This window comes from Salmo salar, chromosome ssa14, assembly GCF_905237065.1.
Source record: "Salmo salar chromosome ssa14, Ssal_v3.1, whole genome shotgun sequence".
Classification (NCBI taxonomy): domain Eukaryota; kingdom Metazoa; phylum Chordata; class Actinopteri; order Salmoniformes; family Salmonidae; genus Salmo; species Salmo salar.
The window spans coordinates 8,489,576-8,550,523 of NC_059455.1; the positions used below are offsets into that span (position 1 = coordinate 8,489,576).

The 60,948-nt window shown below is 42.1% G+C and overlaps 3 protein-coding genes across 3 annotated transcripts; 2 read left to right on the plus strand and 1 right to left on the minus strand.

Annotated features, from left to right (window-relative positions):
* Positions 1-23,257: 23,257 nt before the first annotated feature.
* On the minus strand, positions 23,258-31,622 carry LOC106568782 (apolipoprotein D). The gene is made up of 3 exons (XM_014139447.2): positions 31,496-31,622; positions 30,663-30,803; positions 23,258-23,582 (listed from the first exon to the last, which is right to left on the minus strand). The coding sequence occupies exons 1-3, from the start codon at positions 31,620-31,622 to the stop codon at positions 23,347-23,349; spliced, it is 504 nt and encodes a 167-aa protein (XP_013994922.2). The 3' UTR covers positions 23,258-23,346.
* A 6,201-nt stretch (positions 31,623-37,823) lies between these two features.
* Positions 37,824-40,060, plus strand: LOC106568798 (apolipoprotein D-like). The gene is made up of 3 exons (XM_045695155.1): positions 37,824-38,192; positions 38,728-38,881; positions 39,541-40,060. The coding sequence occupies exons 1-3, from the start codon at positions 38,073-38,075 to the stop codon at positions 39,789-39,791; spliced, it is 525 nt and encodes a 174-aa protein (XP_045551111.1). The 5' UTR covers positions 37,824-38,072; the 3' UTR covers positions 39,792-40,060.
* Positions 40,061-52,456: 12,396 nt separating this feature from the next.
* LOC106568799 (sterile alpha motif domain-containing protein 7-like) lies at positions 52,457-58,512 on the plus strand. Its single transcript, XM_014139462.2, has 7 exons — positions 52,457-52,580; positions 55,225-55,339; positions 55,633-55,957; positions 56,278-56,918; positions 57,075-57,196; positions 57,536-57,646; positions 57,849-58,512. Exons 2-7 carry the CDS (start codon positions 55,237-55,239, stop codon positions 58,095-58,097), a joined length of 1,551 nt encoding a protein of 516 aa, XP_013994937.2. The 5' UTR covers positions 52,457-52,580; positions 55,225-55,236; the 3' UTR covers positions 58,098-58,512.
* The last annotated feature ends 2,436 nt before the right edge of the window (positions 58,513-60,948 follow it).

Here is a 60,948-nt window from a genome sequence, read left to right on the forward strand (position 1 = left end):
AGCTAAAAACTGTCTAATAGCTCTAAACTTGAGTGAAACACACATGTAGCACAGACCAACTGCCGCTAACTGTCTGCTAACAGCTCGCTTTTCAGAGTAAAACACGTTGCACTGACTAACCTGCTGGCAGTAGTCAGTAAAGTCCGCTAGCTACTGATAATAGCTAATACAGTGTCACGTCCTGACCAGCAGATGGAGCTGGTGTAGTAGTTTGGGGGTCAGGACGTGGCAGTCTGGTGTGTGTCTTGTGACTCCTGATCAGGAACAGCTGGGAATCGTTGTTCCTGATTGGGAGTCACATATGTAGGAGTTGTTTGTCACTGGGGTTTGTGGGTAATTGTTTCTGTTTGAGTATTTTCCTCACAGGACTGTTTGCTGTCGTTTTTTGTTCATTTTGTAGTGTTCTCTTGTTTATTTGAATTAAAATTCTAATGATGAATACATCCTCTGCTGCACCTTGGTTCCCTCTTCAAGACAGTCGTTACATACAGCTCTGTTGAAAATTTGAAACTGGTGATGCACCGATCCACCGGGCGTACATACTGTCCATACACCACTAAAAGTGGTACAACTTAATGTTACTGTAGCTAGCTAGCTAATTACCTCTAGCTAGATGCTCACATTAGCATCTGACTATGCAAATCGTGCAGTAACAGTACGCCTACACTACAATGCTAGCTAGCTGTAATGTTGCTCAACAGTTTTAATTTTCACACAAAGTTAACCAATAACAGTGAACTTACCTGGAATTCTAATTAAGTTTAGAAATTAAGAAATTCTGTGGTTCTGTGAATGACTTCTGATGTTCGGCGGATCCTCGCCCTCGATCTGTCCACTCTTTCCATTCGGAGACACTTGCAAATGGGCAATGGCGGCAAAATCTAAATTTCACCAGCATTAGTGGGCGTGGTCATGCTGTTTTACTCCAATAGAATTTAATCTGTATTTTTGCTCCCACTCTAGCGGCCGCTGGTAATAATTACACTGTAAAATTATTTCATTTGACTACTTGAGAGGAAAATAATTTTAACTCCGGAAAAAACACTTTGTTTACTGTGTACTTAAGTATCAAAGGTAAAAGTATACGGCACAATTTCTTAAAACATTTTTTATTGACGGATAGCCAGGGGCACTCTCCAACACTCAGACATAATTTACAAAGAAAGCATTTGTGTTCAGTGAGTCTGCCAGATCAGATTATAAGTGTGTGAATTTGACAATTTTGTCGTGTAGTGAAGTAAAAGTTGGTAAAAATATAAATAATAAAGTAAAGAACAGATACCCCCCAAAAATACTTAAGTAGTACTTTAAAGTATTTTTACTTAAGTACTTTACACCACTGGCCTCATATTGCTAAGTGGATGGGTCTCTACAGAAAGGGGAAACGGTACAGCCAAATGGTTACTTGCATTGTAGCAATATCAGAAATAGATAGTGTCAGTATGTACAAGAACAATATCAATAACGATATCAGTGATAGATGAGGTAGTTATATGCATACAATCAGGGGTAAAGTGGCTGAGCAGCAGGATAAAAAAAAATAGTAGCAACAACGTATGGCGTGTGTGTGAGGAGAGAGTCATTTGAATAAGAGGCACTGACTGGTCCGTCCAAACCACACATGAACAATGGAATCTATATTCGGAGAGCCTGTTTCTGTCCTGCCCTTGACTTTGGTGCCGAGCATGTGATGTCCATAGCCTTTTCATCGCAAACTCCCTGATCTTCTCAAAAGATAAGTTTGTCTAGCTGTGTCCAGTCCAGGTGGTGCTTGTACATGTAACAGTATAGCTTCCGTCCCTCTCCTCGCCCCTACCTGGGCTCGAAACCAGGGACCCTCTGCACACAGACAACAGTCACCCTCGAAGCATCGTTACCCATCGCGCCACAAAAGCCATGGCCCTTGCAGAGCAAGGGGAACAACTACTTTAAGGTCTCAGAGCGAGTGACGTCACCGATTGAAACGCTATTAGCGTGCACCACCGCTAACTAGCTAGCCATTTCACATCGGTTACATACAGGCAGACCATCTATGGGAGGAAGGATGTCAGCGTTGCGCAGCAGCTGAAACCTGGTCCCGACTGAGTCCGAACGCTCCTTCGCGACAACAACACCAGGCTCCAGAGCATTGAAGTTGTAAAACAGGAAATAACACAAAAAATGTAGAAGACATTACAACCTTGCACAACATTAATTCACCTCCCAAGTTTAGATAAGAAGAATAACCTCATACAATGCAATGAAAATTATATTCACCTGAAGTGCTGGTACTGCTTGATCTGTGGCAGCGGCCTGAAGTAGGGAGTCAGGTGTTGTTGCCAACCATAGCTTTCCACCAGCACCGTACCATCCTCCAGTCCAACCAGCTGTAGGATGTTGACCCCTGTCACAGTGCTGTCCTTCACAACACCAGCAATCTCAGACAAAGTGTTCACTCTGGTCTTTCTGAAGCGCTGCTTGATGAGGCCAAAGCACCAGTTGGGGGCAAACTTGGTGTGGCCTATGACCAGGAAGGTCCAGACTGTGGTGGAGTTTGTGCATGGTCCGTCAGGCACAATACCAGAGCACAAACGTGTTCTTGTTTTGGCCACTGCAGTTATCACAATTCAGGTCCACACGTGTTTCCCCAACTCCCTAGTTGGTGAAGAAATGGTGCATATAGTTGATGACTGCACTGCTGCCTTTGCTGGATAAAGTGCCTTCATCAATCAAGTAGTTGACTTATTGTGGTATTCCTTCACACCAAACAAGCCACACTTGCGAGGAGTTCAAAAGTAGATGGGACCTGGCTGCATAGTGTCAGAAGGATAGTGCACCTGCAAACAACAAAATAACATTAAGATAAGATAATGAATAGAAAATGTAACGTAAGACGTAATATCATTTTTTAATGCATCATTATCAGGTAAGTTTCACTTACCTACAATTGTGCAGAGCTGCAGCACTGCATACAGAAACATCATCTTGTAAACTGGAAGTTAAAATGATAACACCGCCCGACTACACGTACCTCTGGAAAATACAGAAATAATGTGAGATCAATAAAAGTAGTGCCAATCATGTTGGAGGTCAACTAAATAATCAAAATGTGTTTTTTATGCTTTCCCTACCAAGTGTTACCATCGATTCCTTGGAGAGACGCCACACTGCTGCTTTTGTCACATGGGATGGCAGCAGCTTTCCACCAAAGTGTTTGTGTCCTGGGTGGCGTCCTGGTAATACTATTGCATTATCCTCTGCGTAGTTGTTGATTAAGTTCACCACTCGCTGCAAGTCCTCATGCTTCAGGTGTAACCTGTGCTTGCATGGGCCAGCTCTCTTCTTGATGGAAGGCATTAGACCATTCTGCTTGTATGACTGGTGGAGGAGAATCAGGTGTGTTCTACTGATGCTGAAAGCAGGGTTCCCACACCTTCTTAAACATCAAATTCAAGGACTTTTCAAGGACTTTCCAGGCCCAATTCCCTCAAATTCAAGAACCCAACACGGCATAGTTTGAGACACGGATCAAGGTTAATTACTGTTACAACACTGAGAATTTTTATAATGCGAACTAGCAGGCTTTACAGAAGCTCACAGACAACAATTAAAAAGAGAGGGAGGCTTGAATGTGTGAACACTTCTCAATTGTGCTGTGTTACAGTGATGGCAGACTACTGTATGTGGTCTCTTGCCTTCTCTAACACAGCACAGCAAAACAGTATATTGTGTAAGTTGAGCGACAGAGACAGAGACTTATTTACGAGTTGAAGAGCTAAGTACCTCCTCATTTATTTCATTAGCACCAGCTTAACAACACAAAACATGTGATCTTTTATCTTTACCACCCTTTCTCAGGGTATTGGACTTGGCAATAAGAGTGAGGTTGCCTGTGCTCTCCGCTTTGAGTGTAAATTTGTCTGCTGAGGTCTCGAGAGCATTTATGTCATCTGTCAGTCTTCTTTTCTTCCCTTTAAGTTAATCTATTTCATCTATAAGGTCTTTTCTCTTTCAGTTTTTTTGCTCATCCATTCTTCTCTGTCTCTGTTCTTCTTGATGTGTCACATACCTCTGCCTTGCAGATGCCATTGACATCAGCGGCGGTCTGTCAATGCACACATTATGTATGCCACCCACAGCTCTTATGTGGTCAACTATCTCTGTGCTACGTATGAATCTTTCTTCAAGTTCTCCACTTCAATCTGCCGATTGATGGAGAATCCGCGCTCTACTGAGGATTGCCCGTGTGACAGTAAGAGGAGTTGACAGCAAAGTCTCCATAGATTTCTGAACTCTTTGTCCTTTGACATATACTCATGTAAAAATGTGTCCACGCTGTCTTGGACAGGGTAAAATTTTACAAACTCTGAGTGTTGGGCCTGGACAGTGTCATCAATCAAATGTGAGTATTGTTGAAGGATGTCATCACAATCTTCTTCCTTCACCCGATGACTATTTACAAGGTAGGTCAGGGCCTTCTTTAATTTTGCTGTACACAGCATCTTTCCATTTGTGCCTGCCATTTCCCTTGGATCCAAGAAAGAAATATGTAAGACCAGAGAGTACTTCAATGGTGTCACTGTGCATCCTCTCCGGCCTCTAGCTCACCAGGCTGCTCGTTATAGCTCACACATGTCACCATCGTTACGCGCACCTGTGCATCACCTGGACTCCATCACTTCCCTGATTACCTTCCCGATTTATGTCACTCCCTTTGGTTACTTCCCCAGGCGTTATTGTTTCTGTTTCTGTTTCCTGTCTGCGCATTGTTCGTGTTTCTTGTTTTGTTCATTTGTTAATTAAATTATGCAATCCCTGAACTTGCTTCCCGACTCCCAGCGCACTAGTTACAAATAGAGATTTCTCAATGAGTTTGTAAACAGTTGTGATCATACACTTCTTGCATGCAATTTTGAAGTCCATCAATGTTTTCTGTCCAATTTTCTTCCCTGCGGACAAGTCTCTCACAATTCTTTGAGTAACAAAGCCCAAGTCGACCTGTGAGGAGTCGATGTGATTGGATTACTGGCTCACCTCGACATCAAGATGTTTTTGAGGGGTCTTCGCTTCTTTCATGAGGTCTGGCTTAATGAATCTGCTCATTAAGCTCTTAAGCAGCTTGAACAAGTCTGTAGAGAGAAATGGTACCATGGGCTTATCGGTCTGGTAGCGTGTGAGGAATGGTGTCACTTCTTTGCTCTCTGACAAGATGAAATTCATTTTTGCTGTCATAAGAGGGTCCTTAACGGCCTCCTGAATCATCTCAAAGGACCTTGTGCCTGGATTTGGTCCTCTATTCTCTACAGCCTTCACATATGTTGCCATATTGAGTAAAAACTCTTAAAGCTCTTTCAAGCATGGACGCATTTTCAACCCACCGTGTCTTGCAAAACTTAAGTGGCATTGGGGAATCTGATGATCCAATGATGTTAAAGTAGTCCTCCCTTCGGGCTGGAGTATCTTTCAGAAGTTGGTACATAACATGCAATACACTGTCGACTTTCCACTCTGTTTCTTCCACTCCCTTCTGAAATGCTCCATGTACAATATGGAGACCGCAACTGCCAATGTTTATAAGGTGTACATCAAAATCTAGGAGGGACTTCTCCATCTTTGAGCAAAATGGCAATATACAGTTGAAGTCGGCAGTTTACATATACTTAGGTTGGAGTCATTAAAACTCATTTTTCAACCACTCCACAAATTTCTTGTTAGGACATCTACTTTGTGTATGACACAAGACATTTTTCCAACAATTGTTTTCAGACAGATTATTTCACTTATAATTCAATGTATCACAATTCCAGTGGGTCAGAAGTTTACATACACTAAGTTGACTGTGCCTTTAAACAGCTTGGAAAATTCCAGAAAATCAAAAGCAATCAGCCAAGACCTCAGAAAAAATGTGTAGTCCTCCACAAGTCTGGTTCATCCTTGGGAGCAATTTCCAAACGCCTGAAGGTACCACATTCATCTGTACAAACAGTACTATGCAAGTATAAACACCATGGGACCACGCAGCCATCATACTGCTCAGGAAGGAGACGTGTTCTGTCTTCTAGAGATGAATGTACTTTGGTGCAAAAAGTGCAAATCAATCCCAGAACAACAGCAAAGGACCTTGTGAAGATGCTGGAGGAAACAGGTACAAAAGTATCTATATCCACAGTAAAACGAGTCCTATATCAACATAACCTGAAAGGCCAGTCAGCAAGGAAGAAACCACTGCTCCAAAACCGCTATAAAAAATCCAGATTACAGTTTGCAACTGCACATGGGGACAAAGATCGTACTTTTTGGAGAAATGTCCTCTGGTCTGATAAAACCAAAATATAACTGTTTGGTCATAATGACCATCATTATGTGTGGAGGAAAAAGGGGGATTTATGCAAGCTGAAGAACACCATCCCAACCGTGAAGCACGGGGGTGGCAGCATCATGTTGTGGTGGTGCTTTGCTGCAGGAGGGACTTGTGCACTTCACAAAATAGATGGCATCATGAGGCACGAAAATTATCAGTCAGGCATCAGTCAGGAATTAAAGCTTGGTCGCAATGGGTCTTCCAAATGGACAACGACACCAAGCATACTTCCAAAGTTGTGGCAAAATGGCTTAAGGACAACAAAGTCAAGGTATTGGAGTGGCTATCACAAAGCCCTGACCTCAATCCTATAGAAAATGTGTGGGCAGAATTGAAAAAGCGTGTGCGAGCAAGGAGGCCTACAAACCTGACTCAGTTACACCAGCTCTGTCAGGAGGAATGGGTGAGAATTCACCCAACTTTTTATGGGAAGCTTGTGGAAGGCTACCTGAAACGTTTGATCCAAGTTAAACAATTAAAAGGCAATGCTACCAAATGCTAATTGAGTGTATGTAAACTTCTGACCCACTGGGGATGTGATGAAAGAAATAAAAGCTGAAATAAATAATTCTCTGTACTATTATTCTGGCAATTCAAATTCTTAAAATAAAGTGGTGATCCTAACTGACCTAAGACAGGGCATTTTTACTAGGATTAAATGTCAGGAATTTAAAGTTTTTAAATGTATTTGGCTAAGGTGTATGTAAACTTCCGACTTCAACTGTATATTGGTCATGGCTCCAGAATGGCGTAGCGGTCTAAGGCACTGCATCTTGGTGCAAGAGGCTTTACTACAGTCCCCAGTTCCAATTAGATATTAATTTAGAGTCCTTCAATCCTCTAAATGTCATTATTGGCGGAGAGTCACGTCATTGAAAAAATATTTTCCCGATACCACTGGCGAAATGAGTCTCACTAGTGTTGAGTAATGTACTGTTAAAAATGGTTTAGGTCTTATTTATTTAAAGAGCATATTGAAGTTAGAAGCAAAAGCCTACAACTATTTTAGCACCGTTTCGCGCTGCTCTGAGGCAAGCATGGGGACTGGTCTTGATAAATCAATGAGATTTTTATTTTCACCTAATCTCCGTTTGGGTGTTGGTTAGACAATAATTAGAAAATGAGGGTGCAGAAATGTTATGCTCTTAGTGTAACCTTTATTTACCTAGGCAAGTTTGTTAAGAACAAATTCTTATTTACCAGGACAGCCTACTCCTTCCTCGTGCTCTGCGGGGATTATATAGCTAAATAGCCCAGTACTGTACTGCTGAACGCCACGTTGTACAGTGCCATATTTTCCATTCCATCCTAATGGAAACCCAAGGGGTTTTTCATTTGTCTTGGAATAGAAAAAACATAATATTGATCAAATTAATTTAAGTACCAGCTATTAAGTACCAGTCAAAAGTTTAGACACACCTACTCATTCCAGGATTTTTCTTTATATCTACTATTTTCTACATTGTGGAATAATAGTGAAGACATCACAACTATCAAATTGAGATGGTTTGGAATGAGTCGGACCGCAGAGTGAAGGAAAAGCAGCAAACAAGTACTCAGCATATGTGGGAACTCCTTCAAGGCTGTTGGAAAAGCATCCCAGGTGAAGCTGGTTGAGAGAATGCCAAGAGTGTGCAAAGCTGTCATCAAGGCAAATGGTGGCTATTTAAAGAATCTCAAATATAAAATATATTTTGATTTATTTAACACTTTTTTGGTTACTACATGATTCCATATGTTTTATTCCACAGTTTTGATGTCTTCACTATTATTCTACAATGTAGGAAATAAAGAAAAACCTTTGAATGAGTAGGTGTTCTAAAACTTTTGACCGGTAGTGTATACTTTTGAGGACATGGGAGATATTTCCCATACTACGTCAATGGGTCACACCGTGCATTCTGGGACAAGGAGCGCTCTTCTTCAAAGAGTGAATGGGAGTCTATTGAGCAGTAGCTCAAAAACCCAACATAAGCATGAGTTTCGTCAACAAGAAGTACAAGATTACAAATATTTTCAGAGATGTGGGATAATTAACTTGCCATCTGTAATATCGTATAGCTTTCGTGACATTACGTACTTTTGAGGAAAATAGGCACATTTCTCGACATATACAATGATTTTGAGAAGGGATTGCATGACGATTAGTTTAGCAACCGCGTGACACAGCATGACAATGTGAACACGATTGGTCGACAGTCTGCTGGGTAGGGCGTTTTACGTTCCTTCATTCATTGGATTTCTATCTCCTATCTATAATATCTCTCTCTGGTAACGGCACCATACAATGCACCCTGGATTAAAGAGGCAGACAAATAAGAAAAATGTGCTAGACCCTTCATTAAATGACACATTTCTCAAGGCAGGATTATCACAAAGATATTATCAATGGCTCATTCGAAAGAAGACATCCTCCTGAGTTATGACATAGGACAGTATTGAAATCTGACATGTATGATAGACGTTTTCGTGATCTAAAAGTCGTAATTGTATTAACTTCCAGTGTAGTGAGTGACATTATCACAGTGCTACGTTATACCGGCCGGATTTCTGCCTGCTTGAACGCCAATAACTCAGATACACATGAAAACATGAAATGACCCAGGGAATCGATCGATTAGAGGTGCACAAAAACAATATAACATAAAAAATGGGTGAACCTTTCCTTTAACTCAATAACTGGTTGTGCCACATTTAGGTGCAATGACTGCAAGCAGATGCTTCCTGTAGTTGTTGATCAGTCTCTCACATGGCTGTGGAGGAATTTTGGCACACTTTTCCATGCAAAACTGCTTTAACTCAGAAACATTTGTGGGTTTTCGAGCATGAAAATATTTCAAAAAAGTAGTGCACTGGGCTGTTACTAGTCCACCTACGCATTTTTTTTCGGGTCGCCAATGTCCAAACTGTGTTTTTATAATACATTTTCGCTATGGAAAAACTCTTTCAGTGTAAAGTTAAACCAGATATAAAGTATGTAGAACATATATAATGGACCTATATATTTATAAAAAAATATAATCATTGTTAGTTCTCAATCATCAAAATAAAATCTAGACGTCAGGGAGAATAGAAAATTCCAAAAACAACGTATTTAGCAGTATTCATTTTGTTATTATGTTTGAGTAAAAGAACAGAGCATAAGCCATGGCAAAATGCATAGAATTGCAGGATATCAGCTTAAAACCTCAAAGTTCTCTCAGCGCCATGGCAGAAAATGTAGAATAGCAGGAAATTTGCTTTAAAACTAAAATTTTCTCTTAGCTACATGGAGAAAGTTGTAGAATTGCAAATTGGCTTAAATGCAAAAATGTCTCTACACTGCCAAGATGGGGGTCTGACGGAACGACCTCGCTTATTGCCAGACCCACCATCTAAACCCCTTGTTAATCGAGAAAAAACTCTGCAAGGTAAAGTAAAAACCCAAACCAGTCCGTGCATCAATACTGGTATATAGTCAAATACGGTATACCGCCTGTTATGTTTGTTCCATGTATAATGACAAAACGACTTTTCTATGTAACTACACATGTCACATCGCATTTGTTTACTGAACCTGCATAACATGCAATTTTCAATAACACACATTCCTTTCCCCCAATTTATTTATATTTATATATATATATATTATTTTTTTTGTATTGCTCTCATCACTCAAGAGGCAATAAACATATTCTGATGTATTATTTATATATTTTTCAACTAAATATAGTCTGTCCAACAATACTCTATTGTGGCTCTATTTCTTTTCACATAAACAAAACATTCAGTCCAGGTTCCCCCTTTTTTTTTTTTTTTTTAGCAATTCTCAATAAGCCTTTCAGGGGCTCTGACAGTCCTTTTTGGTCGTTCTGCTGAAGTGCTTCCTGAAACAGTTGGACAGGGTTTGTTGTCAGTCAGGGTGTTCTGACTGAATTGTCCATTGCTAAAGGCATTTGATGCTTCAGCAGTATCCTCCTGATGATCCTCAGTCCCTTGAGTGAATGGCTGAAGCCTTAGATCCACTCTGTTTCATCTCAGTTGTGATCCATGCTCCGTTTGGATCTCATAGGATCGTGGTGAAACTTCTCTCTGCACACACCCTTGCTGCATCCAGGTTCCTGTAGTGAGGTCTCGGAGTGGTACATGATCTCCAGGTTTCAGTTCAGGTAAGTGTCTTTTGTCATGTCGCTGTTTTTGTTTGTCTTTCTGTTTTTCCTTCGCGAGTTTCACTTTGTGAGCACCTCTGGGTGTTAGCCAGTCCTCATGGATGGGTAGGTTGGTTCTGATGCGACGTCCCATCAACAGTTGTGCAGGTGATAGTCCGTTCTGCAGCGGTGTGCTGCAGTAGATCATCAGATTTTTTTAGGAAATCCTCCTTTCCATCGTGTGCCTTTTTCATCAGACCTTTGACAATTTTGACTGAACTCTCTGCTAAGCCATTGGACCTTGGGTAGTTGGGGCTGGAGGTGTTGTGTCGGAATCCCCAGTCGTTAGCAAACGATCGGAATTCGGAACTTGAGAACTGCGGGCCATTGTCTGAGTACAGTTCAGACGCAACCCAGTGTCTTGCAAAGACTGATTTCAGGTAGGTGATTACAGCTTTGCTGGAGATAGTTGGCAGTGTTGCTACTTCAGGGTTGCTTGAGTAGTAGTCGGTAACAACAATGTGACTTTTGCCATTGCAGTCAAAAAGGTCAACTCCAACTTGGTAGTAGGGTCTGTTGGGTACTGGATGAGGCATTAGCGGTTCAAATGAAGCAGCGGTCTGGCTGATTTCCTGATTCATTCTTGGCCAGTACATTACTTCTCATGCTTGTCGTTTGCATTTTTCCTCACCCAAGTGGCCCTCGTGTATTTTCTGTAGCATTTCTTTGCGTAGTGTCATGGGAATGACAATCTTGTTGCCTTTGAACACTATGTCATCCACAATGGTGAGCTCTGCTCTGCACATCCAGTAATCCTGTATTCTCCTTGGACAGTTGTTTTTCTGTGCAGGCCATCCTATCAGTGTTGTTTCTTTCAACTCTATCGTTGTTTGGTCAGCTGCGGTCTCTCTTTTAATCTGCTCCATTCTTTCAGAAGACACAGGAAGTGCCGCTACGATCATGTCGATGTAGGCCTGAATCTCAGTGTTTTTATGTGTGTCAAAGCTCTCTTTCTTGTCGACTGCTCGAGAAAGAGTGTCGGTGGCGAACATGAAATTTCCCGGGGTACAGATCATCTTCACATCATACTTTTGCAGTCTGATCAACATTCTCTGGATTCTCATTGGACAATCATTCAGTGGCTTAGACATGATTGACACCAATGGTTTGTGGTCGGTTTCTACTTCGAAGTCTCATCCGTAGACGTATTGGTGAAACCTTTCGCAAGCGTATGTGCTCGCCAGTAGTTCTTTCTCTATTTGTGCATACCTTGTCTCTGCGCCTGTCAAGGCTCTGGACACATAAGCGACGGATTACCATGTGTCTTCATGCTGTTGTAGAAGAACTGCTCCCAGGCCAAACTGTGACGCATCTGCAGAAATCCTTGTGCTTTTCTCTGGATCATAGAACCTGAGCACTGGCTCTTCTGTGATTGTCTTCTTTAGGTTTTTGAAGCAGTTTTCTTCTTCATGGGACCATTCCCATTCATTTGTCTGTTCCAGAAGACATCTGAGTGGAGTGGACTGTGCTGACAGATGAGGTATAAACTTTGCAAGGTAGGTGATCTTGCCTATGAAGCGTCTCACGTTGTCCTTGTTCTTCGGGGGCGCTCCATGTTGTTGATGGCTGATGTTTTCCTCGGGTCGGGTTTGACTCCATCCTCTGAAAGTACGTCTCCGACCGAAGTTAAGTGTTTTCACACCAAACTCACACTTGTCCTTGTTTAGTTTTAGGTTGACTTTCCATTTCAGGTCCAGCACTTGTCTCACTCTCGCGTTGTGTTCTTCTTTTGCGGACCCCCAGACGATGATGTCATCCATCATGGTCTCCACTTCTGGAATGTGCTCGAAGATCATGTGGATTGTCTTGTGGTAGACCTCTGGCGCTGAGAGAATCCCATATGGTAGACAAAGAAATCTGTATCTGCCCTGAGGTGTGTTGAATGGGCATAGCCCTGAGCTTGCATCGTCTAGCTCCATTTGCCAGAATCCTGATGAGGCATCAGGCTTACTGAACCACTTTGCTCCAGCAAACTGCGACATTATCTCTTCTCTGGTTGACAACTTGAAATGCTCTCTCTTGATTGCTTTGTTGAGATCTCTCGGGTCTAGACATATCCTGAGATTGCCTTTCTTTTTCACCACAATAACCAGTGAGCTTACCCAGTCTGTAGGTTCATCCATTTTTGTAATGACGTCCATCTTTTCCATGCGTTCGAGTTCCTCCTTGAGCTTTTTCCTCAGTGCAAATGGAACTTTCTGCATGCATGCATAACTGGAGTAAATTTGTCATCACGAATCAATAATGGGATTCTTGACTGATTTGTGTATGATGATGTCATAATGCTGACTTTACCTTTTAAGAAGTGATTGAATTTATGTGTGATACACAATGATACTTTCTTGGATAGTATCATTAATGTTCATGAATGTTTTCCTGGTAAACATCCAAGACCCTCAAACACGTCCTCATACTCAGCCAGTAGTGATTCTTGGTCATTTTCAGTCTGTGATGTCACTACATACACTCTTTCAACAAATTGAGCTTTTCACATGCATTGATTCCTAGAATAGGCTGTACACTCTTTTCCACGATCAGCAGCTGTGCTCTGAACTGTTTTCCTTTGTGCTGTAAAGTTACAATGCAGCTTCCTATGACTGGTACATTCTCCCATGTATAACCTAACATCAAGGGGTGACCCGATCCTGTAGGTTCATGCTCTACAACATTCGCAGAGTACGACCCTGCCTCACACAGGAAGCGGCGCAGGTCCTAATCCAGGCACTTGTCATCTCCCGTCTGGATTACTGCAACTCGCTGTTGGCTGGGCTCCCTGCCTGTGCCATTAAATCCCTACAACTCATCCAGAACGCCGCAGCCCGTCTGGTGTTCAACCTTCCCAAGTTCTCTCATGTCACCCCGCTCCTCCGCTCTCTCCACTGGCTTCCAGTTGAAGCTCGCATCCGCTACAAGACCATGGTGATTGCCTACGGAGCTGTGAAGGGAACGGCACCTCCATACCTTCAGGCTCTGATCAGGCCCTACACCCAAACAAGGGCACTGCGTTCATCCACCACTGGCCTGCTGGCCCCCTACCTCTGAGGAAGCACAGTTCCCGCTCAGCCCAGTCAAAACTGTTCGCTGCTCTGGCACCCCAATGGTGGAACAAGCTCCCTCACGACGCCAGGACAGCGGAGTCAATCACCACCTTCCGGAGACACCTGAAACCCCACCTCTTTAAGGAATACCTAGGATAGGATAAAGTAATCCTTCTAACCCCCCCCTTAAAAGATTTAGATGCACTATTGTAAAGTGGTTGTTCCACTGGATATCATAAGGTGAATGCACCATTTTGTAAGTCGCTCTGGATAAGAGCGTCTGCTAAATGACTTAAATGTAAATGTAAATGTAAATAACCAGTAACCTTAATTTTCACTGGGTGTATTTTGCTCTTCACTTTCAGTGTTTTGTAGTCATCCAGTGACAACAGGTTTACCTGTGCTCCAGTATCAAGCTTGAATGGTATTATTGTTTCATTCACAGTCAATAGCACAATCCATTCTGCATTTACTGCATTGCATATTTCCACAGAATCAACAAAGAATTATTCAATCTCCTTGACTGGGTGAACCTTTTTCTTTATAGCCTCAGCTTTGCAGCATTTTGAGAAATTATAATTTTTTCCATTGTTGTTACATGATTTTCCATATGCAGGGCAATTTTTTGGCTTGTGGATGAATCCACATTTTCCACATGCAGTGTTTTGATTTCTCTCTTTTGCTTGTTTTTGTTTTGTAAGGCGTGGTGCTCCTCTCTTTTTATTGCATGCACTGACGTCTCATCCCTGCACAGCTCTTTAGCTTGTGCTCTGGTGGTTTCAGCTGTTCGGCACATATTCACTGCTTTATCCAAAGTTAAATCTTGCTCTCGCAGCAATCTCTCCTTGAGTCCATTATCAAGTATGCCACAGACTATCCTGTCTTTCACTAGTGAGTCTTTCGGATTTTCAAATTCACACGCTTTGCTCAGTGTGTTCAGCTCAGCCAAATACTGGTCAAAACTGACTCCCTGTTTCTGATCATGAGAGAAACTTTTATCTCTCAAACGTGAGGTTCTGACTTGGTACAAAGTACTCCTCAAATTTAGCCATTAGCACAGTCAATGTCAAGTTTGCCTCGTCTTGCTGAAAGCTATTGTAAATGTCCAATGCATCCTCTCCAATAACATGCAGAAACATGGAAGCTTTCAATTTGTCATCATCACCCCCTGCTCCACTGGCTGCTAGGTAGATATTGAATCTCTGCTTGAAACGTTTCCAATTGTCAGCTAGATTGCCTGTTAACTGCATAGGAGTAGGAGGACTAAGCCTATCCATGACGGAGAACAGGAAGGGTGTCAATTTCTCTTATGTATGTTGCTCATCAACTTGCTCGTCAACAGATTCCAACAGATTTGTTGCCCTCGCTCTTGCAAACTAGCATCTTCGCCTACTCACGTCACTTGACTTGTGGTAGAATGTTACATTTTCATTGCGGAAATTTGCAGAGTTACTCCTTTCTTTTCTCTGTCTCGTCATAGAGACTACCAATCTGACACCATGTTATGTTTGTTCCTTGTATAATGACAATGCCATGCAAGGCATTCTTCAACCCCCCCATAGCCTGCAGTGTAACGTAGTCTAAATGTTATTAACACAACACACTGCCCAGCAATGTTCCCTCAAAAAACGTTCGGGACTGACTAAATTTCAGGTCTGCTGAGTGCAAACTTGAACGTTGTGAAAATTCTGTGCAACTTCCAGCATGCGTTTACTGTGAACACTGTAAGTGCTCGCTTAAAGTTACAGTTTTAACAGTGGCCATGTAGGCTACTGTGGCTATTTGATCATAATGTAGGCCTACCAGAGTGGCCTATCATCAAAAACAATAGAGAAAATGCATCACATAACATTTTAACACGGAAATAGCTGTTCTATCATTCAGCCTACAGTAGCAGCCAATGTGTGGTGTTCAATGTACGTCTACATTCCATGAGACTTTAGAAAAAAACATGCAGGGTTTGACATTAACCTGTTTATCCACTTGTCCTTCAGACAAGAAGGTGACTGAAAATGTTGTGGTGTTGTTTGATGCAAGAAGCCACTTTACAAAATAAAATGAATTATTATTCCAATACCATTATTACAGAGAAACAGACACATTATGTTACTCTCTGCTTATTGTCTACTTAGCTTATTCAAGCCTGTCTCATGCTATAAACACAGATCCAAAGGCCAATGGTCTATTTGCATATAGGAGCACAGGTGTAACGGGCGTCATATGAGGGGACCAAGGTGCAGTGTGGTGAGTGTTCATCTTTGTATTTATTTTAAATCAGAACACTACAAACAAAATAATAAACAATGAGCACAACCGTCGCGTCTTGCAGGCTTAACAAGCAGTACAAAAAATAAGATCCCACAACTACAGGTGGGGGAAAGGCTGCCTAAGTATAATTCCTAATCAGAGACAACGATAGACAGCTGCCTCTGATTAGGAACCATACTCGGCTCAACACAAAGAAATAGACACCATAGAATGCCCACCCCACACCCTGACCTAACCACATAGAGAAACAAACCGTCTCTCTCAGGTCAGGGCGTGACAACAGGTCTCTGTAGAGTACTAGCTGAGTAATGCATGTCAATGCAATAGAATCCTACTCCGATTTGTTCTGCCCACAACAAAATCTCTTGCAAATATTGTGTTGATTTGATCACAATTGCCACAGTCAAGGGAAACGTTGATAGTGTTAACAAGAAACTCTAGAACAGTGGTTACTAACCTTTTGAAGATCACTTTGAATCAAAATGCAAGCTGAGATCTACCGCTCAGATTTTGTTTAACATGACTTAAAAAACGTAAGCCTAAGCAACATTAACCTATTAAAAACAGTACTGTAGCAATGAGGTTTGTGCAGTAAGCTATAGACCCAAGACATTATCAATGCATATTGTCTTTGCTTGAATTGCCCTACATTGTTGTTCGGGCCATTTTTTAAATATTATATTTCAAATGTGGAGGTAGGCTATATGATCACACTGGTAATAGATCCATTGTTGTATTACTTGTGAAGCACAGCTGAGTGAGCATACATTTTTATTTTTATTTTACCGTGTTGATGGTGCCTGCATCTGATGATCAGTCTCAGCAGAGGGAGAGAGCTGCAGACTGAGGGTCCGCCTCTCAACATCCCGCCACTCTCCCTTTTCTCCACTGACACTGACCAAAAAGGGACACCATCTTCCAGCTGGCAAAACTCGAGTCGCACCGCATTATTTCTGCCTCATGCACAAAGCATGTTGTTACTCCTATGAACACAGAATGTGAAATATTCCTCGATATTGAAAACGACCCAATCTGCTAATAATAACAGCGCAAGCCTATAGATACACTTTCCTACTCATTCATTACTGCTGCTGTGCTTGTTGTAGCGCTCAGTGGAAATAGGAAGAACGTGCTTTTTATGGCTTATAAAAGTGTTGAATACAAGGTGTTGACAGTGCTGAGTAAGAAACATGAACTCACTCGTAAAAACAGCATCTCTTTGCTGTATTCGTTGAAAGTCTCTCTAGTCATGGTTTTAAACGTTTTGAAATCTCACAGTATATGCCATGCTGTTGTGTGTTATTTAATGGAGGTATAATTGCAGAATTTATTTTTATAACTGCGTGGGGCTACTGTGGTGATCATGCAACGTAATTAATCACACTTTTTCAAGTATTTGGGAGCATGGACTGTAGGCCTTACATTAGGCATTTTGACTGTTGTATTAGTGAATTCCACTCTGTATGTAGGCTTGTTATAGCCATTTCCGTTGCACAACCCCGTCACGCAGAGGCTATGTCAATAAATGAGACAAAACAAAATATTGATTAAGTCTTGGCTATAACCTGTCCTGAGCGAAATAGCCAAGGGGTCCGAAAGGGTCAAGACTATCTATAACCTATTCTTATTGCCACATCCGTTTTCTCTATCAGCCACTGCACAGGCTTCTTCAACTATTTTGTGAAAAAATGTATTTGAGGCTATATTTAGAGGCCTAATGTGCAGGATACCTCTTTCCGTTTTTCCTGACTTCCGTTTTTTTTTTTTATACTGTGTTATACTTTTTCGTGTAGCATTCCTCATAGGCCTTTTGGTGTACTTTTTTGTTTGTTGGTGAGATGAAACACAAGATTTGTTCAAGCCTAAAATGTTGGTCTGTAATCGTAATATTGTGTTTGTATGTTCACAGATTAAATTTCACATTTACGTTTCATGTCTTTTCTTACAATCATAACATTGTACGTATGGATTTTCTTACGATCCTAATGATACGTACCTCGAATCAATACAATCGACTAGAAATGCCTTGGATATTGATCCCGATCAACCGGTTGGTGACCACCGCTCTAGAAAGTTGAGTGAAATTCAATCTCATGCTTCTTTCTCTCTGTGGGCTGATATTTCTGGCTACTGCGCACAGTTGAGGGAACTTTGCCGCCCAGCCCTACTGCAGACTCGTTACAACTTTACTTTACAACACAACGTGATTTCGTCCCTCTGTGCCAAGAGAAAGTAGTCATGCTTCAATTCTACTAAATTATTTAGTCTTTTTTCATGTTGAGAGCTCTAAATCACCGAGATGAAATCACGATTGCTGAAATCGCTAGACTGTCCCCTTTAAATTTGCCTTCTCCATAGCTCAGAGTGAGAGGAAATCAATTATTTGTCTAGATAGGTCAGAAAATGTGACACGTCACTCAAATCGTTATTGGTCGTATACACATATTTAGCAATGTTATTGCAGGTTTAGTGAAATGCTTGTGTTCCTATCTCCAACAGTGCATTAATATCAAACAATACACACAAAAGTAAAAGAATGGAATTAAGAAATATTAGGACGAGCAATGTCGGGGTCCGGAGTATATGTGTGATGGGATGTGTAGACAATATGGACAGTATATGAATAGAATATATAGTATTTGAAGAATATTACATTTACAGCAATAGTTAAATAGGATAGGTCTTCACTAGAATACAGTATATACTGTACATACGTTCCTTTCTCGGATGTCATATTTTGGTTCTTAAAACTGGTCAATTAAATACCTTTTTTCTGATCACTAAAAAGACATCTGGAAAACATACTTTTATAGTCAGTACACAACTTGTCCATGACGTCACACAAAAGACGCCTCAAAGACATAATTGAAAACAGTTTTGCTCACTGGGATGAAGGCTATGTGGTGTACCTTTATGAATCATGCTAATTTTCTTAGCAGTGGAAGCCCTATCGGGTGAAAGGCGGCTATGGCCCTGATCCGATACTTGACCAATAAGCAGACAGTTGAACAAAAAAGTAAAAAACAAGGATGCAGCAGCATCACTTTCTCTGGTAGTAGGCTATATAGATCAGGAAAATTCTAATCTCGTAGGGATTCCTGAAGCATTGAGGCTTTCTAGCCAATTATGTCGAAAATAGGTTAATTACGAGGCTTTGATCAACACGGTGTAGACTAGTGGCACCTGCTGGTTAAAAGAATTTGGAGCAGCCAAATTATTGTAGATGGCGTCCCACACGCTGTGGTGCATGCACAGAGTAGCCTTTTTGTCTTCTACCGAAACCAATACCAAACCAATCAGGTGGTTGTTTGAAGAAACAAAGCTTCAAACGTCATTGATCACATGCTTCTGATAAAGTGATACAGGCATCGGCACACTGTTTTGAAGTAAACTGCATATCGATTTCGACGCATGCCCAGGAGCTCCGGTATCAAACAACATCACTAAAATGTGGACCTAGAAGCCAGTTCCACTGCTGGTTTTAATTATTCTCCTCAGATCTAGAACTGATTTAGATGTAGGACACAAAGTGGAAGCAATTCATTATCTGTCAGAACAGACCAGCAGTACTTGTATAGGATATTTTAATAGGATAGGCCTACCCCTGGGGTGTATTCACTAGAAACCAAACAGAATCAAACAGAACATATGAAAACAGGGAGGGACCTACTTGAATTTGGCCAATAGAAACTCGTTTTTGATTTGCAACTGTTTGCTACAGTGTGCACCCCTGGTATAGATATTTCAACATTTACAATGTGAGAGGTAAACATATTCTTTCACCCTAACAGGTGTTCTTCTTACCATTGAAAAAGTCTGCATGAACTGCCTTTTCATTGGCGGCCAGGTCCATCAGCAGTTCTGTACTCCCACCAACTGTCAGGACAGAAAGTGCAGCATGTGACAAGGTGATAGAGAAACTCAACAAGCAGACATCCTGGGGGCAGGTAGCCTAGTTAGAGAAGCGGGCCTCTCAGAGGGTTGTTGTTGGTATCAAATCCCAGTTGCCATATATTGTCGTTGTACCCCTGAGCAAAGCACTCAAACTGGCCAAGGTTTGCCGAACTAAGACTGACGCTGTGCTCCAACCTTTAAGTGAGTGTGTTCCAGAGGGTTAAAGCAGAAGCCACATTTCTGTTTCCCTGTGACAATGGACAATAAGTATATTGTTGTACTTCAATAGCTAGCTAGCTAGTGTTGTAGCTAGTTAACCTTAGCTAGCTGTATTAATCTACAACAGTTCTGTGGTGGAAGCTAGCTATCTACCTGGCTGACTTAATTCAATAAATGTGATTTGAAATCTAGTCTCCAGCTAACTAAAAATGTCCTACAACAACCAAATAGAGCTTGGTTACTTCTTGTGTGAGTTATGCAGAGTACATCTAGATAGTTAGCTAACTAACAATTCTGAAGCAAAACAAATGTTTGCAAACCTCAACAAGATCCACGTATGACCCAGCTCCTTCAGGGAATATCTCGTCGACCCCTGGCTTCATCATGGTTGAGTTTGATTGGTCTTTTAAGTGGCATTGATGAATAAAATGTTTTTTTTAACACTTGAATGTTTAGTAAACAACCTTGCTAGCTAACTAGCTGTGTGCCGTCGCTGGTTTGATGCAGTGTCACATTACAAATATATCAGATGTGGAGACAAGGAACGTGCATGCAACAGAATAGAGATACTGGATACCTCTGTGTGCACAGGGTATATGGAAGTCCCATGCACATTTATACTGACATTGTATTCCAGAGTATAAGAATATGTTGAATTTGACCATATAATGGATTAAAACACTGTAGGGGAATGTCCATATTAAAGGTCCAATGTAGCTGTTTTTATCTCAATATCAATAATTTCTGGCTAACAATTTAGTACCTAAAAAATAAAGCAAAATAGCTTCTTAGCAAAGAGCAATTTTTCTTTTGCTAGGACTGTCCAGGAGTGGTCTGAGTAGGGAGGGGGAAACTAAACTAGGTGTGGTTTGGAACTAGGGTTAGTAGGTAGTGCAATTTTTTCTTCTAGGAACAGGAATAATTAAGATAATTTAATGTAGGTCGGCGATGACTGGCCTCACACTTTACTACAGTAGGGGGCAGTGTATGCACCTGTAAGTTGGATGCGATCCGCCAACCCATTCCCGAAGAAGAAGAAAAACTAGATTTCCTGACCGATTCCGCATTTGGTTAACCATCTAGCCGCTCCAATATCCAATGATAGGGTGTGGCGCGAATTACAAATTCCTCAAATCCCAAAACTTCAATTTTTCAAACATATGACTATTTTACACCATTTTAAAGACAAGACTCTCCTTTATCTAACCACATTGTCCGATTTCAAAAAGGCTTTACAACGAAAGCAAAACATTAGATTATGTCAGGAGAGTACCCAGCCAGAAATAATCACACACCCATTTTTCAAGCTAGCATATAATGTCACAAAAACCAAAACCACAGCTAAATGCAGCACTAACCTTTGATGATCTTCATCAGATGACACTCCTAGGACATTATGTTATACAATGCATGCATGTTTTGTTCAATCAAGTTCATATTTATATCAAGAACCAGCTTTTTACATTAGCACGTGACGTTCAGAACTAGCATACCCACCGAACACTTCCGGTGAATTTACTAAATTACTCACGATAAACGTTCACAAAAAACATAACAATTATTTTAAAAATTATAGATACAGAACTCCTTTATGCAATCGCGGTGTCCGATTTTAAAATAGCTTTTAGATGAAAGCACATTTTGCAATATTCTGAGTAGATAGCCCGGCCATCACAGGCTAGCTATTTTGACACCCACCAAGTTTGGCACTCACCAAACTCAGATTTACTATAAGAAAAATTGGATTACCTTTGCTGTTCTTCGTCAGAATGCACTCCCAGGACTTCTACTTCCACACCAATGTTGTTTTTGTTCCAAATAATCCATAGTTATATCCAAATAGCGGCGTTTTGTTCGTGCGTTCAAGACACTATCCGAATGGTGATGCGCCGGCGCGTTTCTCATCATTCCCCATTCTGGCACCTTCTGAGAGCCTATGGGAGCCTTAGAAAATGTCACGTTACAGCAGAGATCCTCTATTTTCCATAAAGAGGCTATAGAAGGCCAAGAAATGGTCAGTGAGGGCACTTCCTGTATGCAATCTTCTCAGGTTTTGGCCTGCCATATGAGTTCTGTTATACTCACAGACACCATTCAAACAGTTTTAGAAACTTTTGGGTGTTTTCTATCCAAGTCAAACAATTATATGCATATTCTAGTTTCTGGGCAGGAGTAATAACCAGATTAAATCGGGTACGTTTTTTATCCGGCAGTGAAAATACTGCCCCCTATCCTAAACAGGTTAATGATGTTTGTCCCCCATGAGACACTGTAGACACGGAAGCCTATTTCACTTCCTCAAAATCCCCAGAATGAATCTAAGATAACTCAAGAAATATATAATAAATGTTGATGTTTTTGCAGAGGATGTTTTAGTTGCACAATTTTACATCTAGCATACAGGGATGATTTCTGTATTTTTAAAGTTTTATATCTTGAAAACTTGATTGCTGACAAGCAAAACCTTTAGGGACTATGTCAACAATGGACTAATGAAACAAACACCAAAAATATAGTTTTGGGGTGGAGTGTTTTGGAGTGCAAACCCATTGTCCAAAAACTATCTTTCTGTTGAAGGTTGTGGGTCTTCCAGTAGGACAACAGCCACAACCACACAAAGCACCCTGGAATGGTTCAAGAAATGTTGGACTGTTCTGTTGTGGAGTGAAGAGACGAGATCTGAATTACATCCATAACCTATGGCGAGAGCTGAACACAGCAGTTGGTGAAGGTCGCCCCTCAAACATTAAAGATTTAGAGCAGTTTGCTGATGAAGAGTGGGCCAAATTGCCAATAGAAAGGTGAAGCAAGCTCATTGATGGCTACAAGAAGCATTTGTTGGCAGTTATCTTGGCCAAGGCTGTGCAACCAAGTACTAGCTTTTGTCCATCCCATTTGTATTAATTTGCTAAATTAAAATAGTAAAATAAAGTTTACCAAAATGTAATTGGTTCTGCAATGTTTAAAATCCAATAACAAGGTGTGGAGAACTTTTGCTTTCCTAAATGTCCACTTATTTTAAAAGAAATAGGTATTTATTTAAGAAAAGTGCAAGGGTGCCAATAAATTTAGTCGCAACTGTATAAAACAACAAATTGTGTTTTTGACTGCACTGGGCCTTTAAGACTGCATTTATCAGGCATTCTCTTTTGACAGTATACCACATGGTGGCAGTAGACATCTGTCCAAGATCAATCAAACTCACATGATATTGATTTCCTTGTACTTTATTGCCTCTAATGAGAATACGCATGTTTTTAGTTTGACATAAACATTTAAATAAGGTCACAACAACCCCCCCCCCCCCCCCCCTCTGCATACTATGTTGATGCAAACAAAATTTCCCTGTGGGAAAAGTCAACTAAGTTCCCATCTACTCTATCAAACTCTATTCCATCTCTCAAAGAGTCTTGTCACAGCCCTGCTGCCTGCTAGTGACCATCCGGCTTACATCAATGTTGCTGCTTGTGAAGATCTCCCTGGCTTTGTCGATGGTGGCGACAGGGAGGGTGCGTGTGCGCCCCAGGATCCAGGCAAAGTCCATGTGGAACAGACGCAGGACATCGGTACAGGAATAGACTAGAGCTGAGTTTTCATAGTCAGTGGAGATGATCCAGTAAGACGAGTAGGGCAGGACTGTTATAGACAGAGCAGAGAGACACACACATGAAGGTGAGACATTCATAGAAAGACACACAGAGGAAATATATATACACATACACCACCGTTCAAAAGTTTGGGGTCACTTAGAAATGTCCTTGTTTTTGAAAGAAAAGCTATATTTTTTGTCCATTAAAATAACATAAAATTTATCAGAAATACAGTGCAGACATTGTTAATGTTGTAAATGACTATTGTAGCTGGAAATGGCAGAGGCAGAGGCCCATTATCAGCAACCATAACTTGAATGTTCCAATGGTATGTTGTGTTAGCTAATCCAAGTTTATCATTTTAAAAGGCTAATTGATCATTAGAAAACCCTTTTGCAATTATGTTAGCACAGCTGAAAACTGTTGTTCTGATTAAAGAAGCAATAAAACTGGCATTCTTTAGACTAGTTGAGTACTGGTGCATCAGCATTTGTGGGTTCGATTACAGGCTCAATATGGCCAGAAACAAAGAACTTTCTTCTGAAACTCGTCAGTCTATTACTACATGATTCCATATGTGTTATTTCATGTCTACTATTCTACAATATAAAAAATTGTAAAGAAATTAAGAAAAACCCTTGAATGAGTAGGTGTGTCCAAACTTTTGACTGGTATGTCAATCTAGCAAACCAGGCAACTAAAAGCAACTTTCTAAACCATTTAGTTTCTAGCTTGTTAGCTAGCTAGCTAACATTAAGTTAGGTGGTTGGCCAGTTCAAATAATGACCATATCAAATAGCTGACAACGTCTTAACTATAGCTAATTTGTATTCATTATTACAGGAAAATAAACTCACAACAAAATATTTCTTTAAAATTTAATGGCAAGCTAATTACAGAAAATATTTTACGGTTGTGTAACGAAATAAAAGCAGGACATTCTCTTCGATAATTTTTTTAATTAGACACTGTTTTGTTGGCCTAACGTTATATCCTAATTTGACGTTGGTGCAGGTCATGTTGTTCTTCACATTACCATATCTGGTAAACACACACTATATCAAATAAAATCTGTTTATTTGTCACATGCACAGTATACAGAAGGTGTAAACGGTACAGTGAAATGGTTACTTGCACTGTGGAGTCTTTTGTTTAGACATGTAGCTAGCTAGCTAGCTAAACATTGAACCATAACTCATAACATTCCCAGCAAACACACTCAGGTTGGCATCGTAGGGGTCCACTTTGGGCTGTAATAAAGGCCTGTCTTGGGCTACATGCACTGGGTTTTTGCTCATGGGCAAATAGTTGGCCCCTAATTGCTGGCCCTTTGCTGGCAGCCCTTATTCAGCCCCAAGTAAGTGTGGGCAGCCCATTACCAGCTCACAAGAAGCTCTTATGTTATTTGGCCTGCCCTCGTTGGGCCCATTACAGTCCAAATGAAAGTTTATTGATGGCCTAGTGATGAATTCCCAAATATAACCTGCATTCTACCCAAACATTACCTGCATTCTACCCAAACAGCTGTGGTAAACCTGTTAATTCTGTATGTATAAAATATCTATTTTAAGTCCAAAAACTGTAATAAACATATATTAAATACCACAACATATTCAAATTCAATAGATTTTATTGTCAATATTAAATAACAGTTAAGTAACTCAGGGTCTTAATGGAGTCTTAAGTTAATATCCAGTAAATACAATACAATTAAAAGGGCAAGATTTTATAACAATTGGCTAATATAATAAAATGAATATACAGTTGAAGTCGGAAGTTTACATACACCTTAGCCAAATACAAATAAACTCAGTTTTTCACAATTCCTGACATTTAATCCAAGTAGAAATTCCCTGTTTTAGGTCAGTTAGGATCACCGCTTTATTTTAAGAATGTGAAAAGTCATAATAATAGTAGAGAGAATGATTTATTTCAGCTTTTATTTCTTTCATCACATTCCCAGTGGGTCACAAGTTTACGTACACCCAATTAGTATTTGGTAGCATTGCCTTTAAATTGTTTAACTTGGGTCAAATGTTTTGGGTAGCCTTCCACAAGCTTCCCACAATAAGTTGGTGAATTTTGGCTCATTCCTCCTGACAGAGCTGGTGTAACTGAGTCAGGTTTGTAGGCCTCCTTGTTCTGCCCACAAATGTTTTATAGGATTGAGGTCAAGGCTTTGTGATGGCCACTCCAATATCTTGACTTTGTTGTCCTTAAGCCATTTTGCCACAACTTAGGAAGTATGCTTGGGGTCATTGTCTATTTGGAAGACCCATTTGCGACCAAGCTTTAATTCCTGACTGATGTTGTTTCAATATATCCACATAATTTTTGTTCCTCATGATGCCATCTATTTTGTGAAGTACACCAGTCCCCCCTGCAGCAAAGCACCCCCACAACATGAGGCTGCCACCCCCGTGCTTCACGGTTGGGATGGTGTCTTCAGCTTCCTCCAAACATAACAATGGTCATTACGGCCAAACAGTTCTATTTTTGTTTCATCAGACCAGAGGAAATTTCTCCAAAAAGTACGATCTTTGTCCCGATGTGCAGTTGCAAACCGTAGTCTGGCTTTTTTATGATGGTTTTGGAGCAGTGGCTTCTTCCTTGCTGAGCGGCCTTTCAGGTTATGTCGATATAGCATTAGTTTTACTATGGATATAGATACTTTTGTACCTGTTTCCTCCAGCATCTTCACAAGGTCCTTTGCTGCTGTTCTGGGATTGATTTGCACTTTTCGCACCAAAGTACGTTCATCTCTAGGAGACAGAACGTGTCTCCTTCCTGAACGGTATGACGGCTGCGTGGTCCCATGGTGTTTATACTTGTGTACTATTGTTTGTACAGATGAACGTGGTGCCTTCAGGCGTTTGGAAATTGCTCCCAAGGATGAACCAGACTTGTGGAGGTCTACAATTTGGAGGTCTTGGCTGATTTCTTTTGATTTTACCATGTTGTCAAGCAAAGAGGCACTGGGTTTGAAGGTAGGCCTTGAAAAACATCCACAGGTACACCTCCAATTGACTCAAATTATGTAAATTAGCCTATCAGAAGCTTCTAAAGCCAAGAAAAAGCAAAGCAGTGAGACACAAAAAACAACAACAAAGAGCTACACATGGAATAAATAAACGTACAGTCAATAACACAATAGAAAAGTCTATATACAGTGTGCGCAAATGAAGTAAGATTAGGGAGGTAAGGTAATAAATAGGCCATAGTGGCGAAATAATTACAATTTAGCAATTAAACACTGGAGTGATAGATGTGCAGAAGATGCATGTGCAAGTAGAGAGAGATGCTGGGGTGCAAAGGAGGAAAAAAAATATGGGGATGAGGTAGTTGGGTGGGCTATTTACAGATGGGCTATGAGCAGGTGCAATGATCTTTATGCTGCTCTGACAGCTGATGCTTAAAGTTAGTGAGGGAGATATGAGTCTCCAGCTTCAGTGATTTTTTTTCAATTTGTTCCAGTCATTGGCAGCAAAGAACTGGAACGAAAGGCGGCCAAATGAGGAATTGGCTTTGGGGGTGACCAGTGAAATATACCTGCTGGAGCGCATGCTACGTATGGGTGCTGCTATGGTGACCAGTGAGCTAAGATACGTTGGGGCTTTACCTAGCAAAGATGTATAGATGACCTGGAGCCAGTGGGTTTGACGACGAATATGAAGCGAGGGCCAGACAACGAGAGCATACAGGTCACAGTGGTGGGTAGTATATGGGGCTTTGGTGACAAAACGGATGGACTGCATCCAATTTGTTGAGCAGAGTGTTGGAGGCTATTTTGTAAGTTACATCGCCGAAGTCAAGGATTGGTAGGATAGTCAGTTTTACAAGGGTATGTTTAGCAGAATGAGTGAAGGATGCTTTGTTGCGAAATAGGAAGCCGATTCTAGATTTAATTTTGGATTGGAGATACTTAATGTGAGTCTGGAAGGAGAGTTTACAGTCTAACCAGACACCTAGGTATTTGTAGTTGTCCACATATTCTAAGTCAGAACCGTCCAGAGTAGTGATGCTAGACGGGCAGGGAGGTACAGGCAGCGAACGTTTGAAGAGCATGTATTTAGTTTTACCTGCATTTAAGAGCAGTTGGAGGCCACGGAAGGAGAGTTGTATGGCATTGAAGATCGTCTGGGGGTTAGCTAACACTGTCCAAAGAAGGGCCAGAAGTATACAGGATGGTGTTGTTTGTTTAGAGGTGGATCAGAGAATCACCAGCAGCAAGAGCGACATCATTGATGTATACAGAGAAAAGAGTCGGCCCGAGAATTGAACCCTGTGGATTCCCATAGAGTCTGCCAGAGGTCCGGACAACAGGCCCTCCGATTTGACACACTGAACTCTGTCTGAGAAGTAGTCGGTGAACCAGGCGAGGCAGTCATTTGAGGAACCAAGGCTGTTGAGTCTGCCGATAAGAATGCGGTGATTGACAGAGTCGAAAGCCGTGGCCAGGTTGATGAATACGACTGCACAGTATTGTCTCTTATCGAAGGCGGTTATAATATCGTTTAGGACCTTGAGCGTGGCTGAGGTGCACCCATGACGGGCTCTGAAACCAGATTGCATAGCGGAGAAGGTACGGTGGGATTCGAAATGGTCGGTAATCTGTTTGTTAACTTGGCTTTCGAAGACCTTAGAAAGGCAGGGTAGGATAGATATAGGTCTGTAAGAGTTTGGGTCTAGAGTGTCTCCCCCTTTGAAGACGGGGATGACCGCGGCAGCTATCCAATCTTTGGGGATCTCAGACGATACGAAAGAGAGGTTGAACAGCCTAGTAATAGGGGTTGCAACAATTGCAGCGGATAATTTTAGAAAGAGAGGGTCCAGATTGTCTAGCCCAGCTGATTTGTAAGGGGCCAGATTTTGCATCTCTTTCAGAACATCAGCTATCTGGATTTGGGTGAAGGAGAAATGGAGGAGGCTTCGGCAAGTTGCTGTGGGGGGTGCAGAGCTGTTTACCGGGGTAGGGGTAGCCAGGTGGAAAGCATGGCCAGCCGTTGAAAAATGCTTATTGAAATTCTCAATTATCGTGGATTTATCGGTGGTGACAGTGTTTCCTAGCCTCAGTGCAGTGGACAGCTGGGAGGAGGTGCTCTTATTCTCCATGAACTTTACAGTGTCCCAGAACTTTTTGGAGTTTGTGCTGCAGGATTCAAATTTGTGTTTGAAAAAGCCAGCCTTTGCTTTCCTAAATGACTGTGTATATTTGTTCCTAACTTCCCTGAAAAGTTGCATATCGCGGTGGCTATTTGATGCTAATGCAGTACACCACAGCATGTTTTTGTGCTGGTCAAGGGCAGTCAGGTCTGGAGTGAACCAAGGGCTATATCTGTTACTAGTTCTACATTTTTTGAATGGGCATGCTTATTTAAGATGGTGAGGAAAGCACTTTTAAAGAATAACCAGGCATCCTCTACTGACAGAATAAGGTCAATATCCTTCCAGGAGCCACAGGGAAATTCGCTGACGACACGACAGAGTAGTAGGCCATGATTACCAACATCGATGAGACAGCCTATAGGAAGGAGGTAGGCACTCTGACTGCATGGTACCAGGTAAACAACCTGTCCCTCAACATCAGCAAAACAAAGTAGCTGATTGTGGACTTCAGGAGGAACCAGGCTGGGTTCGGGCTCGAAGCTCAAGAATTTCATTTTATCCTGTAATTACATCTGTAACCCTGTACATGTGACTATTAAACTCTAGACCTAAAATCTAAATCTAGTGTGTAGCAGTTAATTATATAGCTACTAGGCTATGTGGTGGTAGATCGACTGAGGTGAATGAAGCTTCAGCAACCAATGTGATAAGAGGTCATCTTTGCTTGTTTCTGCTGTTCTCCAAATAGCATTTTTGAGTGTGTAAATTGAGTAGAAATGCAGTAATTGGCAGGTAGAGATGTTGGATCTTAATTTGATCACTCTTTTTTTTGCAGAGAATTTTCCTGCACCGCAGGAAATGCAGATGAGCTTTGTGATTTACATAAATTCACTGAAAACCCACACTAACACACCATCATATTAACAGTATTTCACTTCTCATGTAGTCTAATTTTAGCCAGCTAATAGTCCTACTACAGATCAAGCAACATTATGGACGGGCCAGTGCCAGAAGAGGGCAAAAGGGGGTATTTCCCGCTCAGTTGAAACTTGTGCCCCCTCAGTTTTAGTAAAACAGATGCACAAAGATAATAGCATTCATTCATGATTTTCTGTAATCATGGTAGTATGGCATCCACATTAATGTAGAAGTGTTCAGAAACATATTATATTCTTATTTACAATAAAAGTGACTCCAAAAGGGACAGAATACATATAATGATACCATTCACAATATTTTCCATTAATTTCTATTAGGCACAACATAATCCAAAACACAATCAAAACAAACTGCAAATGCATCCAACAAATTTCTAGTCTCAAGCTTGATGTAGTCATTGTGTTCTAGGAACAATGGACCAAATAGTAAGCTTTTGACTAAATGTAATACACTCTAAGTGAATTTGACCAAATACTTAAAGTGCTTTCACACATTTGTATGAAAAAACCCTCAAATAAAAGGTGACTATGTACAGATGTAGGATGTTAATTTGATAATTATTTTGTTGCTGAGAAGGAAATGCTAACTTGTGGTGAATCTGAGTTTTAAAACGTATTCTAAAGTTTATAATTTCCACTCAGAAATGTCAGACTTGATTTGCCCTAATGAAAAATGTATCAATCCCTACAAAAATGTCCACTAATTATAATCCACATAATAATTTGCATATCTTGTTGCTGCAGGATTATTTTCCTGCTGTGGCAAACTGGCTCAAATTAAGATCCAACATCTGTACTGCCACCTCATATAAAAAACATTTGATCTCAAATCCAAAATGCTGAGTATAGAGCCAAATTAAAAGTTTTAGCTTCACTGTCCAAATAAATATGTAATAAATCCCACCTCGCCATTTTCAAATGCCCTCTTAGTCACTTTTCCTGGCGCCAGGCCTGTGTATAGACTAAATGTTCAAATACTGTTGCTGCAGGATTATTTTGCTGCGACAATACTGGTCAAATTAAGATCCTATATCTGTATAGGTACATTATCTGTGCCGACAGGTCAGGCAGGGGAGTGATACCTTTTTCATGCTGAAGGCAGGCTGGACGGCTGGTTCTGGACAAGGCCCCCAGTGGGCTACCTGGGCACTGATGAGGGGCATGAGGAGGAGAGGCAAGACGAGGGCAAATGATGGCTTCATGTTCACAGAGGCAGCCATCACCTGAAAATAATTAGTCAATCAACAGAGAGTTCAAGTAAAAAAACAAAGCTTCAAAAAGAGAAATTGTTTCCCTTTCAGAGGCACAAGAAGTAAGTCCAGGATTAGGCATAATTAGGGTCTGGGAACTGGCCCTAGGAAATTAGATTGTGACAATTTTTTATCATAGTCAGAGAAAAAAATATATGAACATGGTGAGAGAAGAACAGGAGGATGGATGACTCAATGGCCATCACTTCATCAAATGTAAAATATAAACATTCAATAACTGTAATATCTGTCATAAATGCAAAACATGGTCACACACAGTGGTTACATTTTCAAGACAAAAAAAAGCTTCTTCATTAACCCAAAAAATGTTGAAAAATAAATCAATATAAATGTGTTTCACCATTACCTATGTAACATAAATAAATCATTGGGTTATTTTAAGTTAACTGCTATTTATAACTATTTATGACTATGTAGAGATCAGCTTTGTTTTATTTCTCAGTCCCTGTTGTTGCTCTCTCTCCCCTTGTCTCAAATGACAAAGATATTCAGCGAACTCTACCTTATTACGCTTGTTATCACACCAACCAAATTCAACCATTCATTTGACCCGCCCAAACTAGTTTTCTCATTTAAACATTGGTAAAGTTTATTTATCTTTTATTTATCTAAAATCCCATACAACAGTGAAAAGCACCTCTTACCTCTGTTGTCTCTCTGGTCAGGATATCTGGTCTCACAAGGATGTTCTCTCTCCTGGGTCACGCCACACTGAAGTCTCTGTGTCTTGACTGAATGTCTTTGTAGCGTCCCGGTGCTTATTTCTGACATAATGTAAATGATTAGCGAATTGGAGTCATGTGGGAGATACCAGGATAAATGTTAAAAAACAATATGGTAGGATGGCATGGAATAGCCCTCTCTGGCACACTGTGAAGATGTCATGTAACACGTGAAAGGATATCCAGGCCTTTTAAGGCTCTCAACCGGCCTCGATAGTCCTGCTCTTTTATTTATATAGTTTACCGGGACATTTTTGAGTAGCAGTTTATTTAGCAGTGCAGACATTACTAGGTATTTACTAAGCAATTTGTTACAACATGGCCATTCCACAGTTATATGTGTAATATAAACAACACTTTGGATGATGTCAAACTCAAATATAAGAAGTAAGCTATGATATTCAGGTCAAAATGTTAAGACAATAATAAACACACACTTTGCATGAAGGCATTTAATAACAGAGATTCCATAACTTAAAGTTTCATTCCAACGCCCCTCCATCAATATTATGAATGACAACCCATTATGTGTACCCCAGTACATACTGGAAGGGAGAGATGTTAGTGGAGGAGTGGCGAAGTGAGTTCTGTGCCATCTCGGCCCAGGGCACGAACGTCGCCCACTCCCCCGGCCGGTCCTGGCAATAAGACCGCAGAAACCTACCCACATCCTGGTTTACTCTCTCCACCTGCCCATTACTCTCTGGGTGAAACCCCGAAGTAAGGCTGATCGAGACCCCCCAGACGTTCCATGAACGCCTTCCAGACCCTAGACATGAACTGGGGACCTCGATCAGACACTATATCTTCAGGCACCCTGTAGTGCCGGAAGACGTGCGTAAACAAGGCCTCCGCAGTCTGTAGGGCCGTAGGGAGACCGGGCAGGTGGCCTCCCTAATCAACCCTGACCCTAATGGTCGACTATCTAAAGCGTGAACTGGGAAGGGCATAGCCACAGGAACGATGGGGATCCCTAAACTATGGGCAAATGATCTGTCAATAAAATTCCTAGCCGCGCCTGAATCGACGAGCGCCTTATGCTGGGAATGCGGGGAAAACTCAGGAAAAGTAACGAACATAAAGGGGGCTCTGGGTGAGGATGGTGCCTTCTCACCTGGGGTGACGCCAGAGTGCCCTGCCTGCTGCCTCGACCCCCAGAGGAACCAACTTGCGCAAACTGCAGCGATAGTGGTCGATCAGGGCCCTGTTGTTCCATCCAGCTCCGGAGGCCAGGGTCCTAAAGTCCAAAGCGAACTCCTGTGCGCTCCTCGTCCCCTGCCGTAGGTGGAAAAGACGTTCACCCGCCGCTCTGCACTCGGGCGGGTGGTCGAAGACTGCCCGGAAACGAAGGGTGAACTCCTCAAAGTGGTCTAGCACCGCATCTCCTTCCACCCACACGGCGTTGGCCAACTCCAGGGCTTTCCAAGAGAGACAGGAGACGAGAGCGGACACCCTCTCAAGGCCCGAAGGAGCCGGGTGTACGGTTACCAGGTATAACTCCAACTGCAGCAGGAAACCCTAGCAGCGGGCAGCCATCCCATCGTACTCCCCGGGGAGGGTGAGGTGAATCCCACTGGAACCGGGTGCAGGGGGAGCGAGTAGTGGAGGTCCCTGTTGTGCTGGGGGAGGCGCTGGAGGAACTCCCTGTCTCTCCCAGCGGTCCATGGTTTGGACAACGCGGTCCATGGCGCCGAGATGGTGGATTATTGCCTCTTGCTCCAGGACGCGCTCCTCGACCCCTATACCAGGGGCACCTGCTCCTGCTGACTCCATATGGGTGGTGTGGAATTCTGTAAGGGTTGCGGAACTGGTGGCAGTGAAGTCAGACGCAGGAGAGCAGAAATAGGTAATAGCCGGAGCAGTTTAATTTCAAAACCAACGGCAATTAAAAAAAGAAACTGCATGGGTACAAAACTGCGTACCAGTAACATAGTGCACAAGCACTTACAAACAAACAATTCCACACAAGGACATGGGGGGAACAGAGGGTTAAATACACAACACTTAATGAGGGAAATGGAAACCAGGTGTGTAGGAAAACAAGACAAAACAAATAGAAAATGAAAAGTGGATCGACGATGGCTAGAAGACCGGTGACGCCGACCGCCGAACACCGCCCGAACAAGGAGAGGAAACGACTTCGGTGGAAGTCGTGACAATATGGTGAACTGAGTTGAATCTACCCATAACTAACAGACTAACTATGTAAAAATGTCTGTTGATTCATATCAGATTGGGCAATTATAATTAGTCACGTGTTATAGTTTATTTTATTGTTGTCACGCCTGCTCCCGCTCTTCCCCCCTGGCCGCTCGAGGGCGCCAGGCTGCCCTGCATTAGGCACTCCTGCCATCATCATTTACGCACACCTGCCTTCCCTTGTCACTCGCATCAGCGATATTGGACTCACTCAATCACCTGTTTATTACCTCCCCTATATTTGTCAGTTCCCCAGCTCTGTTCCCCGCTGCTGCATTGATTGTAATATGTCCGTGTTACCCGTGTGCTGACGCTGTTTCTGTCTTGTTCTATGTCTGTTCCTAATGAAATGTTTGACTCCACGTACCTGCTTCTCATCTCTAGCGTCAACCGTTACAATTGTATCTTTTTTTAATGTTTTTCAGAAGAGAAAAACATTTTAATACGAAGTATGTGTTTTGAGACATACAAACAACCTAAATCTAATCCAAGTAATCAGACTATTTGACTGCTAATAATTGAACAACCAACATGCAGTATGACGTTCCTATATGGTACCAGTAATTGCGCAGCTCAGCCATGAATGAGAGCAATGCTCCCTCTGAGCAAATTTCAGGTCTGCTGAGTACAAACTTGAAGGTTCGGTGCAACTTCCAGTGCACATTTACTGTGAACACTGAGCCTGTACCCGCTTTAAGTTACAGTTTTAACAGTAGTCAAGTAGGCTACTGTGGCTATTTGATCATGATGTAGGCCTACCAGAGTGGCCTACCTTCAAAAACAATGGAGAAAATGCATCCCATAACATTTTAACATGGAAGTAGCTGTTCCATCATTTAGCCTACAGTAAATCAAATCAAATGTTATTTGTCACATGCGCCAAATACAACCTTACAGTGAAATGCTTACTTACAAGCCTTTAACCAACAATACTTGAAGAAGTTTTATGAGAAAAAAAAGTGTTAAGTAAAAAATAGAAAATAGAAAATAAAAGTAATCCATATTTAATCAGGAGCAGTAATCCATATTTAATCAGGAGCAGTAAAATAACAAGTGAGGCTATATACAGGGGGTACCGGTACAAAGTCAATGTGTGGGGGCAACGGTTACTAGAGGTAATGTGACTATGCATAGATTATAAACAGAGAGAAGCAGCAGCGTAAAAGAGGGGTCTGGGTAGCCAATAGATTAGCTGTTTAGGAGTCTTATGGCTTGTGGGTAGAAGCTGTTAAGAAGCCTTTTGGACCTAGACTTGGCGCTCCGGTACAGCTTTACCGCTTGCCGTGCATTAGCAGAGAGAACAGTCTATGACTAGGGTGGCTGGAGTCTTTGACCATTTTTAGGGCCTTCCTCTGACACAGCCTGGTATAGAGGTCCCGGATGGCAGGAAGCTTGGCCCCAGTGATGAACTGGGCCGTACGCACTACCCTCTGTAGTGCCTTGTGGTCGGAGGCTGAGCAGTTGCCATACCAGGCAGTGATGCAACCAGTCAGGATGCTCTCGATGGTGCAGCTGGTTTTGTTGTGCCATCTTAACGACTGTCTTGGTGTGCTTGGACCATGTTAGTTTGTTGTTGATGAGGATGCCAAGGAACTTGAAGCTCTCAGCCTGCTCCACTACAGCATCGTTGTAGAGAATGGGGGCATGCTCTGTCCTCCTTTTCCTATAGTCCACAATCATCTCCTTTGTCTTGATCACGTTGAGGGAGAGGTTGTTGACCTTGCACCACACAGTCAGGTCTCTGACCTCCTCCCTATAGGCTGCCTCATTGTTGTCGGTGATCAGGCCTACCACTGTTGTGTCATCTGCAAACTTAATGATGGTGTTGGAGTTGTGCCTGGCCGTGCAGTCATGAGTGAACAGGGAGTACAGGAGAGGACTGAGCACGCACCCCTGAGGGGACTGGGGGTGCTGAGGATCAGCGTGGCAGATGTGTTGCTACCTACTCTTACCACCTGGGGCCGGCCCGTCAGGAAGTCCAGGATCCAGTTGCAAAGGGAGGTGTTCAGTCCCAGGGACCTTAGCTTAGTGATAAGCTTTGAGGGCACTATGGTGTTGAACGCTGAGCTGTAGTCAATGAATAGCATTCTCACATAGGTGTTCCCTTTGTCCAGGTGGGAAAGGGCAGTGTGGAGTGCAATAGAGATTGCATCATCTGTGGATCTGTAGGGGTGGTATGCAAATTGGAGTGGGTTTTGGGTTTCTGGGATAATGGTGTTGATGTGAGCCATGACCAGCCTTTCAAAGCACTTCATGGCTACAGATGTGAGTGCTACGGGTCGGTAGTCATTTAGGCAAGTTACCTTAGTGTTCTTGGGCACAGGGACTATGGTGGTCTGCTTGAAACATGTTGGTATTACAGACTCAGACAGGGAGGTTGAAAATGTCAGTGAAACACTTGCCAGTTGGTCAGCGCATGCTCGGAGTACACGTCCTGGTAATCCGTCTGGCCTTGCTGCCTTGTGAATGTTGACCTGTTTAAAGGTTTTACTCACATTGGCTTTGGAGAGCATGATCGCACAGCCGTCCGAAACTGCCGATGCTCTCATGCATGTTTCAGTGTTATTTGCCTCGAAGAAAGCATAGAAGTAATTTATCTCTTCTGGTAGGCTCGTGTCACTGGGAAGCTCTCGGCTGTGCTTCCCTTTGTAGTCTGTAATAGTTTGCAAGCCCTGCCCCATCCAACGAGCGCTGGAACCGGTTCGTCAGAGGGTATAGCGGGATTTCTGATAAGCTTCCAGGTTAGAGTCCCGCTCCTTGAAACCGGCAGCTCTACCCTTTAGCTCAGTGCAGATGTTGCCTGTAATCCATAGCTTCTGGTTGGGGTATGTACATACAGTCACTGTAGGGACGACGTCATCTACGCACTTATTGATGAAGCCAGTGACTGATGTGGTGTACTCCTCAATGCCATCGGAAGAATCCCAGATAATATTCCAATCTGTGCTAGCAAAACAGTCCTGTAGTTTAGCATCTGCTACATCTGACCACTTTTTTACTGACCCGAGTCACTGGTGCTTCCTGCTTTAATTTTTGCTTGTAAGCAGGATTCAGGAGGATAGAATTATGGTCAGATTTGCCAAATGGAGGGCGAGGGAGAGCTTGTGCTTCTATTTCCCCTAAAATGGTCCTCACAGTAGACAAAATGAACCACAATATACTCTAAGTTCATTTATAACCCCAGTAAAACAAATACACAATAATGGTGTTCAAATGGATGAGGTGCTCAAATTAGACGTTTTACTGCCCAATTACGCAAGTCTTAGCTTGAATGCTGGGAATGTCGTGCAATGGTACAATATCTAAGAAAGTAGTAGAAAGTTAAGATACTCTTATACTTGTGTAGAAACACTGTAATCACACTATTAACAACATTGTAGTAACATGTTATTACTTAATACTTTGCTAGAGCATGGCGCTTTCAATGGCAGTATCTTGGGTTTGATTCCCACTGTGGGTCACACACAAGAAAATGTATGCACAGTAGTAAATTGGTTTGGATTAAAGCATCTTCTAAATGGCATATTATTCCACTCCTGTAACAACCGAAAGCACAAACATGTCAATCATTAGCAGAGTCAGCAAGGAGTTTGTTTCTATAACAGCCATTTGAACAGGTGCCAAGCTCTCACGCACACCACCACCATGCCACCCCCACTCCAATACATTTAAATAGGTGTCTGTAACCCACTGAACATTAGTGTAACCAGGTTGAACATCTGAACAAGTAAAGGTAAGTGGGACTTGTACCCATTCATTCCACTCTTTCTCTCTATGATGCTCTAAGCTCTGCGATTTCACTTTGCCTTATGAATGATGATGTGCAAGTTGTTATTTGTAACACCATTCTGACATAAAATGTACATTGCTTGATCAGAGTCTATGAGAATTGCTTGTATGTGTATTTATGTGTATGTGTTTCTGTTTCCTAAATATTCATATATATTCATATATTTCTTAATTCCTTTCTTTTAATTTTTGCGTGTATTGTTTTGTATTGTTAGGTATTACTGCACTGTTGGAGCTAGGAACATAAGCATTACGCTACACCCGTGATTACATCTGCCAAATATGTGTACGCGACCAATAAAATATGATTTGATTAAAAAATATATTTTGAATGAAGTACTGTATATTTGAAGTCAATTTTCATTGTCCTCCGACCCATAAAATGTGATTTGATTTCAAATGTTTTGATTTTGAATGAAGTACTGTATATTTGAAGTCAATTTTCATTGTCCTCCAATGGAGTTGCTGACATTGTCTCTACTCTTATTTCTTTTGCTCTACAGACCCCAAGATGCAGGCTCTACAGGTTTTGTCTCTGACTCTGCTGTCCGTTCTGGCAGCTAACGCCCAGACCTTCCGCCCTGGAAAATGCCCCCAACCCCCCGTCCAGGCTAACTTTGACGCCGCCAGGGTGAATATACCAAACTCTTATTACTGTATATTAAGTTGCGGACACACTTTATTTGGATAGTCTGGATTTTCCATCTGTAGATGCTCTACAGATGGTTATACTATCAACAAATCTGTTGATAAGCAACTGCTTACTAAGGTTACAGTTAGGGTTAGTATTAGAATAAGGGTTAAGGTCAGGGCTAGGGTAAGGGTTAAGATTAGGGTTAGAGCTAGCGTTAGTAGATAGTTGAACTGTTACTAAAAGTCTGTAGACCATCTACAGATGGACTATCCAGATAAAGTGTCCCTGAAGCTGCTCCTATGCATGTGTAGAACATTGGGAAACACTTTATTTGGATAGTCTAGAGCATCTACAGATGAACTATCAGTAACATTTCAACTATCTATCTACTAACCCTAGCTCCAACCCTAACCCTAACCCTTATCCTAACCCTAACCTGAATCTATTCTTGGGGGAAACCTAACCCCAGAGCACTAAGCCATTCCATATCATAAAATTGTCATGTAAACGTTTATCTTTGTCTTTGGTACAGTATCTGGGCAAGTGGTATGAGATCCAGAAGCTCCCTGCCATCTTCCAGAAGGGCGAGTGCAGCACTGCCACCTACTCATTGAAGAGCCCCGGAGTAGTTGGTGTGCTCAACAGGGAGCTGCTGTATGTACATTTAAGAGATCGTTCAACAAAATAAAATGTTTGTACATTAAACTGAGACTCAGCGATATGACGTTGCCACGAGCAGCACCATAGATCCAGATGAGCACAACGCAAGACGATGCACCCAGAGAATCTCAGAGTATCTGCGCCTGTGCACAGGTTAGCTTCAATAGCTACAATGTGATAGTTTCTGAATCTGAAACAGCAGAGAAGTTTATCATTGCGCTTCAATGCTGTTAGTTGTTCTGGAAATCGATCCGATATTGCTGTTTACTTCATGAATCGCTGACTCTAACTTTAAAGGAATAGTTTAGCGAAATGTAACTATTTTTACATGAGAGCAGACTGCCCTTTAATAACCTATGTCCAATCAATTTATAACATTTTTGACATGCGTTTTTCTGGATTTTTTTGTTGTTATTCTGTCTCTCACTGTTCAAATAAACCTACCATTAAAATTATAGACTGATCAAATTCTTTGTCAGTGGACAAACGTACAAAATCAGCAGGGGATCAAATACTTTTTTCCCTCACTGTACCTCTAATATATTTGTCTCAACATTCTTGTGAGGTTGACCTATATAAGTCCATTTGACATTTTATGTTGTCTGTCTTCGACCCATGTCTGGTCTGAGGCGTGTATGTCTATGTATACTGTATGTATTTGAATATATGTTTTCCTGTCCTGCAGACTCTTCCCCTGGCCCCTACTGGGTGTTGTCCACTGACTACAAGGGCCACTCTGTGGTCTACAGCTGCACCGAATTCCTGGGCGCCTTCCACGTGGACTTTGCCTGGATCCTGAGCAGAGAGCCAACCCTCTCTAAGGAGAAACTTGGGGAGCTGTACAACTTGTTCACCTCCAACGGCATTAACATCGACGTGATGACCGTCACCGACCAGAGCCAAGAGCTGTGCGTCGACATGCCTCTGTGGGCCTAAGAGACTACCTGATTCAGTCTAGAAAATGCATACGTTTTACATTCATCACATGGCATGCACATAGAGTCCAAATTATTAGGACATGTAAACACCTTCATCTGCTTTTCAGCTGTGGATTTGATCTGCGCAGGTGCTAGCACCAGCCGAGCGAGCCTCCCTCTTTAGTGCGAGTGAAGTGAGTTCGGAACAACTGAATGTATGCTCCTTAGAGGTAGTTTTCACATACAAACATGTTTACAAATTAATACAAAATTAAAAGCTGAAATTGATTATAAGTATTCAACTGCTTTGTTATGGCAAGCCTAAATCATCTCAGGAGTAAAAATGTGCTTAACAAATCACGTAATAAGATGCATGGACTCATTCTGTGTACAATAATAGTGTTTAACATGATTTTTGAATGATCACCTTATCTCTGTACCCCACACATACAATTATCTGTAAGGTCCCTCAGTCGAGCAGTGAATTTCAAACACAGATTCAACCACAAAGACCAGGGAGATTTTCCAGTGCTTCGCAAAGAAGAGCACCTATTGGTAAATGGGTAAAAAATGTAAAAAGCAGACACTGAAAATACCTTTGAGCATGGTGAAGTTATTAATTACACTTTGGATGGTGTATCAATACGATACAGGCGCCCTTCCTAACTCTGTTGACAGAGAGGAAGGAAACCGTTTAGGGACTTCACCATGAGGCCAATGGTGACTTTCAAACAGTTACAGAATTGAATGGCTGTGAAAGGAGAAATCTGAAGATGGACCAACAACATTGTAGTTTCTCCACAATACGAATATAAATGACAGAGTGAAAAGAATGAGCCCTGTAGAGAATATAAATATTCCGAAACTTACATCCTGTTTCCAATGAGGCACGAAAGTAAAACTGCCAAAAAAATTGTCAAAATTGTTATGTCCTAAATACAAATTGTTATGTTTGGGACAGATCCAACACAACACATCACTGAGTGCCACTCTTCATATATTCAAGCATGGCTTGAAAATATGGCTGCTTCTTGTTATGGGTTTGTTTGTCATTGGCAAGGACTAGGGAGTTTTTTAGGATAAAAAGAAACGGAATAGAGCTAAGCACAGGCAAAATCCTAGAGGAAAACCTGGTTCAGTCTGCTTTCCAAAAGACACTGGGAGACAAATACACCCTTCAGCAGGACAATAACCTGAAACAGAAGGCCAAATATACACCGTTGCTTACGAAAACGATATTGAATGTTCCAGAGTGGCCTTGTCACAGTTTTGACTTAAATCGGCTTGAAAATCTATGGCTGTGTCACGCCCTGACCTGAGAGAGAGGGTTTGTTTCTCTATGTGGTTAGGTCAGGGTGTGGGGTGGGGTGGGCATTCTATGATGTCTATTTCTTTGTTTTGAGGCGAGTATGGTTCCTAATCAGAGGCAGCTGTCTATCGTTGTCTCTGATTAGGAATCATACTTAGGCAGCCTTTCCCCCCACCTGTAGTTGTGGGATCTTATTTTTGTACTGCTTGTTAAGCCTGCAAGACGTTACAGTCGTTGTCATTGTTTATTCTTTTGTTTGTAGTGTTCTGATTTATAATTAAATACAAAGATGAACACTCACCACGCTGCGCTTTGGTCCATTCCTTTTGACGATCGTGACAGGCTGTCCGACTTGACAGCGCTTGAAGAATTGAAAAATAATCTGCAAGTGCAAATATTGTACAAAGCTCTTAGAAACTCACCCAGAAAGGCTCCCAGCTGTAATTGCTGCCAAAGGTGATTCTAACATTCTAACTCAGAGGTGTGAATAATTATGTAAATCAGATATTTCTGTATTTCATTTTCAATAAATTTGCAAACATTTCTCCAAAGATGTTTTCACTTTATCATTATGTGGTATTGTGTGTATATGGGTGAGAAGAAAAAAAAAGTCATCCATTTTCAATTCAGGCTGTAACACAACAAAAATGTGCAGTAAGTTAAGGGGTATGCATACTTTCTGAAAGCGCTGTATGTGCACGCTGAATGCTCTAACCGCTAGACCACCCCAGGCCACGATTGAACTAATTTGTACAGTTCATTCGTAACCTTAGGATACACTAGACACTTGTATGTTGTAGCCTCATGGAGACCAATATCTATCTTGTGTTATTAAGCTTTATAAAAACAACGATTGTTGATGTGTATGGCTGCATTTCAGATTTGACTGTTACAGTAATAGGACCTAGGCCTAGTTTTTGATTGAGCGAGAGAGAACATTATTTTGATAGCAAGCCCTGATCCCAATGACTCGACAGACTGATTTGGCCTGTCAACCTTGGGGACATCACATTCCTGTTGAATGGGCGACATGGGGCAGGAGCCTGCATGGATTGGGCAATTCTAATTAGCCATATTTGTTCTAAATTATTTGATTGTATCATATTTTTTTTTTAAATTATGCTTTTCAGAAGAAAATACATTTTCAAACAATGTATTAGTTTTGAGACATACAAATAGTAGACAAACAACCTAAATCTAACCCAAGTAATCAGAGAAGTTTGCCGATAATAATTGAACATGTATTACTCAATCCCAACCAACATGCAGTATGATGGTGCTATACGGTACCAGTAATTGCGTAGCTCAACCATGAATGAGAGCAATGTTCCCTCTAATTGTTTTGCACACTCAGCAAATTTCAGGTCTGCTGAGCTCAAACTTGAACTTTGTGAAAATTCTGCACAACTGCCAGCGCACATTTACTGGGAACAATGAACCTGTGCCCACTTTAAGTTACAGTTTTAACAGTGGTCAAGTAGGCTACTTTGGCTATTCGATCATGATGTAGGCCTACCATAGTGGCCTACCATAAAAAAAACTATGGAGAACATGCATCCCATAACATTTTAACATGGAAAAAGCTGTTCTGTCATTCAGCCTACAGTAGCAGCCCATGTGTGGTGTTCAATGTAGGCCTACATTCCATGAGACGTTTGAAAAAGACAAGCAGGGCTCAAATCAAATTGTATTTGTCACATGGGCTGAATACAACAGTGAAATACTTACTTACAAGCCCTTAACCAACAATGCAGTTTTCAGAAAAATAAGAGTTAATGCAAATCATCCGGGTAGCTATCTGATTAGATGTTCAGCAGTCTTATGGCTTGGGGGTAGAAGCTGTTCAGTTGGCGCTCCGGTACCGCTTGCCGTGCGGTAGCGGAGAGAACAGTCTATGACTAGGGTGGCTGGAGTCTTTGACCATTTGTAGGGCCTTCCCCTGACACCGCCTGGTATAGAGATCCTGGATAGCAGGAGGTTTGGCCCCAGTGATGTACTGGGACGTACACACTACCCTCTGTAGTACCTTGCGGTTGGAGGCCGAGCAGTTGCCATACCAGGCGTTGATGCAACCAGTCAGGATGCTATCGATGGTGCAGCTGTATAATGTTTTGAGGATCTGAGGACCCATGCCAAATCTTTTTAGTCTCCTGAGGGAGAATAGGTGTTGTCGTGCCCTCTTCACGACTGTCTTGGTGTATTTGGACCATGATAGTTCATTGGTTATGTGGACACTAAGGAACTTGAATCTCTCAACCTGCCCCACTACAGCCCCGTCGATGAGAATGGGGGCATGCTCGGTCCTCCTTTTCCTATAGTCCACAATACAGGAGGGGACTGAGAACGCACCCATGAGGGGCCCTCGTTTTGAGGATCAGCGTTGTAGATGTGTTGTTCCCTACCCTTACCCCCTGGGGGTGGCCCATCAGGAAGTCCTGGATCCAGTTGCAGAGGGAGGTGTTTAGTCCCAGGGTCCTTAGCTTAGGAATGAGCTTGTCCTCAACTTGCAGCTTCATTAAATAGTAGCTGCAAAACTCCAGTCTCAATGTCAACAGTGAAGAGGTGACTGCAGGATGCTGGCCTTCTAGGCAGAGTTGCAAAGAAAAAGCAATTTCTCAGACTGGCCAATAAAAAGAAAAGATTAAGATGGGCAAAAGAACACAGACACTGGGCAGAGGAACTCTGCATAGAAGGCCAGCATCCCGGAGTCGCCTCTTCATTGTTGACGTTGAGACTGGTGTTTTGCAGGTACTATTTAATGAAGCTGCCATATGAGGACTTGTGAGGCATCTGTTTGTACTTGTCTTCTTGCTCAGTTGTGCACCGGGGCCTCCCACTCCTCTTTCTATTCCGGTTAGAGCCAGTTTGTGCTGTTCTGTGAAGGGAGAAGTACACAGCGTTGTACAAGATCTTCAGTTTCTTGGTAATTTCTCGCATGGAATAGCCTTCATTTCTCAGAACAAGAATAGACTGACGAGTTTTCAAAGAAAGTTATTTGTTTCTGGCCATTTTGAGCCTGTAATCGAACTCACAAATGCTGATGCTACAGCTACTCAACTAGTCTGAAAGAAGGCCAGTTTTATTGCTTCTTTGATCAGGACAACAGTTTTCAGCTGTGCTAACAATATTTGCAAAAGGGTTTTCTAATGATCAATTAGCCTTTTAAAATTATAATCTTGGATTAGCTAACACAACGTGCCATTGAAACACAGGAGTGATGGTTGCTGATAATGGGCCTCTGTACGCCTATGTAGATATTCCATCAAAAAAATCTACAGTTTCCAGCTACAATAGTCATTTACAACATTAGCAATGTCTACACTGTATTTCTGATCAATTTTAAGTGACCCCAAACTTTTGAATGGTAGTGTATGTATTTATCACAAGTAGATCAACATTTTCTCTGGTACATTTTTTTTCTATTACAGACATTTATTTTCTGTTTTATTTTATTGTAATATTAGAGGCCATATGTTATGTACAGTAATATGACTAGTTAAATACTCTCATGTGTCCCAAAGCAACAGGGATGCCTGTTACTCAAGGATTAGGCTTCAAAATAAGTGATTGTGTGTGGTTTTTGTATTCTGTTGAAAAATATTATGATGTACAGAATTGTTTTTATTGATTATTGTTTACCATTGGACAGCCCTCTCCTGCTTTTTTTAAGGTTAAACCCGCTTTTAACCCTTTTGCCTCACAATGACTCCATAATAAATGGTGCAAACAAACCGAACAGAAATCCCGGTTTACACTTTTTGGTGGGATGAAGTGAGCATTTCCCTCACAATATGGCTGTCTGGTTTGGCACCCTGCCCCGACAGACAGACAGACAGACAGACAGACAGACAGACAGACAGACAGACAGACAGACAGACAGACAGACAGACAGACAGACAGACAGACAGACAGACAGACAGACAGACAGACAGACAGACAGACAGACAGACAGACAGACAGACAGACAGCCAATGATAGACACATCATTGAGACAGACAGACCTCATGTTCAAAACTATATTTTGGGATTTAAACCCAATTTTCTTACTGTAAAATACATACTGTGTATGCTTTTTTTGTGTTTGTCAAATATATGACAAATGTTCAAGTACTACTGATATATTGGTGGTAAATGTCAGCATTTGTGTGCATTTTTGTTTTGCACATCTTGAGGAATATGACTTATTTACATGCTTTGTGAGTGTGTGCGCCTGTCTGTGTGTGTGCATAAGCATAGCAACAGCGTAATGACCCTGAGTCTACTTAGCCCTGCCCGAGCGTCATGCTCACTCCTAGACTGGGGAGGGAGAGAGGGAGGGAGAGGAATGCAATAACCCCACTAGATAGCAAAAACATCCCCACCCCGGCCCGCAATACAGCACACCTAGCTGTAGACTAATCCCACTTTATCCCTCAAGCATAAAAAAAAACATAATTCGAGGAACTGCATCAAGGGCCTCTGCTGTAAGCGGGTGGTGAGCACAAACTGTCAGATTAAGAAGTCTGAGAGGATGATCCCGGTCACACATTTAGCAGGATTTTATTTCTTACCAAATGACCAGCTTGCATGTTTGGCCAGAATCACCGTATTGAACTACAGGGTGTCTTAACATTTATGCCAAACCCAGACACCTCACCAAAAGAAAAACATGGTTGTTCTTCCCACATAACACAGTCCACACGGGCAACCTTCCCTGTACTGTTAGTGGCCACCGAGTGGTAGTGATAAGGCCTCGCCATCGGTAAAAAGGAAGCTAAAGCATTTAGGTGTCTTAACCGCGGCCTAAAGTGCTAACAAGGGCTTAGTGAGGTAAATGTTAAAAGAGGTTTAGCTGCCCAACGCTTAAGGCAGAACTCCTGGGAGTAATTACTGTGTAGCACCTGGTCCAGCCGGTGCGTAGTTGGACGAGAAGATCCCCTCAATTTCAGTAAAGGGGGTGGCTTAACACGGGAGATAAAGCCAGACTAATGGAGATGAGGTGAAGCGGTATTTAAAGTTATTTTTTGGTTAAGGCCTTTAGTTAGTCGTTAGCTATTGACACAGGACAAGGGTGTGGCTGATTGGCTGATCAGTTTGAGTTGTCACTTAACTTATCAGAGGTGTCTAGCTAGGCTACTATACCAAGGCACTAAGGAGTCCGTCACCATAAGAAACTGTGAACTCCTGACCTGAAGACCAAGTGTAGCTTTAAGGTTTTGTACTGCTTTTTATTGAAATTCTATTCAGATTAGCTTCTCGTTCTGTCTACTCCGTTGGGACAAGCCAGTCACAAGCTCTTCTCATTGGCAGGAACTTGAAGGTGAGTCAATTGAACCTCCCTCTGTGTCCCCTTTTTCTCTGTTACTCTTCAATCCTGCTTCTTTCTATTATTTATTTTAATTTTATTTTACCTTTATTTAACTAGGCAAGTCCGTTAAGAACAAATTCTTATTTTACACTCTCATTCATTCATTCATTCTAATGTGTTGCAAGAGCTAAACACTTTGAAATAAGATTTTATAGCATTTCATCATGTAAAGAGCAGAAAATACAGTAAAAAAAAAATATATATATGTATACATACACACAGTATATTGATTATATCTACCTTGACTACATATTTCAAATTGTATGCGTTTTAGAAAATAGACATTGTCAAATGTCTACAACAACTTTGTATCCCCAAAATGTTATCCTTAAAGGGATAGTTCAGCAATTTATCCAAATACATGGGGTTTGGGTCCAAAAATGCTAGCTTTAGCATTTGTTGACAATGGCTAGTCTAAGCGCGGATAACAAAAAAAGTGTGGATTGCAGTCAAAATCAATATAAAAATGACAAATTCGCTGAACTATCCCTTTAACTTTTTGCCTGTTTAGTTCATTTATTTGATTTCTGTAAAATATTTAGGTAATGATGCTTTGAACTATGCACCTGTCTGTAGCTTGGACACTTTCAAACATTTTCAAAAAATGTGAAACTTTATTTCTCAAACCTACCCAATACTCTCACGTGTTAAATCTAAATTAAAATGTAACTAAATCCAAATCTAATTCAAATCTAAAGCTAATTGATATCAAAATGGCTCAGGTTCATTCAAACATAATTACAAGGTATTTACGGTCTCAGCAAAATATGTCTAGCACTTGTTTGTCACTAAGAGGGATTAAAACATTTCAGACAATTCTTCTGTCTTGTCTGATATGACCTCCCCAAATGCAAGGCTTCATGTAGTCGTCAGCAATTTTCCCTTAGCTCATTCTTGTAATGAGATTAGCCCGGGCAGCCGCAAGTTCAGGCACCCAGAGCTCTAGGCTTAGATGCAGTATAGCTTCCACTTGTCACATGCAGTCCAAAATCCCACTTGTTGTGTGGAAATATGCCAGATTGGATGGAGAGACTCCTAAATCTCACTGTTTGAAACCTCAAGCTTTCTAAGGTTTTAAAAAGGGACGTGTTCATCCAATTGAATGACATTACTCTGATTGGCTACTGGGTAAAGTGGCCTGATTTCAAATATATCATAGAATCAGCTAGGTGCTTAGTTAGCAGAGGTAGAAAACATACTAAAATATCCTACTCAAGTAGAAGTACTGTTACTATAATGACATTTTACTCAAGTAGAAGTAAAACTACTACACTCAAGTTAATGTCAAAAATAGCTCATTTAAAACGTACTCAGAGCAAAAATAATTGAGTTACTTTTAAAATAAAACACTGACCTTGATAATTTGCTAATTTCCCTAAGGGTACCTGAACATTGTTACACATGAATGAGAAAACCTTTGAGACACCGCTATAGATGTTGCAATAGATTGATAAACTATAGGCTAAATGTACAGAGTACGTTAGGTTATGTAGTGTTCCTTCAGCAAAAACAAAGGACTTCTGTTCAAATGCCTTCACTTCTCTCTGAGCTTGCTGTTCAGTTTCAGCAGGTGCTGATTTTCAAAGTGAATCGAGTCTATCCTGGCTCACTTTGCAGTGAATAGCTGTCCAGCACAGCTAAAAAGATTCTCACAGGTGGCAGAGGCAGGCAGGCCTGTGTTCAGTTTGAGAGACAGCTTCTTTATGGATGGAAAGGAATGAAGCAAGTCCATCTTGTCTGACACACAGGAAAGGTACCCATCAAGGTCCCCTTTACCTTGTGACCTTTTGGGCATCAGTTATTTGGGCATCTGTAGCTCAGTTGCTCAGTTGGTAGAGCAGTTGGTAGAGCATGGTGTTTGCAATGCATGGTGTTTGCAACGCCAGGGTTGTGGGTTCGATTCCCACGGGGGGCCAGAATGGAAAGAAAAAAAGTTATGAAATGTAAGTCGCTCTGGATAAGAGCGTCTGCTAAGTGACTAAAATGTAATGTAATGTAAAGAAATCATCTTCATCAGATGAATACTGCCTCTGTTGCTCTGTCTCGTCTATACAGTTTGTTAACCTGTATAGTGACAAATACACAATGAGTATTTCTGATAATTCTGCTTTGTGGCAACTTAGTTCATCATATCACTGACATTACAATAGCCCACCCAAACACAGACGTTCCATACTTGTTTTCAGTGGTGGTCACAGTCGTTTAAGATGAGGGAGGATGATCTTTTTTTTTTACATGAACATGGCTTTTTCTATTTCTATTTACAGCATATTGGATGACTGTCATTCATATTACATTCACCCAGATCAATGTAACATCGATAGGTTTAGGCTACTACATGATACGCACATTTTCTCTGTACCAATAATGAGGTTGCTACAACCTAGCCTATGAATGAAAGTTTACGACGTACTGTAGGTGCACAGGTCGAGAGAATTTTGAGTAATCAAGGTGACAGACAGTGACACATTCAATACCGCCTTGCACACTCTTGCCTGCATCCAGCTGATCTAGGGTGTAATCATTAGTCCAACAGTTGCAAAATAGAGTTTCTATTGGACAAAGTCAGGCATATTTATCCCTGTTTTGTTATGTTTTTCAACTGAATCGGTGCAATGAATTGATTACACGCAAACACAGTACACTTTAAAAGCAGCCACATACAAAAAGCTCGTTGTATATTGTGGCGTACAGCAGGTTAGCCACCAGGGGGAGACTCGTCGAGGCCTGGTAACAGACGGAGTATACATCACGCGGCGATGGCACCCTCTGCTGAACGTGTCAGGTCTCAACGGGCTCTCCGGCCAGGACGAATTGGGGCTGATTGTGGTTGGTGAGTAATCAAGCGGCTGATTGCTCACCAGCTGGACGAGTCCCATAAAGCTGCCAGAAGGGCAGCACACGGGAGTGGGGACTGGGGGATAGAAGGTTACTCCCGTGTAGTTGTGCTCAGTACCAGAGGTAATGGCGGGAGCTCAGTTTTATTCCCCATAGGATACAGCAAGACCCCGGAGCCCAGAAGACGGTATCCCGGAGGTCTCCTGGAGGAGACCTATTATTTTTTCTTTGTTTGTTATTTAAATAAACACCCTTGAAACCGAGCTAATACAATTCTGTCCGTGTCTGATCTGTGTAAACGTCTTGACCAAACCACCTGGTCTGCCACAATATATAATTCCCTCTCGCATCTATCTACGCGCTATTCTCCTCTCACCCTTTCCCTTCGCTTGTGGACTTCAGTGCACAACACATCAGCTGTCTGTGACCAGGCAAAACAATCTTTCCAAGCCAAACCTTCATATCATGACTGCTAACCGCTACACACAGCCTACATCGTTGTCACGTCATAGTCAACATGTATTTAAATGGAGGGCGAGGGAGAACTTTGTATGCATCTCTGTGTGTGGAATAAAGGTGGTCCAGAGTTTTTTTCCCTCTGGTTGCACTTTTAACATGCTGGTAGAAATTTGGTGAAACGGATTTAAGTTTCCCTGCATTAAAATCTCCGGCTACTAGGAGCACCACCTCTTAGTGAGCATTTTCTTGTTTGCTTATGGCGGAATACAGCTCATTCAAAGCGATCTTAGTGCCAGCCTCTGTCTGTGGTGGTATGTACTGTAAACAGCTACAAAAAAATACAGATGAAAACTCTCTAGGTAGATAGTGTGATCTACAGCTTATCATGAGATACTCTACCTCAGGCGAGCAATAGCTCGAGACTTCCTTCGATATCGTGCACCAGTTGTTATTTACAAATACACATAGTTCGCCGCCCCTTGTCTTACCAGAAGCCGCTGTTCTATACTGCCGGTACAGCGTATAACCAGCCAGCCGTATGTTGATAGTGTTGTCGTTCAGCCACGACTCCATGAAGCATGAGATATTACAGTTTTGAATGTCCCGTTGGCAGCCATGACTCCGTGAAGGACGGGAGAAGAGTAATATTGGGACAGGGACATGGAAAGGTTGATTTCGGAGGAGCAATGGAGGAGGAAAAAGAGGAAGAAGAGAATGAGGGAAGCACAGGTTGAATCTGAATTTGATGAAGATTAAAAGGATATGGTGTGTCGAAGCAGACTGGGGTCAAGTACAAAAAGAGTGAGATGTCCGCCAGACCGAGCTTTGGAGGGGAAATGGAAGTGAATGAGGGAGATTTAAGTGAAGTGGAAGTTGTGGTGAGGGGCTTCGAGCCCGAGCCTTGCATCGATGGACATGGTTATGATAAAGATGAGTTTGGTCAAGTGAGAGTGAGATTCTTAGAGATAGTGGATCCAGATATTTTGGCTGATTCGTGTGGTATCAGGTCGGGTGGAAAAGTACTGTAGGTGTGCCCATGTTTCTGAGGATCGGAAGTGTCCGGTATGAGAGAGGCAGGTGTTGTTGTCGCCAGAATCAGAGTAGGGCAGAAGGTGTCATATGCTGAGGCAGTGAAGAAAGTAGAGGAGGATGGGTCAAGGGTGAGGGATCCTGAGAGGATCCCTGTGAGTAGTAGATCTGTGCCACCACAGAGGTTGGCTTCTTAGTATTCATAGCAATGGCTTTCAACGGTGCTGCATAAATGGAATGTAAATCACAGAATATAGATGCTGTGGTGGCAGCTGCAGAGATGTACTTGGATGTACGAGATTTGACTTCAGAAGAGTTACAGGCTGTGTTGAGTGGTGGTGTTCCGTTGTCCCAGGCCATTGGCATGGTGCAGGAGCAGATATGGTCAAAGTAGTGGGTTTTTAATGAGTGTAGGGTTAGTTGGAAGAGTGTTTTTTACCCCATTTTGTATCACAAGGTATAATGGATTTATACTGTAGTCCAGTTGGGGACTGTGATGTAACGTATTGAATGGAAAATGCCTTTAAACCCCGAAGAAGAAGAAGAAGAAGAAGAAGGCAAACGGAAGACGGTCCTCCTCAATAGCCTCCTTTTGGCGAGAAAGCACAAGTGTATCCTACCTGAGTCCTTCGCAGAAGAGTTTTGAAATCTGCCACGCACGCTTTGAATCAGCTATTGTTTTCAGGAAGGAGAAAAGCATGCCAACATTGAACAATGATAGGCTACTTATCTTTTTTATCTTTAACATTTCTTGCACAACTACCATTTTTTAAATCATTTTATACATTTATTTTGAGATTCCACCCTGTAAACGTAATTTGCCTGATAACACGCGATTGGAGAAGGAGAGTCTAATCTCATACAAGCGTATTTTTAGCAACTTTCCCTCTCCTCGCTACCTCTCCTCGATTACCTTTGACCTTTTTCAAAAGGAGGCCAGAGAGGACGAAGGAGAGAGGATGCAGGAGTTTCTAATTGAGAAAAGTCCTGGGTCTGTGTCTCGATTGTCTCCTGACTCTTCAGTCTCCTCCATCTCAATTGTTTTTCAGACACAACGCTTTGATAAAAAAAACTTTCCCGACACTTCTCTCTCACAAAGTTATTTTTTGGGTGGACAGCTTGATTTGATTGGCCTGTTTGCGAGTGATGCCACCCACAGAACTTTCCGTAGACTACTATTATGGATAGCTTACAAAATTGTACTCTGTAGTGGATGGTTTTAAAAAGGTAGCGAAGTACAATACTTAATTAAAAATATACTTAAGTAAAATGACTGACTTTGACAAAAAGCTACTCAATTACATTAATGAGAGTATTTATAATTCATTACTTCCACCCATGTTAGTTAGTTAGTTAGTAAATGAGGATTGACTAATTGTATCATTAGTCTAAAGTTACCCATTTAGGACTGAAGCTAAAGGTCATCTACTACTGTGCAGGAATCAAACCCACAACCCTGGTGTTGCCGCTGGCACCAAGTTCTAACCCACTGAGCCATTGGAACCACAATGAAACAGGCATTTTACTGAATCAAAAGGTCGTACAGTAGTAGTTGCTTTGATATTAGGCAATTCTTACTGTCTGTGCTGCAATAGGGGCCAGGCCTTTCGGACTTACCCCAAACTTTTGGTTCAAGTTCATGCAAGCTCTACTCTTCCTGTATAAGATTAATTACTGAGTACAAGTCGTTTTTCCAGTTGAACGCTGTACCACAAAGACTAGGACTCCGTTCTTCTTCTGACTGGCGGTGCAGTAATGATAGTAGTGACAGGCTTGAATGTACATTAGTCTGTTTGTTTTGAAGCGTTGGTTTGGTCACTAACTGGGTGAGTGTTCATTTATTTATTACACGCATAGACATACACACATTGACATTCACACAGGCAAAATGACGCAATGAAGCAACAGATTTTCTCACACTCACATTTGGTTGTATACCGACACTTGACACACAAACTCCTAATACACAAAATAAAGACTTGTGCAAATATACAGTCAGGCTACCTAAGGAGGATATCGAAACCTTGAACCACATCTTTTACAGTAATCCAGTATGGTTTATATAATCTTTTTGAATGCTCTCTCTTCTTACCTCTATCTGTCCCTGCGTATAATCGCTTAGTATAGTAGAAGAAAGATAAAGTGTTGTGTGTAGAGTGCCATTGGTGGCAGGGACCAGGGTGACTATGCATGCGTGTGCCAGATATTTCCCCCATAAACTGTTTTCCCTCCCAGATTTATCCCCCAAGATGTTTTCAGCACATCTCAAGGGGCTGACGGAGGCTAATAGGCTTATCACTCAGGGTGTTTTGTCCGGTGTGCTTACAGACAAGGTTTTCTGAGGGTAAAACTCCTAAACGCCTGGATTACCTCAACACATCCCTTTAAAGTGCTGTATAGCCAGGATTTAGGCTAATCGGATAGCGGGGGAGAGAGGGGGGAGGATAAGGTGTTGGATCCTGCTGGCCCTGCCAATGCCCCCCGAACCAGGTTGGAAGACACACGGGTCAGCAGATGTTCTCTGGGCCTGGCAGACTGGGTGGGACTAACAGGAGGATTACTGGAGCCCAGATTAGATGGGTCTGAGGTAACTTTAGGGGACGGTGGGGTAATACGGTACACAACTGACGAAGGCTAAGGGCTGCTAACGGTTAGGGTTAGGCTGGATCTTATGGCCGCGGGGGTGAGGGGGGTAATAAACTCAGGGTGTATGGTTGGAGGGTATCCTATATATGTATCTAGACAGAGACAGAGACATGCGTGCACGCACACACACACACACACACACACACACACACACACACACACACACACACACACAACACACACACATACCACACACAAAGTAATGGAGACACCTAGTAATTTCAGTTCCCCCATGACCACATTTATTTCTAAGTGCCCTCTGCTATTTCACTTCATTTTCCATTTAGTTAGTGTTGTAATCTATATCTCTAATGTTGTGTAAATCTACAGCCCATACTGGCCCAGGATTATTATCGCTGGATTAAAGCACTGCCTATTCTGTCTAATATTTCTTAATGGGATTTATTCATAAGAGGCTAATCAGAGGTGTCTAATGACAATCTGCAGCGACGGCCAATGATATGCACTGTGTGTGCGTGTAATATAATGACATGGTCTGTTTGTTTACAATGACTGTAGAAGTGAGACGGAGGTACTGGAGACAGTATTTTCCATATGTGGAGTTCTCCTGTTGTGAGGTGAATGTTGAGTCTAGACAGTATTCCTCGATATAGATTTGGTTCCTCCGCCAACTTAAATGTCACTTTTGACAAATTCAGCCAACAGGTTTTTAAATCTCCATAGGAACACTTCAACGTCATCTGTGTCTCCCTCCCTTAAATACTATTGATGAGCACATGTTTAGCAATGGCTAGTTATCTTTACATGCTGGACCTATTAATAAGTATAGTTATAGTGTAGTGGAGGGGTTTGTCGAACAGGCAAACGCTCATGTGATTACTGATGAGTAGCCTAATCTTTCTGAGACCTGTGGACTAATGCTGCATCCCTCGTTGGCTATAGCTTTGCTCATTAGGCTTACACAGTCTTGTGTGAGACCAACAACCCATACCTCCAAATCACGTTGTTGTCACGCCTCCTTTGGAGGTCTGGAGAATATTGTATTAGCTGAAACATCTCCAGTGGCTCCATTTTTATTGGCTGTTACATTTTTAAGAACCCTTCACCCCCACCAGCCCATAGAAGAAGTGCTGCGTGTTTTGTTCATCACTATTTTCCGAGTCGATAAATGCATTACTACTCCTCTGCTTGAACAGAAAACAACGTTATAGCGTGTCTACCTAAGGGCTATGGTAAAAGTTTAGTGTGTCAAGTGTGGCCGACAGTTAGCGATTTATTGAAATTTGAAGTCAGCACAAACATGGCATACCTTAACATATTTTCATGGGGTTTTAATCAGCGATTTCCTGTCCATCCTCTCGCACTCTTGCTTCTACGGCACTAATGGGCACATTTTGAGCTCTGCCCAAGCAAGGCATTTGACTTCACCGGGCTTTCTGATTAGGGAAGCCTGGTTCTCGAAGAGGCTACATTGGTGCAGACAGTATTATCTGTGTAGCATCATCATTGTCATAGAAGGCCTTTGAATTTATAAGTCATGGGTGACTCCTAGTGGTGAAAGAGGAAAATTACCAGCCATTTAAAGAGAGTTACCATCTCGGAGCAAACAATAATCTGCTCACCACCACTGTTTTTGTTCCCGGGCAAATGTGATCTTTCCTGTACCAGGGATACGTAAGCTAGGTTGCTTCAGACCGATTTAAAACTAGTATTTGAAAACAGACTAAATTGCTGTCAGCTAACCAATCTGAGATCCAGTTAGCGAAAATCCCAGAGACAAGTGCCGGTCCAAGGGCCACAGATTGAGAAACACTGGTTTTATATACTAATCTATACACTAATCTCCACATCTCGGCTCCACAGAAAGGTCGGGCCATGACCCCAAGGGAGCAGCTGAGGAAGATGTCAGCGATGGGGGAGCAGGGGGCTCTGGATGAGAAACACTGGTACCGCCTGGTCAATGGCATGTCTGCTAGAGGTAAGGCTGACCCACCTGGTTTGAATCTATATGCTTCAAGACTTTGATAGTCTGCTGAGTTAAAGCCCTAGGTATTAGCTCATAAATCCTTAGCCTTGCCTAGAAAATTCACTCTGCATTTTTATGTTTTACTATCTTAGAGTCAGGAACTTTTCCTTAACCTAGGTAGTTACTGGGGCCCAGAGCTTTTCCTGGTCAAGTCACATAGTCAGTAGAAGCTTAGTAGTCAGTACGGCCCTAGTTCTGTAGACTTGTAACACATCTAACATTGTGTTTACTGTGTTGCGTTTCAGAGCTATGTCAGAGGCAGGAGATGATGATGAGGAACCAGATAGCCATGGCTCCTCAGACACTAGCCCAAGGACAGCAGAGGCTACAGGGGGTGCCCACCCAGTTTGAGCCTCGCTTCATGGAACGAGAGCTAGTTCCACCCTCGGAGATGGTATCTTCCGAAGCCAGGCAGATGCACATGGGGGGTCACCTGGGTCCGCCCATGCCCCCACACCCTGGAATTTCTGTCAGGGGCTTCCCTGGAGTTGGTTACAGTTTCATGCCCTCAGAGCCCATGGAGACAGTTGCCCGGCGACAGGAGCTCATCCACAAGCAGAATATCGCCAGGTATTGTCTGACATTGACCTGCAGCTGCTTGTCACGGGGCTTGTCAAAGTATACGTCATGGACTATAGGGCTTTGGATATCCCAGCCTTCCTTTTATAGCCCCCTTCAATCTGACACCAAGAGTCTGTTCTATGTACTATATTACAGAACAGTTGGCAGATATGATTTGAATATATACACAGCCCATATTCAGAGCCCATGTGACCTAGAAACGTTTATTGTTATGTCTTGTTGGTGTATTGTTATATTTAACTGGTTTATTTTGTTACGTCTTGATGGCGGGCATTGTGTCTGATTGGTGTGTATTGGTTGTTTTTCAGGATGGAGATGAATGCCATCCTCCACCAGAAGGAGATGGAGAACGCCCATCAGAAGGGTCTGATGGGTATGGATGCGCCTGTGATGTACCAGTCCAACGCTATGGCTCTCCGGGGGCGCCAGCGCCTCCCAGACGGCCACGACTTCTTCGTCCACCGTACCACCCTGGAGGAAATGCAGACCAACAACCTCCTGATGTCCTCCAGCCCCTATCCACCAATCAGCACACTGCAGAGGGAGAGGGGCCGCAGGGCTGGTCGCAGGGCAACTAATCACAAGAGCGCAGAGAGCCATGCGTCTGGCCCCAAGGGCCAATCGGAGGACAAGAGCGTGGAGCAGAGTCCCGGGGGTGCCTCTGGAGATGAGAAAGAGGCAGAGGGGAAAATGGACATGGGAGGGGAGGCAGTCAGCAAACAACATCAAATCAAAATGGACACAGAGCTCTTGTCGAATGGCAGAAAGAGCTACAAGGAGGCGGCGCAGGGCCTGCGCAAAGCCTGCATGATCAGTCAAGACGGCTGCCCTGATGTCACCAACTGCAACAGCGGCACCAGCGACAAAGACAGGCCCAGTCAATGCTCTGCGTTCCAGTATCCCTCCGCCAGTGGACCTATCCCAGGCATGCCTTACATGTTCCCTCCTGGTGAGTGTCTACTTTCTACAGTCTTGTTTTGATCAAAACATTCAGGGGTTATGCTGCAGTCATTGATTTGATTTTTATAATGTATTTGAACAAGAACAGATGTGACAGATGTGAGCCGTATGTGTGCTAACACATTTTGTCTTTTGTTTTGATCAGGGCCACCCAATCTCTTTCTCAACGGACAAGATATGTCCTCTGTTGAAGACCTTAGGAAGTGGACAGTGGATGACGTGTACATCTTCATCAAAAACATGCCCAGCTGCTCTGAATATGCTCAGGTTGGTGTCATTTCCTGATCTTTCCATGACATAGACTGACATAGCAACTCAATATTAAGGTGTTCCTAATGTTTTGTACACTAAGTGTAAATCAGCAACAGAATTCAAATTGGCCAGGACTGCCACTATTGACTCTTTCCAATTTGCACCCTACCTTGAGACATTCGAACTTTGGAAGAGAGCAAATAGAGGCCATCTTGGCAGGTTTTAATTCTGTTGATAATTTATGTAAGCAGGAAATTGCATTGCTGTCATACTGCTGCATCTGTCTTTAAGGAAATTGTTCTATGGATATACATTACTATACTACTCCTCATCATACCTGATTGTTCCCTGCAGACGTTCAAGGACCACATGATAGATGGCGAGACATTGCCATTCCTGACAGAAGACCATCTACTGGACACAATGGGACTAAAGCTGGGCCCGGCACTCAAGATACGATCACAGGTATACAAACCATCAAAAACAGTTAGCCTCACAAATTCGGACAGCAGACCAAAATCTTCTGGAGTGCTGTCTATTTAATTTCCAATGGATTATATTTACCATAACCTAGCACACAACCATTTTCGGAAAAGAGTAATAATGAAATCAGCACATTCCTTATTATAATATCTCATGGTATTGCTCTTTCTGTCCCACTCACCAGGTCTCGAGCCGGCGAGGCAGCATGTTCTACATGATGAGCCTCCCACTCTCCGCTGCCGCCGCCCTACAGGCCACCCCTGAGAAGGCAGCAGGAGACAGATCGTCAGAGATCAGCTCCCCTGTATACTGTAACAGTGTGGAGATGATGGGCAGCCCCTGTACCAGAGACCCAAAAGGCCGGAAACCCACAGACCCCCTCCCAGAGACTGACAACCCCTCTCCCCACTCGGCCAGCAGTGAAACTGCCTGAGGCATCAGTGAGGGAGGTACGAGTCCTCGGGCCAGTGACTCAGTTCCAAGTTGACCCCTAGCTCCTACCACATACTGTACATATAGACACAAACCCCCTAAGGACTTAATGTAGATCTTTAAGCATTGGATGGGTATAAGTAATGGATGCATCTTGCCCTCTGATCGGCTAGGTGGAATGTTAATTGCATCTGTCCAACCCTTGGAAACATTCAGAAGTGCATAGGTAGTAGGAAGTAGGGGTCAATTTGGAATTCAGCAAGTGTTTCAGCCCTAAGAGCTGTTTTTAAGCCTTCAGGCTATTGTGTTCAAATCAAATCAAATTTGATTTGTTACATGCTGCCGAATACAACATGTATTACAGTGAAATGCTTACTTACAAGCCCTTAGCCAACAATGCAGTTTTAAGAAAATACCTATAAAAAAGTAAGAATAAGAATAACAAATAATTAAAGAGCAGCAGTAAATAACAATATACAGGGGGCTATATACAGGGGTACCGGTACAGAGTCAATGTCAATGTGCGGGGGTACCGGTGTCGAGGTAATTGAGATAATATGTACATGTAGGTAGAGTTATTAAAGTAACTATGCATAGATAATAACAGAGAGTAGCAGCAGCATTCCAATGCAAATAGTCTGGGTAGCCATTTGATTATCTGTTCAGGAGTCTTATGGCTTGGAGGTAGAAGCTATTTAGAAGCCTCTTGGACCTAGACTTGGCGCTCCGGTACCGCTTGCCGTGCAGTAGCAGAAAGAACAGTCTATGACTAGGGTAGCTGGAGTCTTTGACAATTTTTAGGGCCTTCCTCTGACACTGCCTGGTATAGAGGTCCTGGATGGCAGGAAGCTTGGCCCCAGTGATGTACTGGGCTGTACGCACTACCCTCTGTAGTGCCTTGTGGTCGGAGGCCGAGCAGTTGCCGTACCAGGCAGTGATGCAACAAGTCAAGATGCTCTCGATGATGCAGCTGTAAAACCTTTTGAGGATCTGAGGACCCATGCCAAATATTTTCAGTTTCCTGAGGGGAAATAGGTTTTATTGTGCCCTCTTCACGACTGTCTTGGTGTGATTGGACCATGTTAGTTTGTTGGTGATGTGGACACCAAGGAACTTGAAGCTCTCAACCTGCTCCACTACAGTCCCGTCGATGAGAATGGGGGCGTGCTCGGTTCAGTTTTCTAGTGTGTGTCATACAGTGTTTAAACTGCTAAGAATATGATGGAATTGTTTTGTATGTACAGTATTTAGTTCTAGTTCAAATGTTTGGTACTTTTTTGTACCATGTTTCAGATTCAGGAGACCATGGTTGTATTCCCCTGCTCAGAAGTTGCATACATCAACCAATGGTTGCGTGCCACGTCGTCGACTGTGCCGTCGGGCACCAGATTGCTATAACATATGATGTGGTTAGCTGATATGTAAAATACCTATCCAGGCGTTATAAGATCTGGCATGTGTCAGCAACGTCTGAGCAGAGGAATACGACCCATGGGTGAGTTCCAGACTGTCTAGGCACCTGCGCAGGTAGCCCTCCCTCGCATGCTGCCTGCCTCACCTAGAGTGTCTTGTTTTTCTACAATAAAAAGACTACAATAGCCACAAGGCTGTTGACAACCAAAGCAACCATTACTACACTTGTTTAACACAGCAGTCAACTTATTTCCTATTGTCTCAAAATGATTCAATGTTTTGTTTCATGTGTTAAAGTTTACAAAGCACACAAGGAGCAGTGCAGTTAAAAATGTGATTTTCCTGTTTTTTTAATGATATTTCCACAATATAACCAGGTTTCCATCCAACCATTTAATGTGAGTAAAGTACATGTCGGATAGAAATTTTTATGACGGAAACATACAATTTGTCAGTAAACTTTCCAAATGTCGACAAAACAAAATATGCTAGATAGGTGGGATCTTTTTGTATCTGTAAAATGAATTATGTGATAAATTTAGGTGGAAACGCTTTTATGCACACATATTGATAGAATAATCTTCATATAAAAGTAAAATTGGATTGACACCATGCCATGTGTGGTCCTCCCACTACAACTCGTCAGGAAAGCATGCAGTTTATTAGGATACAGATTAAATAATTGATGATGAACTTCATAGGCTGGTGAAAGTGCAAGATGATGAGCTTGATGCTCCTTTCCCATAAATATCAAGGGTATTATTCTGGTGAAATTATCATCGATGCTTGGCTGCGTTTGACAAGTAAAATAATCTCACTCTTTTGTCCATAATAATCTCATCATGTAGGCTATACTAGCACTGTATCTGTGAGCTGTCGGCTAGAGAGCACGTGCCAATACCAGAGTGGACACACTTCCTATATACTGTAATGGAAAAGTGTTTTGTGAGAAAACCATCAGTAAAGTAAAAAATGTGATGGAAACACATTTGACTTGTAACTTGTATTTTCTATATTCGGTACATGGGAATTGAACCGCAAAATGTATTTTTATGTGCACTACATCATCATACACACAGCCTTTTATCCCTTTTATCTGGTGGGAAAATGCACATATTGTTTTCATGTGAATTTTTGAGTATTTGCATGAAAATCTGTCACCAATTGGATGGAAACCTAGTTAGTGAGGTAGAAATAATGCTCTGAAATTGTGAAAATTATGAAAAAAATGCCTGGATTTTCAGCCTGTTCAGATGGGATGGAACTTTTGGCCCACCTCATGATGTCACAATGTGATCTGATTATAATAGACTAATGACTGTTCCTCTGGTTAAGGGGGTGGGCCCACAAGATCAGACCGAGCATTTCAAGGGCCAAAGGAGGCTCAGCGAAATAAATGATAAAAAATATATTTTAGATGTTATTTTCCTTAAATAAAC

Excerpts from the sequence above, each read along its gene's own strand:
- LOC106568782 (XM_014139447.2), bottom strand. The coding sequence starts at position 31,622 with ATGTCAGAAATAAGCACCGGGACGCTACAAAGACATTCAGTCAAGACA. Across the intron at positions 30,804-31,495 it reads TGACCAGAGAGACAACAGAG|GTGATGGCTGCCTCTGTGAA; the intron begins GTAAGAGGTGCT and ends AATTATTTTCAG. Across the intron at positions 23,583-30,662 it reads CTGCCTTCAGCATGAAAAAG|TCCTGCCCTACTCGTCTTAC; the intron begins GTATCACTCCCC and ends TGTCTATAACAG.
- LOC106568798 (XM_045695155.1), top strand. The coding sequence starts at position 38,073 with ATGCAGGCTCTACAGGTTTTGTCTCTGACTCTGCTGTCCGTTCTGGCA. Across the intron at positions 38,193-38,727 it reads CTAACTTTGACGCCGCCAGG|TATCTGGGCAAGTGGTATGA; the intron begins GTGAATATACCA and ends TCTTTGGTACAG. Across the intron at positions 38,882-39,540 it reads AAGAGATCGTTCAACAAAAT|ACTCTTCCCCTGGCCCCTAC; the intron begins AAAATGTTTGTA and ends CCTGTCCTGCAG.
- LOC106568799 (XM_014139462.2), top strand. The coding sequence starts at position 55,237 with ATGACCCCAAGGGAGCAGCTGAGGAAGATGTCAGCGATGGGGGAGCAG. Across the intron at positions 56,919-57,074 it reads GCCTTACATGTTCCCTCCTG|GGCCACCCAATCTCTTTCTC; the intron begins GTGAGTGTCTAC and ends TGTTTTGATCAG. Across the intron at positions 57,647-57,848 it reads CACTCAAGATACGATCACAG|GTCTCGAGCCGGCGAGGCAG; the intron begins GTATACAAACCA and ends CCCACTCACCAG.